General features: G+C 42.2%; 3 protein-coding genes and 1 pseudogene across 3 annotated transcripts; all 4 read right to left on the bottom strand.

The window, feature by feature from the left end:
* Positions 1–13559: 13559 nt before the first annotated feature.
* aire (autoimmune regulator) lies at positions 13560–26360 on the bottom strand. Its single transcript, XM_070436789.1, has 13 exons — positions 26214–26360; positions 25577–25751; positions 24718–24840; positions 24487–24672; positions 24228–24341; positions 21501–21640; positions 21169–21290; positions 20921–20990; positions 16911–17033; positions 14444–14565; positions 14098–14176; positions 13863–13949; positions 13560–13686 (listed from the first exon to the last, which is right to left on the bottom strand). Exons 1-13 carry the CDS (start codon positions 26358–26360, stop codon positions 13606–13608), a joined length of 1569 nt encoding a protein of 522 aa, XP_070292890.1. The 3' UTR covers positions 13560–13605.
* Positions 26361–29213: 2853 nt separating this feature from the next.
* LOC111956345 (ras-related protein Rab-6B-like) lies at positions 29214–37729 on the bottom strand (annotated as a pseudogene).
* A 322-nt stretch (positions 37730–38051) lies between these two features.
* Positions 38052–45402, bottom strand: LOC111956961 (solute carrier organic anion transporter family member 2A1-like). The gene is made up of 10 exons (XM_070436791.1): positions 45310–45402; positions 44913–45050; positions 42690–42842; positions 41651–41852; positions 41088–41186; positions 40680–40822; positions 39150–39346; positions 38925–38989; positions 38682–38805; positions 38052–38517 (listed from the first exon to the last, which is right to left on the bottom strand). The coding sequence occupies exons 1-10, from the start codon at positions 45400–45402 to the stop codon at positions 38397–38399; spliced, it is 1335 nt and encodes a 444-aa protein (XP_070292892.1). The 3' UTR covers positions 38052–38396.
* Positions 45403–47003: 1601 nt separating this feature from the next.
* espnlb (espin like b) lies at positions 47004–59768 on the bottom strand. The gene is made up of 6 exons (XM_070436792.1): positions 59754–59768; positions 57752–57890; positions 51350–51468; positions 48965–49147; positions 48276–48638; positions 47004–48206 (listed from the first exon to the last, which is right to left on the bottom strand). The coding sequence occupies exons 1-6, from the start codon at positions 59766–59768 to the stop codon at positions 47004–47006; spliced, it is 2022 nt and encodes a 673-aa protein (XP_070292893.1).
* Positions 59769–62402: the final 2634 nt, after the last annotated feature.

The following is a 62402-nucleotide window of genomic DNA, read 5'->3' on the forward strand; positions in this document are numbered from 1 at the left end:
GATTTTATAGGTCCCTTAGGGTGCAGGAAGTACACTTTTACCTCATGCCTCAGATCAATAGTCACTAGAAGTTCATGGCATACTAAACTGTGTAAGTAAGTAGCCTTGCACAAGCCTTGGCTTGTGTGAGCCAGAATGGCTCATAGGAGCAGGAGCCTAAAACCTGTTTTTGTAGCATGAGTCAGCTTGATGTACAATTACACCCCCTGGACAAGACGCTAGTCTGTGCCTTGTCCCCAATCTCTCTCTTTAATGCTGTAGTGGCTCCAAGCAGAGACGTATCGGTCCCATTTTTAAAGTCTTTGGTACGATTCGGCTGGGGATCAAATACCTTTTGTCATAACTTTGTTATGTTATTTAGATGTATCGGGTCCCATTTTTACGGTCTTTGGTATGACTCAGCTGGGGATCAAACTCCCAAACTTTCGGCTGACACTCTAACCACAAGGCCACTACGTTAGTTATTGACGAAACTGTGACATGGCCCTTCATTTGTTCCAATTGCAGAAGATATTCAGCAGGAATTAGAAAAACTAGTTGTGTCATGAAAGGTTGAAAGTTAAAGGTTTTGCGTGCCAAGCACAGTTCTGACTGAATCACAGCTTGAGATAATAGTCCACGGCCATTGTGAACTATTCCAACGTATTGGCTGCGATATTTTCCCAGTTACAGCTGTATCTGGTTGACACTCAATGCCTTTTGTCCTCCCACCTTCTGCGTGCCTGGCAGATATCTCAGCTTGGATATCGGCCCACCACCTCAAGTTCAACCTCGACAAGACGGAGCCACTCTTTCTCCTGGGGAAGGCCTGCCCTCTCCAAGATCTCCCCATCACGGTTAACATTGCCACGGTGTCCCCCTCCCAGAGTGTAAAGAACCTTGTGACCCTGGACAACACCGTGTTGTTCTCTGCAAACATCAAAGCAGTGACTCGCTCCTGCAGGTTCATGCTCTAAAACATACGTAGAGTACGACCCTACCTCACACAGTTAGCAGTGCAGGTCCTAATAAAGGCACTTGTCATCTCCCGTCTGCATTACTGCAACTCACTGTTGTCTGGGCTCCCCGCTTGTGTCATCAAACCTCTGCAACTTATCCAGAAAGCTGCTGCCCGCATGGTGCTCAACCTTCACAAGTTCTCCCATTTCCCCCCACTCATCCACACACTCCTCTGGCTTCTAGTCGAAGCTCACATCCACTACAAGACCATGGTACTTGCCTATAGAGCAGCAAGAGGAACTGCCCCTCCCTACCTTCAGGCTATGCTGAGTACTCCGTTCTGCCATCTCTGGTCAGTATGAAAAAAGTATGAAAATGTATGCACTCACTGCTGTAATTCAATCTGGATAAGAGTGTCTGCTAAATGACTAAAATGTCAAATGTAAATGGTCTCTTGGCCCTCCAGCTCCTGCTCAACCTAATTAAAGCTCATCTCTGTCCTGGCACCCCAATGGTGGAACCTGTTTCACCCTGAGGCTAGGACAGCTGAGTCCCTGCCCATCTCCCGAAAACATCTGAAACCCTACCTCTTCACAGAGTATCTTAAATAACTCCACAGACCCCCCCCCCCAGTCACGATCTGGTTACCTATAGGTACAAACATAGCAAATTCGTTTTTTAACCCCTTTTTCTCCCCAATTTTGTGTTATCCAATTGGTAGTTACAGTCTTGTCCCATCGCTGCAACTCCCGTACGGACTTATGAGAGGAAGGTTGAGAGCCTTGCATCCTCCGAAACATGACCCCGCCAAGCCGCACTGCTTTGACACACTGTTCGCTTAACCTGGAAGCCAGCCGCACCAATGTGTCAGAGGAAACACCATACAGCTGGCGACCGAAGTCAGCGTGCGTGTGCCCGACCGCCGCAAGGAGGCGCTAGGACATCCCAGCTGGCCAAACCCTTCCCTAACCCGGACGACGCTGGGCCAATTGTGCGCCGCCTCATGGGTCTCCCAGTAGCGGCTGGCTGCGACACAGCCTGGGATCGAACACGGATCTGTAGTGACACCTCTAGCACTGCGATGCAGTGCCTTAGACCGCTGTGTCACTCGGGAGTCTATTACATATTTATTAACTTATTTCCGGTTATCTTCTAAACTACCCACAATACGCTATTTCTCAATTTCATAGGATCTACTCTGTGCTACCGAGTTCGTATGCTAGCTCGGTAGCTAGCTCAAGCTGGCTAACATTAGCCATACCTCATGCGCTTCACTGACTTTGTGGCAGTGTTATTTAGTGGGAACTCGTTAGCACTGACCGCCTCTGGTGACTTCTTGCCATGGGCTCAAAACAAAGAGAAAATCATACCTACTTGCTCTAATTGTGTAACGATAGTACCTCGCCTGTTCGCCTTTTTGTTTTGTCAACTTTTTGGCATGTTCTCTGTGAAGTAGGTTACGGGAGTTGTATAACTTTTTCCACCTTGGCTTAGTGCTAGCGTGCTAGCTGACTGACATCTGTAATCAATCTATTTTGGATTTTTCTCAATATATCTATTGGATTTTCCCTGACTCCTACCATCAGATGGGCCCCAACCATCAATCAGTAAGTCTCTGCTCTTTTGATCTGCGGTTATGTTTTAATTGTGTTGTCTTAGTTGTGTTCTAACTGGTCTCTGGTAGTTGGGCTCTAGCTTGCCGACCATAACCGTACTGGTTAGGCTGGCTAGGCTAATAGCTAACATTAGTTGGCTGGCTAGCTTGCTTGTTAAGAAAACTGCATATAGTTAACATTCTTTGATATTTGGTTAGATGACACTATGTATTTCCAAAACTTTGGTTTACTTTAATGTAGCTGTAAGCTGGTGGTTGACAGCAACTGAATGACTCATTCAGTGCGAAAGTAATGTTGGCAGGCTGGTAGGGGTAACGTTATCAGGCTTGTAAGGCTATTGTTAGCAGGCTAATTAGCTAGCAACCATGCAAGTTATTTTGTAACAATACATTTGTAAAGTATTTGCTTGTAAGTGAACATTTTATTAAAACCAGTAGTCATGAGTGCAAATTATTTGGTTTAATTTTAAGTTATACATGGGGTTTACATTACATTGAAAAGGCTGGCTTGCCGGGTCCTCCTTATTAAGTCACACCCCCTGGAAAAATATTTTCTGGCATGACTTCAACATTTTTCAGAATTCTGATCGGTTTTATGTAATAATTACAAAAATAGAAAAGTGAGGTGTAACTTTGCATCGGGACTTTTGATGCATATAAAAATGTATACTAATGCAAATCCATGTTACATATGGTTACGTTTATGCTACCTACCCTTTAAGTTGCAGGCAGTGCTACCTCATCCCTAGAGCATTTTAACTCACGTCCGCTACACTCGTCCTATACATTTTTACTTTCTTCTACAATTTGGCCTACATGACTGCTGTGCTTCACTCTGTAATATTATACTGTAATATACTGTGTGTTACTGTTAAACCTTTGACTTTCAGTAGATCCAGGGCAAGGAGTATAGGCAAGAAATGACTTTCAACATTTTAGCATTTTAGAAAAAAGGCTTCCATGGCCCTCACGGCCCCAAATCTGTAGTGGCTTCATATCTAAATATTTTCAGGGTGCCTAAATCTACCTCTGTGCCAAATTTGGTGTGTTAATCTCAAAATATGCCTTCTAAACTGTCAGTGGCCAATTCATAAGATGACTGCCAAGGCCCCCAGGAGCCAAATCTGTGGTGGCTCCAAATCAAAATCTTTTAAAGCTACATGAATCTACCTCTGTGACAAATTTGGTGTAAAATAGTCTTTCTGAATTGTAAAATAGTGTTACCGTATGCGTCCATTTTGGATATTGGCTACCACGTCCCTCAGTGGCTAAATCAGGGTAGGCTTCATATCTAAATCTTTTCAGGGTCTATAAATCTAACTCTTTGCCAAGTGTGGTGCTTTTATCACTAAATGCACGATTGTTTTGATTGTGTGTATGCACGCGTGTGTGTTTGTGCTTGAGTGTGTGTGCTTGTGCGTGCCTGCGTGTATTTGTGCATGTATCCGCGTGTGTGTTCGTTCACGTGCGTAAGTTCTTCCGTGTGTGTGTGTTGGCAGGGAATTTGCCCCCGTGACTCTATGTTCTGTTCCACTTCAGTGAGATGTGAAAGAACAAATAGGAACAAAGTCTAGCTGGCTTGATTGACTTTTAAACACTGTTATGTAATAGAGTAGTAGTAAATAGAGTAGAATACTATACCAAAGCTGGCTTGAGTGTCACATTCCACAGGAAATGGAATGTACAATGCAAAATCCATGGGTTAGGACTGTACTGGATCCATGTAATAAATTATCTCTACGTCAACAAACTATCCATTCACTAGCACTTAAATACCGTAAATGTACATGTACAGTACCTGTAGGGCTCAGTTCAATCAAATAAAACTGCTTGACATTTTCCAGTACTGTAAAAACCTACCGCTACATCTACTATTACTACTACTACTAATAATACTAATACTACTATTACCACCAGACTTCACAGGTAGATACTATCAGTTTTCTGGCTAAGATGTGTTGATCTGGTAGTAGTTTGTAAATGACGGCTTTGCTTTGGCAGCGTCAATTGAATTCCAGCGTCAAGTGTCAACTGCATGTCTGTTGACTTTGAAGTCTTACCCCCAGTGTCAGCCCCAGAGCCCACCCAACCACTGCCCTGCCGTTTACTGATTGAGGACCCCAGCCTAGGCTGGACCCACAGAGGCAAAGACAATAAGCACCACTTCGTCTCTACTAATGTTGGTGTTGTAAGAGAGGGGTCCTGCCTGGAATTCAAGCTCACCTCATCCCCCTCAGATCAGTCATGGCACAACAGGAACACCTGTGTGAAAGCTGCACCCAAATAACGCCTGAGTCGATTCTCTGCAATGTCGAAAAAGCTGTGAAAAAGAGTTAGAATTTTGGATATTATATTATTACAAAGAATTCCAGGGCATGAGCAACAACACAGTGACGGGATCTGGTGGAAGCTCACCTTGAGAAGTAGAATGAGAGATCACCTCTGTATGTGCACGCATATGGCCCCGTTTTATCACAACTCACAAAAACAAAGATGACTTAAGCGTAGGGTTGAACCACAAAGATACTTAGTGGTAGAGGGAGTACAGTAGTTTGGACATTTGTAAACAGCAACATATACAGATGTAGGATCTTAATTTGAGACAGTTTGCTACAGCAGGAAAATAATCCTGCAGCTACAGGAAATGTGAATTATTATGTGGATTCTACCTCATAGAATCTTTTTTTAAGGGTTGATACAGTTTTCCTTAGGGCAAATCAAGTCTGATATTTTAAAGTGGAAATTACTAACTTTAGAAGCCTTTTTAGACCTCAAATACACTACCTGTTTGCATTTCCAAGAACATTCTCACTAACAAACAATCATACATCTATCTGTATGTAGTTTTGTTCCAATGTATGTCTTAAACTTGTCACGTAAGGCTGGCATATACAGTCTACTTTAGCCTGCAGAAAGATGTAACAATGTCTTGTTCTTTGGCAAATGTGGCATGACCCTGTTGCCACCCATGACATGTGCTTAAGAACAATTTCTGCATAATCTATATAAGCTTTATAAAGAGTTCATGAAGGCCTTGTTATGAGAGTTCTAACAGTTTAGTTTATTCGGATCCCCATTAGCTACTGCACATGCAGCAGCTACAGTACTCTTCCGGGGGTCCACAGAACACATACAAATACATGACAAAGTACAGGACAGTAATAGACAAGAACAACATAAGATATTACATGAAATTAAAAATGTAAATTAAATAAGAGTTATAGGAAAGATACCAAGAGGCAAGAAAAATACTATTTACACACAATTCATATATACATATTCATATATTCTTATATACAGTACAGTTAAAGTAGATCTTTAAAAGAGGAGGGGCACGGTGATACAATATGTTGTTTTAAAAAAAAACTCTTGTGGCAGAGCATTCAACGATGACATGGCTCTATACTTAACTAAGCGACTCATTAAATCAGTTTTTGGTTTGGGTACCGTGACGAAACCCACAGGGGCGTGTCTGGTGGGTTATGTATGTCTGAAGTGTATGCAAATAGATTATACACGTGTTTTCAACACACACATTTTTCTTAAAAAGACTGGGAGACAAGTAGTCAATTTCTCCTCAACCCTCAGCCATGAAAGACTATCATGCATGTTGTTGATGTTAGTTCTGTGTGTGCAGGTAAGGGCAAAGCGTGCTACTTTGTTTTGAGCCAGCTGCAGTTTTGCTAGGTCTTTCTTTGCTGTTTCTTTGCTGCACCTGACCATATTACCGGACAGTACTCAAGATGGGACAAGATCAAAGCCTTAACAACTAGTACAGTTGATCTTTGAGTCAAAAACACAGAACATATTTTTATAACACAAATACCTGTCCCAATCTTCACAACAACTTTGTCAATATGACTTGACCATGATAACTGACCATCCAATGTTACTACTAGAAGTTCAGCTTCTTCAACTTCTTCAACAAGATTCTCAGTGAGCTCACTGGCTGTAGGTGCTGATGTGTAGAGTGTGCATTCATCAGCATATATAGTAATTTTAGCTTCTTGTAAGACAAGTGGTAAATAATTTGTAATAATAGAGAAGAGTAACGGCCCAAGGCAACTGCCTTGAGGGATACCGCACTTACATATGTGATGTTAGAGAAGCTTCAATTGAAGAATACTCTCTGAGTTCTATTGGATAAGTAACACTCCAACTATGTGATGGCAGGTGATATAAAGCCAAAACAAGTGAGTTTTTCAATAACAAATTATGATCAATAACTTCAAAGGCTGCACTGAAATTTAACAATACAGCTCCAACTATAACCGTATTATCCATTTATTTTAGCCAATCATCAGTCATCTGAGGCAGTGCAGTACAAGTTGAGTACCCTTCCCTACATACATGCTGAAAGTCAGTAGTTAACTTGTCCTATAAAAATAGCATTGTATTTGTTCAAACATTCTCTACATCAGTTTACTAAGAACCGACAGCAAACTGATTGGGGGGCTGTTAGGGCCAGCAATGAGTGCTTTACTATTTTTAGGTAGTGGAATTACTTTAGTTTCCTCCCACGCATGTGGACACACACACTCCTATAGGCTTTGGTTAAAGACATGGCAAATAGGGGTGGCAATACAGTCTGCTACTATTCTCAATAGTTTGAGAACGGGAACATTATTGATGGAACCATTTTTCCACCTCTTCCAGACAAACTTGACCAAATTCAAAACGGCAGTCCTTATTTAAGATCATTATTAGATCTTAAATACACAAATATGATGGTTCACTGTTCAATGTTGTCATTTCACTGCTCAGTTTGTCCACTGAACCTATGAAATAGTCATTGAAAAGGTTTTGTTATAAATGACCCATCAACTTCAATGAATGATGGAGCTTAATTAGGCGGCAGGGTAGCCTAGTGGTTAGAGCGTTGGACTAGGAAATGAGAAGTTGCAAGATCGAATCCCTGAGCTGACAAGGTAAAAATATGTTGTTCTACCCCTACCCACTGAAAATAAGAATGTGTTCTTAACTGACTTGCCTAAAGGTAAAAAAATGTTTTTTTCTGTCTATAATGTCATTTAAGTTGCTCCAACGTCTTTTCCCATAGTTATTTATGTATCTTGTTTTGGTAATTTAATTTCTTTTTTTTGTGTTAAGTTTAGTCACAAAATGTCTCAATTGCCAGTATGTAAACCAATCAGCTGAGCAGCCTGACTTGTTTGCCACCGTTTTTGCACCATACCATTTTTCAATGTATCATAGATCCAGGGGGTCTAACAGGTGCATGTTTGTAACAATTGGCAAGAATAATTTTACAAATACTGTATCTGGATTATCCTCCTTATACACATCAGACCAACATGTATTTTTTACATCTTCAACAAAAGAGTCCTGAGAAAACATTTTGTATGATCTCTTATGAATAACTTTAGGCCCTGCCTTTGGTACTTTGGCTTTCCTTGTTATTGCCACAGTGTTATGGTCACCACAGCCAATGGGAGCTGATATTGCGTTAGAGCAAAGCTCTGCAGCATTGGTGAAGATATGATCAATACAAGTGGGTGTCACATATCCTACACTATTGGTATACACTACAGTTGGTTGAGTGATAACCTGGTTCATGTTACAGGCATTAGTCACAATAAGAAGCTCCCTCTTGAAGGACAACTAGATGATAACCAGTCAATGTTCAGTTCTTCTCAGATAGAGTTCAGTGTGTCAAATCGGAGGGCCTGTGGTCCGGACCTCTGGCAGTCTCTATGTGGGTGCCACAGGGTTCAATTCTCGGGCCGACTCTTTTCTCTGTATATATCAATGATGTCGCTCTAGCTGCTGGTGATTCTCTGATCCACCTCTACGCATACGATACCATTCTGGCCCTTCTTCGGACTCTGCTAACAAACCTCAAAACGAGCTTCAACGCCATACAACACTCCTTCCGTGGCCTCCAACTGCTTTTAAATGCTAGTAAAACTAAGTGCATGCTCTTCAACCGATTGCTGCCCACACCCTCCCGCCCGACTAGCATCACTACTCTGGACGGTTCTGACCTAGAATATGTGGACAACTACAAGTACCTAGGTGTCTAGTTAGACTGTAAACTCTCCTTCCAGACTCACATTAAGCATCTCCAATCCAAAATTAAATCTAGAATCGGCTTCCTATTTCGCAACAACGCTTCCTTCACTCATGCCGCCAAACATACCCTCGTAAAACTGACTATCCTACCGATCCTTGACTTTGGTGATGTACTTTACAAAATAGCCCCCAACACTCTACTCAGCAAACAGGATGTAGTCTATCACAGTGCCATCCGTTTTATCACCAAAGCCCCATATACTACCCACCACTGCGACCTGTATGCTCTCGTTGGCTGGCCCTCACTACATATACGTCGCCAAACCCACTGACTCCAGGTCATCTATAAGTCTTTGCTAGGTAAAGCCCCACCTTATCTCAGCTCACTGGTCACCATAGCAACACCCACCCGTAGCACGCGCTCCAGCAGGTACATTGCACTGGTCATCCCCAAAGCCAACACTCCTTTGGCCGCCTTTCCTTCTAGTTCTCTGCTGCCAATGACTGGAACAAATTGCAAAAATCTCTGAAGCTGGTGTCTTATATCTCCCTCTCTAAATTTAAGCATCAACTGTCTGAGCAGCTTACCGATCACTGCACCTGTACACAGCCCATCTGTAAATAACACACCCGACTACCTCATCCCCATATTATTACTTACCCTCTTGCTCTTTTGCACCCCAGTATCTCTACTTGCACATCATCATCTGCACATCTATCACTCCAGTATTAATGCTAAATTGTAATTATTTTCGCCTCTGGGGCCTATTTATTGCCTACCTCCCTACTCTTCTACATTTGCACACACTGTACATAGATTTTTAAATGTTTCTTTTTTGTGTGTGTTATTGACTGTACGTTTGTTTATGTGTAACTCTGTGTTGTTGTTTTTGTCGCATTGCTTTATCCTGGCCAGGTTGCAGCTGTAAATGAGAACTTGTTCTCAATTGGCCTACCTGGTTAAATAAAGCTGAAATAAAATGTAAAAAATGAAAAAGGTCACCAAGAAAAGAAATGTATCTGTCAGCATCAGAAACCTTATCTAACATCACATATATATTCTCCAGATACTGACAGTTTGCACTTGGTGGCCTATAGCAGCATAGCTAAAAGAAGAGGCTTCAGATGAGGCAGGTGAACCTGCAACCACATCACTTCTACTTCATTTGTCATGAGATCCTCTCTGAGCTTTACAGGAATATGGCTCTGAATATACACAGTACCAGGCAAAAGTGTGGACACACCTAGTCATTCAAGGGTTTTTCTTTATTTTTACTATTTTCTACATTGTAGAATACTACTGAAGACATCAAAACTAGGAAATAACACATATGGAATCATGTAGTAACCAAAAAAAGTGTTAAACAAATCAAAATATATATTATTGTAACGGCCGTCTGTTGAAGAAGGATCGGACCAAAGCGCAGCGTGGTAAGTGTTCATGCTTTTTATTACAACTGAACACTAATAACAAAAATAACAAAGAGAATGAACGAAAACCGGTGCAGAAACGCAAAACAGAAAATAACTACCCACAAAACACAGGTGGGAAAAAGCTGCCTAAGTATGATTCTCAATCAGAGACAACGATAGACAGCTGCCTCTGATTGAGAACCACACCCGGCCAAACACAAAGAAATACAAAACATAGAAAATGAACATAGAATGCCCACCCAAATCACACCCTGACCAAACCAAAATAGAGACATAAAAAGCTCTCTACGGTCAGGGCGTGACAATTATATTTGAGATTCTTCAAAGTAGCCACCCTTTGCATTGATGACAACTTTGCACACTCTTGGCATTCTCTCAACCAGCTTCATGAAGAATGCTTTTCTAACAGTCTTGTAAGAGTTCCCACATATGCTGAGCACTTGTTGGCTGCTTTTCCTTCACTCTGCGGTCCAACTCATCCCAAGCCATTTCAATTTGGTTGAGGTTGGGTGATTGTGGAGGCCAGATCATCTGATGCAGCACTCCATCACTCTCCTTCATGGGCAAATAGCCCTTACACAGCCTGGAGGTGTGTTGGGTCATTGTCCAGTTGAAAAACAAATGATAGCCCCACCAAAGGGTGGCTACTTTGAAGAATCTAAAACATAAAATATATTTTGATTTGTTTAACAATTTTTTTGGTTACTACATGATTTCATATGTGTTATTTCATAGTTTTGATGTCTTCCCTATTATTCTACAATGTAGTAAATAGTAAAAATAAAGAAAAACCCTGGAATATAACATGTGTCCAAACTTTTGACTGGTACTGTATATAGCAACACCTCCCCCATAGACATTCCTGTACTTTCTATAGTTGTTATATCCTTGTATTCCTAATGCTGTATCATCAAAGGTACTGTTGTGAGTCTCAGAAATGGCAAAAAATGTAATATTATCTAAGATTGGCAAATTACTATTAAAAAACAGTGGAAACACATGACATAGAGGGTTGCAGAACTTAACAGAGCCAGGGTACATCCAGGCCTGATCTTGTGCAAATACCAGATACATTAAACCCATCTGGTTCACAATGTTCACATCTCATGTTTGTTTTGGAAATAAGAAGAATGGCAACCAACGTCCCCCTGCTCTGTGCATTGGCAAGTTCCTCTCTCTCTCTCTCTCTCTCTCTCTCTCTCTCTCTCTCTCTCTCTCTCTCTCTCTCTCTCTCTCTCTCTCTCTCTCTCTCTCTCTCTCTCTCTCTCTCTCTCTTTCTCCTTCAGAGTCACTCTTCTCCTCTCCCTCCAAAAAAATATTGAGTTATTTTTTAAACAGTGCTGGTGATACTGTTTATTGAGAAGTATCACAAATGTTTTGTTTCAATGAAGCATGACAGATTGCACATGATGATGGGCCTTTCATAGATTGAGTGACTCACTAACCAGGTTTTAATCCAACCTTTATTGGCTGGAGCGCACGTGCCATGACTAGAGGGGGCACAACATTTTTACAGACAAAACCAACAGTAGAGGGGAAAATGCGATACATGGGATTGAAAGATATTTTTATGTGCACTACGTCATCACCCACAGCCTTTTATCCACAACAAGTCAGTTTAATGGAAACACCCCATTAAACTGTATGGTATGTATTAATTTATGGGTGTCCATCATCCATTTCGTATGATATGTTAAGAATTACAAATTCTATGATACGTTACATGAATTGCAATTTGTACAATATGTTACAGATTTGCAAAATGTATGATATGTTATGAATTCCAATTTCTTGTGGCTAAAGTTAGCTAGGTGGCTAACATTAACTAAGCTAGGGGTTAGGGGTTAGGGTTAGGGTTAGAGTAGTAAGTAGATGCTAAAATGTTAAAGTTGTCAGTGGTGAGATTCTAACACGCAACCTTTGGTTTGCTAGACGTTTGCTTATATGTCCATCCATCCACCCCGACCAACCACCCTACTTTCATTTTAGCCTTAAGTAACCATACCAAACGTAACATATGAGTTTATTTGAGTTGAGTTTATTTTATTTTTACAGGGACAGTGCACATTAATCAACGTTTCAGTAAAAGTGCCGGTTTTAGCCAGCCAGCTAATTTTCAACCGCAGTCCCTGGGCAGGTTATTAAAAATAATTACAATATAAACAATCATTGAGCAGTGAGCACACGCAGAGCAACATAGGACAAGCAAAACATAGCATACAAACAGAGCAACATAGGACAAGCAAGACGTAGCATACAGACAGAGCAACATAGAACAAAAAGCAGTAAGACAAAATTCATAAAAGCAACAAAGTGTTTCCACACCTCACAAGCTACAGACAACAGACAACATGGAAAGCGGCAATACACAGCTAGGGATTATGTTGACAAATCTGATTGACCTTTAGCCATGTCTTCATGCATTTTGTGAAAGTGTGATATGTGGTGCAGTTATGTGTGTCTGATGGCAGTCTATTCCAGACAGAGAAAGCGGATTTACTAAAGGTGCTTTTCCTTAAGGGAACTATACAGTCACCTCTCATGGCAGACCTTGTGGATCTGCTGCCATATGTTTGGGTTTTCTGTTTAACAAAAATACTGAGTGGAGGGGTGTATTGCACAAGATTTTCCCAACTCAGGAGCTCATGCTTTCTGAGGATGTAACAGTGATGATGGCTATTGGGCTTCCTATCAAGCACTTTGAGAGCCTGTTTGTAGACAGACTGAATAGGTTTTAATGTTGTACAGCAAGCTTGGGCCCAACTAGTCAAGCAGTATGTTAAGTTGGGGAGTATCATAGATTTGAAGTACAGTTTTGCTACCTCTGTAGTCAAACAATTTCGTATAAATCAGAAATTAGCTAGGTTGAATTTGGTTATCTGAATTACCTTTTTCACATGCTTTTTAAAAGAGAGGTTGGAATCAAATCAACTATGATGCCAAGGTACTTAAAATCAGATACCCCTGGAGTTTCTCCCCTGACACATAGACATCTGGCTCAGTAGCATATGTTGCCTTCTTTGTGAAGAACATGCAAACAGGTTTTTTCACATTGAGATGCAAAACACGAGTCACTGAGCCACTTTGTAACCTGGACCATTACAGTAGTGAGTTCTTGTGCAGCTTGTTGTTTGCTCTTTGCATGCACATATATCACTGTATCATCTGCATACATGAATCATTCTCATTTGAGTGTCCCGGATTTACATCTGACATCTAGCCTATGAGAAGTGAGCCCCCGCTAGGAGTCTCAAAATATTGACGGTTTCTTTAATGTGCCGTCGAGAATAAACGCCCATTGCACTGCGTCCATCGTGGAGTTATGCTAAACTCCTGAAAATGTACAAAAACAACATTCCTGAGCTAAGTGACGGTCTTCAGGAAATTCTAGAACTGAGGCATTCTCAGTGTCGGGAGCAATAGAAATGAAATCATCTGTTATGTTGAACTGGTGCTCCTTCTTTCAAGAATGACAGAGATACAGAGAGATACAGAGAGATAGAGAGATAATAAGAAAGAGGATTGTGCTTGTGTGAGATCATAGCATGTGTTTGGAGCTTGTCGTGTGTGTGCGCGAGTTGTGTATGTCATTGGAAGTAGCCCTGAGTGTCCGAGAGAGGCCTGGAGATGTTATGGAAAGCCCACTGCAGGATCCCGTCGATGGAGCCCTGCTGAAAGAGGACAAATACAGAACATCATGAAATAATAGTCCCTGCCACAGACATGTCTATTGTCTATCACCGAGAGATAGTAACTTTCTCTATATGAAATAGCTGAGGGATGTCATGACACGTTATTCACATCTTATATCCCTTATCTTGATTCACATGGAGGTCTGATTCACCTCTCCCATGATGGAGTCTAGTTCATCCTTGTGTAGGATGGGCTCTGAGAGAGACGAGTGCTCCTGAGTGTGTGGAGTCAGACCAACCTGGGTGTACAGTGGTTGAGAGAGAAAATAAGACTGTATAATGACCAAATACACACACACACACACACACACAACACACACACACACACACACACACACACACACACACACACACACACACACACACACACACACACACACACAGTACCTGTAAGCCCTTGGATTCCGCCTCTCTGTCTGTTGAGCTGCCCCAGGGCCTACTGCAGGAGGAGCAGATGGACCTCCCACTGTCAAAGACAAAGACAGAGGAATGCTGACTGATATACTGTTGAACGTTCCATTACTAGCCATTAGTAGCCATTAGCGTCACACAAATGATCACGTGACCGCAAACGTTCAGTTGATGTACAGTAAAGAACGCTGTTGCTTTTAGAAAGTAGATGTGCAGCTTATAATATTGAATGAACTGGTGAATACACTATCAGAAACAGAAGGTGTGACTTGATAGGTTAAAAGAGTAAGGTGGGACGAGATGGATTTAGAGGTGGTCTTACTTTGGGAAGTGGCAGTAGGTGTGGTACTTCTGTAGGCACTGGAGACAGAGGGTCAGGTCTCCTCCACTGAGGAGGCAAACCCCACACGTCTCCCTGACCTCCACCACCTCGCCACCTGCACACTGGTACACACAAATGCATGCACGCACACACACACACACACACACACACACTGTTAGCAAACTGTAGCACTTGTACTGTAGCACTTATAACAGCTTGTTATGAAGCATGTATAATGGATAAGTAAATAGTTTATTCATCATCTATAAATCATTACTCCCATATTATGTAATGTTAGTAAGCTAGTTATTCACTAATGCAATTGTACACGAGAATGCGTACTAAACTGCTTTTTTTTATTTAGCATAGCCGTGTTAAAAAAGTAGTTTTGCACAACCTCGAATGTGTACATTTGCTTTTCTAATATGGGTTTCCTATTAAATAAATACAAATATTTTTATAAATGCAGTCATAGGCTACAATTTCAGCCCTCAATGAAAATATAGGCCTGGTCCCGACACATCTATGGTTGTAAGCCAGGCCGAGTGGCCGTTCATTCTATCAGTTAGGTTTGCATCATTCTATCGATTAGGTTGCCATAGACATGACCCAGCCGTGAAGTCTTTTTGTTCTATATCTATATCAGTCGTTCTAAATGTTTGGTTGCCATGCCTGCTGGCAACGCTCTTATCCCTTGCTAGCTAGCCAACTACGGCTAAAGGTCTACAGGTCAGACAGTGCAGCTAAAATAACAGCAAATTAGCGGCATTTGCATTTGTTTAAGCTGTTTTGGATACATCCATGGCAATGAGCTAATGATGCGTGATTTCGCTTGGCATAGAAAATGTGCTCTCTCTTCAGGACACCGTTCAGAGGAGCTAGCCAACTACACAGCTAATGTAATCATTTCAAACTGAAGCTGGTAGGACAGTGGAGATCAAATTTCAGTATTGAAACAATGTTGCAAATGTCGAGAGACATACATAAAAGTTTGTACAAACCCTCCGTTGTTACAAACCAAATGTTAGGCTAGAAGCAATGGGAAAAAATGTCTAGATGATTTTTACAGTGGAGATCAAGTTAATGATTTGGACTGATGGGACAGTTGATGCACAGGGATTTCTCAGATGGAACAGAAAACCAGATGCCCATTTTTTGCATCATAGGCTTACCTGTGCTAAACATGTTTTTCAGTGTGGCTTAGAACACATCTCAACCAACCACAATGCTTGTTCTGACCAACCGGTTATAGAAACATTTATAAACAACTTTTAAAATATGTGATAAGGATTCATAAGATCATGCATAAGATTTTTAATATGGGTCCTTATAAACCACGCACTAATCATTAGTAAAGTATTTTTGCAGGGCCTCATCTAAAGTGAGAGCTATTTATACTTTAGAAATACTTTAGAAATGTTTTGATTGACCAGTGTAATTTCTTACAAAAAGATGGACATGCCATTGTTAGACATTCCAGCAGTACCTGATGCTCAAAATAGCCTAGAACATATCAATGGTAAAACAATAAGCACACAGTACAGAAGATGTTTAAGGCACTATATAAAAAATGTGATTTCAAGACAGTCACACTGTTGTAGTAGTGTGAAGTCTAAATTCTACGCAGAGACATAACGTTTTTCGTCTGAAAATGCTAATATTAGCATTTATTGGCATGGACTTTTCTACCAAAACCAATGCGTTGATTGCAGTCCCTCCTTGGAGCAGTCCATAGACTGCCATCACATTACGTGGAAAGAGTTACTACTTCTAAAGGCTCAGTAAAAGTGCCCCCAAAACAAAGCAAATGTGAAAATAGTCTGCGCTTTTAAAGACCGAAGCACTGGAAGCATGTAAAGGTTCTAACATGCCACATTTCTACCTGCAAGTCATACATATAACATTCTACCTCAGTCACATATCACTAGTAATGAAGGAATAAAAATCCACTCGAGAAAAAGGGGCCGTTATGGACCGCGGTCGTGTGTCGACTATCTCCCTGGGATTTGTTCGAGGTTGACAACAACAGCAAAACATTTGCATTACAACTCTTCCCCATGTCCTTGCAACAGTTTTGTGAATGAAATGGTTGATAGATTTCTTTCAAACGTCCTGTGTTGTGTCCTTACTCTTTTACCATTGATATGTTCTAGGCTATTTTAAAGAGCATCAGGTACTGCTGGAATGTCTACCAATGGCGATGTCTACCAATGGCATGTCCACCTTTTTGTGAGAAATGACACTGGTCACTCGAAACACAAACATAAAGTAATGATTGAATAAATGATTAATAAACTATGTACTAATCGTTATAAAAGCTTTATTACAAGGTGTTATTATAAATTGCACAAAATAATCTGAAAGAGACTTTGAAATGACTAACGATAACACTAACCGTTTGAAGAAAAATAGAGAAAATAGAATAGAAAATTGGAGGAGACTAAAGACAACAAAAATAAAGAATCACCTGATATGCACAGACCTGACCGCTCTTGGTTGTGGTGACGCTGGAGTGAGAGGTGGAGGATAAGGAAGAGAAGAAGGAGAAGTCTATGGTGGAGTTACTGGAGCTGGTCTCTGTCAACTGGCTCTGAGACAAGGGCTATGGGAGAGAAGACGAGAACTGTCATACCTCAATGTCATACTGAGGTAGAACCATTATACCTCAATATCATAATATGGTATAACTCTTTTACATCAACGTCATACTGAGTTAGAACCGTTATGCCTCAATGTCATATTGGCGTAGAAACAGGGGTTGGAACCTAAATCTTTTTTCCAAGCATTTAATTCTGAATAGAACCCCCAAAAATTCTGTTCCGTTCCACTGTTCCCACCAGCATAATAAAGTTCTGAACCGTTTCGAACCCCAAAAAAGTAGTTGTTTATAGAGTTCCTTTAAGTTCCTTCTTTAACTTCTTTGGGATAGGGGGCAGTATTTTCACGTCCGGATGAAAAGCATGCCCAGAGTAAACGGCCTGCTACAAAGCCATAAAAGCTACAATATGCATATTATTAGTAGATTTGGATAGAAAACACTCTGAAGTGATTCAATCGTGATACTTCGTTTGTCATGTTTTTACGGACTGTAATATATATTTTTAAACTTATCGTCCGTACTTTCCGCTGGACTTGCCCGCGCGTCGTGAGTTTGGAAAGTGTACTGAACGCTAGAACAACAAGGAGGAATTTGGACATAAATTATGGACATTATCGAACAAAACAAAGATTTATTGTGGAACAGGGATTCCTGGGAGTGCATTCTGATGAAGTTCATCAAAGGTAAGTGAATGTTTATAATGTTATTTCTGACTTATGTTGACTGCACAATATGGCGGATATATTTGTGTCTTGATTGGGCTCTGAGCGCCGACTCAGATTATTGCATGGTTTGCTTTTTCCGTAAAGCTTTTTTGAAATCTGACACAGCGGTTGCATTAAGGAGAAGTGCATCTAAAATTCCATGCATAACAGTTGTATCTTTTAGCAATGTTTATTATGAGTATTCCTGTAAATTGATGTGGCTCTCTGCAAAATCAAAGGATGTTTTGGAACTTCTGAACGTAACGCTCCAATGTAAACTCAGATTTTTGGACATAAATATTGTCACGGCCGTTTAAAGGAGTGGACCAAGGCGCAGCGTTTTGAGCGTACATACTTGTTTATTTACCGATGTCGCCAACAAAACAATAAAACAACCAACCGACACGTGACGCCAACGTAGTGCTCACAGGCAACTAAACATGGACAACTACCCACAAAACCAACATGGAAAATGGCAACCTAAATAGGCTCCCCAATCAGAGACAACGATAAACAGCTGTCTCTGATTGGGAACCCATTCAGGCCACCATAAACCTACCCCTAGACAATACAAAATCCCCATAGATAACCAAAAAACCCTAGACAAGACAAAAACCTAGACAATACAAAAACGAAACAAACCACCCTTGTCACACCCTGACCTAAACAAATAATAAAGAAAGCAAATATAACTCAAGTCAACCTAAACCTATATGGGAGGGTCTGGGTGGGCATTTCTCCGCGGTGGCGGTTCTGGTGCGGGACGTGGACCCCGCTCCACCTTAGGCTTGGCCCAGGACAGGAGGGCGACTCTGGCAGCTCCGGACAGGAGGGCGACTCTGGCAGCTCCGGACAGGAGGGCGACTCTGGCAGCTCCGGACAGGAGGGCGACTCTGGCAGCTCCGGACAGGAGGGCGACTCTGGCAGCTCCGGACAGGAGGGCGACTCTGGCAGCTCCGGACAGGAGGCAGGCACAGGACTCACCGGGCTGGGGAGACATCCAGGAGGCCTCTTCCTTGGCCGAGGCACCGGATACACTGGGCTGTGGGGGAGCACTGGTGATCTGGTGCGTAGCCTTGGCACCACTCTTCCAGGCTGAATGCCCACTCTAGCCCGGCACCTCCAGTGCGCAGGCACAGGTTGAACTGGGCTGTGGGGGAGCACTGGAGCTCTGGTGCGTAGCCTTTGCACCGCTCCTCTTGGCTGCATGCCCACCTTAGCCCGGCACGTGCGGGGAGCTGGATGAGGCCGCACTGGGTTCTCCTGGCGAACTGGGGAAACCATGCCTAGAGCCGGCGCAGGACTCACCGGGCTCTGAAGGCGCACTGGAGGTCTGGAGCGTAGAGCTGGCACAAGACGTGCAGGGCTGGGGAGACGCACAGGAGGCCTGGTGCGTGGGGCTGGCACAGTCTTCACGAGACGGCTAGCACACACCTCAGGACGAGTATGGAGAGCTGACTCAGGTGACATCAACTCGAGGACACGCTCCGTAGGGCGAATGTCGTGCCTCATGCACCAACACAGCAGCTCTCTCATAGCTCWCTCCTCCAATCTCCCCATCAACTCCTTCACTGTCTCTGCTTCGCTCCCCTCGCTCACCTCCAATTTCACCCCGACTGGCTCTGGTTCCATCCTCGGCTCTGGTTCCATCCTCGGCTCCGCCGACCGTCCCGTGTGCCACCCCCCAAAAAAATATTGGGGCTGCCTCTCCTGGCCACGCTGCTTGGTCCTTTGGTGGTGGGTAGTTCTGTCACGGCCGTTTAAAGGAGTGGACCAAGGCGCAACGTTTAAAGTGTTCATGATATAATCCAAAAAAACAATCGAACAAAAACAACAAACAGGAGAACGAAAGCGAACAGTTCTGTCAGACAAACAAAACAGCTAAACAGAAAATAACTACCCACAAAACCAACATGGAAAATGGCAACCTAAATAGGCTCCCCAATCAGAGACAACGATAAACAGCTGTCTCTGATTGGGAACCCATTCGGGCCACCATAAACCTACATACAATACAAAATCCCCATAGATAACCAAAAAACCCTAGACAAGACAAAAACCCAAGACAATACAAAAACTAAACAAACCACCCTTGTCACACCCTGACCTAACCAAATAATAAAGAAAGCAAATATAACTAAAGTCAGGGCGTGACAAATATGAACTTTACCGAACAAAACATACATGTATTGTGTAACATGAAGACCTATGAGTGTCATCTGAAGATCATCAAAGGTTAGTGATTCATTTTATCTCTATTTCTGCCTTTTGTGACTCCTCTCTTTGGCTGGAAAAATGGCTGTGTTATTCTGTGAATAGGCACATAATCATTTGGTTTGCTTTCGTCGTAAAGCCTTTTTGAAATCGGACACTGTGGCTGGATTTACAAGTGTATCTTTAAAATGGTGTAAAATACATGTATGTTTGAGGAATTTTAATTATGGGATTACTGTTGTTTTGAATTTGGCGCCCTGCAGTTTCACTGGCTGTTGAAGAGGTGGGACGCTACCGTCTCACGTACCCTAGAGGGGTTTTAACCTGCGAAATAGACATTGTTTCTTACATTTAGCTCGACAAATAACTCCACAAATCAGTGCGGATAGAGCAGCTTGCTATGGACTGGGCAAGCTAGTTGTTTACTAGTCTGGGTACCGGTCTCTGTAACATTCCACTCCTTGTGCAGGTGGGAGTGAGAGAGAGCGGTGGACATTCAGGAGGCTTGACTTGAAGCGCTAGGCATCATGATACGACCTGCATTATAATGTGTTTAGGATATTAGCAGGCCTATCATTACTTCACTGAATTACATAATTATACTTAATTATATAACTTTGAACATCCAAGAGTTGGCTCATGCTTTTAAAATAATGGTTATGTTCCGGAACACTATAAGATCACTTTGTTCCCGATTCTGTTTCCGTTTGTTGAAATGTTCTCTTCTTTTCCGGTTTTCTGTTTTGTTCCCTGAACCGGTTCCAACCCCAGGGTAGAACCGTAATACTGAGTTAAAATTCATATACCTCAATATCATACTGAGGTATACCTCATTATAATACTGAGGTGGAACCATTGTACCTCAATGTCATACCTTTAGGGTGGAAGTAGTAGAAATAGTAGCGGAAGTAAAATGATATGGTATTGAAGAAATTACCAACTTTTGACACTGACCTGAACAGGTAGTACTGGGTAGATTCTCTCTCTTCTCACCTTATTGCTATGACATGACTGACAGCGCCAGGTACCACTAGAGAAAGGAACAGAGATGAGTCCCAAACCTTGGGTCTTATGAAAGATGTTGACTTTTGTTGGACTAATGTAAAAAAAACACACACAAATAAAACAAAGTTATATGCACAGAAGTCAAGTAAGGATTCTGTCCAACAAAGGATTCTTCACATAAGGATTCTTCACATAAAGTATACCTTGGTATTGTGGTGAGGGGAGGGTCTAGGCAGGTCAGGTGGTAGGCCCTGGGACAGCCATCACAACAGATGAGCTCACCTCCATCTTTACACACTGCACACTCATCATCATTACGCTGGGCCTGGATACACACACACACACTGATAGACACTCATCTTTCATATGCAATCTATTTTCAAATCAATGTGAAAATGTAAATGTTGATGAATGTGCATTTTCTTTGTCAACTACATGAGGCAAATACAGAAACACACTCCCTCTCAAAATGATTGGTTATTTACCTGAGAAAATCATATATGAATACAACAGTATTGCTTGAACAGTCACTTACGTCTCTAACCCTGGTGCTGGACTCCTCCTTGTGGTGGTATTTAGTATTTACAGACTTTGTCTTGAGGCCTCCAGTCAGCTCATCCAATGGCCCAGAGGTGTAATACTCACCACCCACTTTAATGCACTTTTTGGCACTTCCTGTAGAAAGACAACAAAATGTAGTCCTACGCTCCCCTGTGGTCTTAATATTTAAATGCCTACAATAAAACCTGATATGGTGAGATGGTGTCTTATGGTGTCTGTGGAGGTTCATTGGCTGACGGCTATCTAGATTAGATTAAAATCAACTTTAGTATCCCACCAGGGGGAAATTCATTTGGTTATGTGCTTAAAAAGACAAAGTACATAATACATAAAAACATAGAATAATATACAATAAAATTCATATGGAAGTGCAATAAGCCACATATTTACAGCGCAACTGCAATGCATATTTACTGTGCACTCCTATAAACTCTCTGTTGGTGCATAAAATGGTGCCGACAGGGCTGCCGTGCTTCTAGCTCTTAGGAAACTTTGCAGTATTTTATTTTTGTATGTATTATATTTTATGTTATTAGCCCAGAAAATTGTTTGTGTTATTACAGAACTATTAGATATCAGAGCAGTGGTAACTCACCAGCACTACCAGCATTACGAACAGGAATATGACTTTCCCGAATCAGATCCTTTGTTCGTACCCCCCAGGGCAATTGAACTGATTTCAGAGGCCGACCCAAAACACCGCCGGCGGAGGAGAGGTGCTCGGAGCGGACTTCTAGTCCGACTTAGGAGGCGTGCACACCACACACTGCTTCCAAGTATATTACTCGCTAATGTTCAGTCTCTGGATAATAAAGTTAATGCTTACTCGGGATATACTGTCTGAGTCCGTCCAGCCAGTTGGGTTCTCAGTTCATCACGCAGACAGGAATAAATATCTCTCCAGGAAGAAGAAAGGCGGTGTTGTTTCATGATTAACGACTTATGGTGTGATTGTGATAACATACAGGAACTGAAGTCCTTTTGTTCACCCAACCTAGAATACCTCATAATCAAATGCCGACCGTATTATTAACCAAGAGCCTTCTCTTCAGTTATAGTCACAGCCGTGTATATCCCCCCTCAAGCCGATGCCACGACGGCCCTCAAAGAACTTCACTGTACTTCATACAAACTGGAAACCACATATCCTGAGGCCGCATTTATTGTAGCTGGGGATTTTAACAAAGCAAATTTGAGAAAAAGGCTGCCAAAGTTCTGTCAACACATTGACAATAACACTCGCGCTGCTAAAACATTCGACCCCTGCTACTCCAACATTTTCTGGATGCCTACAAGGCCCTCCCCCGCCCACCTTTCGGCAAATCTGACCACGACCATAGTACCCTCCAAGCTCATTATTAAGCTTGAGGCCCTGGGTCTGAAACCAACTGGGTCCTCTGCAACTGGACTTCCTGACTTCCTGACGGGCCGCCCCCAGGTGGTGAAGGTAGGAAACAACACATCCACTTCACTGATCCTCAACACTGGGGCCCCACAAGGGTGCGTGCTCAGCCCCCTCCTGTACTCCCTGTACACCCATGACTGTGTGGCCTTCACACTTCCAACTCAATCATCAAGTTGCAGATGACACAACAGTAATAGGCTTGATTATCAACAATGATGATACAGCCTACAGGGAGGCTCTGGGAGTGTGGTGCCAGGAAAATAATCTTTCACTCAACGTTAACAAAACAAAGGGGATGATCGTGGACTTCAGGAAACAGCAGAGGGATCACCCCCCTATCCACATTGATGGGACCGCAGTGGAGAATGTGGAAAGCTTCAAGTTCATCAGTGTACACATCACTGACAAACTAAAATGGTCCACCCACACAGACAGTGTGCTGAAGAAGGCGCAGCAGCGCCTCTTCAACCTCAGAAGACTGAAGAAATTGGTCTTGGCACCTAAAACCCTCACAAACTTTTACAGATGCACAATCGAGAGCATCCTGTCAGACTGTATCACCGCCTGGAACAGCAACTGCACCGCCTGCAACCGCTGGGCTCTCCAGAGAGTGGTGCGGTCTGCCCAAAGTATCACTGGGGGTAAACTACCTGCCCTCCAGGACACTTACAGCACCAGATGTCACAGGAAGGACAAAAAGATCATCAAGGACAACAACCACCCGAGCTACTGCTTGTTCACCCTACTATCATCCAGAAGGCGAGGTCAGTACAGGCGCATCAAAGCTGGGACCAAGAGAATGAAAAACAGCTTCTACCTCAAGGCCATCAGACTGTTAAATTGCCATCACTAGCACATTAGAGGCTGCTGCCTATATACATTGACTTGAAATCACTGGCCACTTTAATAAATGGAACACTCATCACTTTAATAATGTTTACATATTTTGCATTACTCATCTCATATGTATATACTGTATTCTATTATATTCTACTGTATCTTAGTCTTTCCCGCTCTGACATTGCTCATCCATATATTTATATATTCTTAATTCCATTCCTTTACTTAGATTTGTGTGATTTGGGTATTGTTGGAAATTGTTAGATATTACTTGTTAGATATTACTGTACTGTTGGAGCTAGACACACAAGCATTTTGCTACACCCCCAATAACATCTGCTAAACACGTGTATGTGACAAATAAAATTTGATTTGATTTGAACTTGCAATACAAGGTTTACAGTCATCAGGTTAGGGTTGTGATCAGGATAGTGTTGTGATTCCAGTGTTACTCACCAGATCCAAACACCTGTTTGATGAGGATCTCCTCTCTGGCCCCACAGCTGACCGGCAGCTCACTGGACGACAGAGTGACTGCCCTCTGGACCGAGGTGGACACCGCCTGGACACCTGCTAAAAGGTAATAGCACAGTAATAATGGTCAGTTTACAGTGATGATGTTGATACATTTATGCTGATATCAAATATTTTGTGCCTTCCTCAAATCGTAACAGAATCACAAACAGAGAATGGAATATAAAACCGATTTGATGACCCTTTCCAGCAGGTATCTGAGAGACCACTGCAGCACCTTCACTTTTCTTCACTGACTTCACTTTGCCACCTGGAACAATAACACCGAAAACATGTATAATGAGCTTGGTTAAGAAACACTTGAGTTTTGAGTATATTGTAGTACAACTAGTTGTCATATGGCTACAGAGTGCATTATAATGGGTATCTGGTACAATATCTTATATCACACCTAAACTGTTGTTACTTTTGCCGTGGTGCTGAGAGTGGTGAGGGTGATGAGGGTGTCTCTCCCCCAGGCTCCTCTTCCTGCTGTGGGACTCTCGAGACCCTCGTGGGGATCTCTTCCCCTGCTTGGAGCCCACCATCTCCCTACCTGACAAAATGGAACACCACCCACAGAATAAATGATAATTATAATAAACTTAAATTCTTGTTAATCTAACCGCACTGTCCAATTCACAATAACTTTTACAGTGAAAGAATACCATGCTATTGAGGAGAGTGCACAATTATGAACTTGAAAATGTATTAATAAACCAATTAGGCACATTTGTGCAGTCTTGATACAACATTTTGAACAGATATGCAATGGTTCATTTGATCAGTCTAAAACGTTGCACATACACTGCTGCCATCTAGTGGTCAAAATCAAAATTGCGCCTGGGCTGGAATAAGTCATTACGGCCTTTCTCTTGCATTTTAAAAATGATGGTACAAAAAACAAACAAAAAACAGGGTTTTTTCTTTGTATTATCTTCTACCAGATCTAATGTGTTATATTCTCCTACATTAATTTCACATTTCCACAAACTTCAAAGTGTTTCCTTTCAAATGGTATCAAGAATATGCATATCCTTGCTTCAAGTCCTGAGCTACAGGCAGATTTAGGTATGTCATTTTAGGCGAAAATTGTCGGATCCTTAAGAGGTTTTAAAGCAACGCTCCTATGTCACTTCAACTCAACTCCCTCACTTCAGGGACACAGCCTTTCAATCAACTGTTTTTCTCTGCCCAAAGTACCCCCTCATATGCAATTGATCACTAACCCAAGTACCCTCAGGGGTTCTAGTGCCACTGGATGAGAAATTGCTTAAGATGGGGTTACCAACCTGGTTGAATGCTGGTCAGGAGGGCCTGCAGTCTGGGGTAGCTGTGCTGGTTGTAGTCCTTGGCCAGGTTGGTCCAGAAGGCCTGGATGGTGGTCCTACTCTGCTCCAGGAGCCTGGAAAGCAGGGAGTACATGGCCTTGTGGATCCCCTCTCTGCCCTCCCTCTCCAGGGTCTCCTATGGGTGGTCATCGCAAATTTTTATGATAATAATACTTTTTAGCAAACACTTTTATCCAAGGCGACTTACAGTCATGCGGGCATATATTCTTACTTGGGGCTAGTGCTGGGAATTGAACCCACTATCCTGATGTTGCAAACGCCATGCTCTACCAACTGTCATTCAATGTTCCATGTACTGTAGAAAATGGTACAGAGTGAAATATACACCGATTTGTGTTGTTGTTTATAGATAAGAATAAGATTTAGATGATCTGCAAGGTCTTCTCAGCACCCAGAACCAACTCAGTTAAGGCTGTTACGAGAGACAATCTACAAGGCGATGTATTGAAGAGAAAATATTATAATTGTACGTGACCTCCGTCCAAGCTGACATCATGAAATGCTCAAACTTTCTCCACAAGAGCTCTTACATCAATATGAAATATACCATTATTATTATATACTTCCCATAGCTCACCTTCAGAATTTGGTCGCTGATGATGCTGCGGTCCACCAACCCATAGAGCAGTGGGAAGGGATCATCAATCACCATGGAGATGTCCGTGCGGAATTCCTTGAGCTGGGAACGGGGGTCGGGATCCTCAAAAGCCTCCACTCTGGACATGGCTCACAGTTAATATGTGTGGTGTTCATTCATACAGCATATTCAAGTGGTCTAATGTTGTCTGGCTTTTATGTGTGGTGTGTCGCTGTTAAGTCGCACCGGCGAAGTGTAACAGGAGAATCTGAAATGATTGAAGTGACCTTTGGTTTGTGACCTCAGTGTCGGAGGTGTGGCTAGTCCAGGTGAGGGTCACTTGACGGGTATGTCCTCCATGGTTGCTCAAAAGTGTTTCTGGTTTCCTTTTTTTCCAGATGAACACACACACACAAACACATTTGAAAGATTATGAAGAAAGTCCTCAGTTAAACCACTGAGGTTTGCTCTGCCACTCACCTCTCCAGGGTCCACATGTACATTAGTACTCTAACCGCCTTGCCTGTGTCCACCTGTCTCTSGGGKGGGGGGGGGGGGGGGTAACTAAAGACCACCACTAACTCCTGCAGGGGAATACCTGATTCTAGTCTCACTAGAAAAGCCCAAACCCATGGGGACTGAGAGCCCAGATGAGTGGCAGTCTACACGTCACTGTGATAGGAATCTACTAGAAGGTGCTTTCCACTTCAACTTCCCCCAAAATGTATCATTGTTTGTCTGCTATGATCTCGGCCACAAGTATTAATCGTGAATGTGTGGTCATATTGATACTGTCTCCAGATGGGTAACATTTGACATGTAATTACATAATTAATGGTTTATTTAATCATTTTCTAAATGTGTTATAAACCATTCATAAACAGTGACTATTCCCCGCGATGTATTTTATGTTACGGCATTTCTATGCAATGTAAAAACTCTAAAATGCTGTTTGGAGAACAGCGATAACAAGCACCTTGGATGCTGTAGCTTCATTCACCTCAGTTGATCTACAGACACATAGCCTATTAGCTATACAATTAGCCGCTACACGTTAACTCACATTAACTCAAAACTATCATTTAATACTATCATTTAATACCTGAGTGCCAGGTCAGTAATGATTACTACAACTTTAGATAGCTGGCTATCTGACATAGGTTAATTGAGTGACTGTCAATGAGTGACATATAGAGGAAAACAACCCATTTTTGAAATTGTGTCTTGTGTTTTCTACTTTTATGTTGTTGTTTTTATGCAAAAAGAGTCTTATGTAGCTACGGCCATGACATCAGATACTTTTATGATGAGAGCCACCAGAAGTATCTCCGCAAAGGCATACATTTCGATGTGTATTCTTTGGGAAAACAAAGTTATTGAGACTGAGGACGGAGAAAACTGGACCTCTAAAGGGAGATAATCCCCCGTGGGCTGACGAAAGGGACAGAGTCCTCATTGTGACCGTCACCAACTTGACGTCAAACGACGCTGGAACATACTGGTGTGGAGCGAAACAATTTGGACGGCATAACTACATTGAAGTCAACCCTTGAAGTCTCTAAAGGTACTGCAAACCTTTGTTTCTCATCCTCAAATACTTATCACTCCCTCAACAGATTACATTATACATTCCTAATCAGGCCTCTGCTTTTGGCCCGAAACCTAACTTGAGATCCCTTCCCATTACAAATTTTTCATTGACTCAATGCATGATTTACGTGATTGTCGACATCCTGTATCTCAAGTTAGGATTCCACCCTAAATGACGACGCGAAGGTCTTTTCTTGTCTTTTCCCACTAGCACTGACTTAGCTGATAAAAAAACATTGTTGAGGGAAAATGTACTTGATATGAGTATGAGGTGTTGTTGTCTCACCTAGCTATCTTAAAATGAATGCACTAATTGTAAGTCGCTCTGGATAAGAGCGTCTGCTAAATGACTAAAATATCAAATGTAATTTCAGATATAACCTATTCACACTATTGTGCGAACAGTGCTGTGTTGACTCAGTGATTTTCTTTTCACATTGTCCTTTCAAGCACGGTTCCAGCAACTGTGTAGGAGGTGTAGCCAGGCCAGTCCACTGCTGCTCGGGTTGACTCAGTAGTTTAACAATTAGGGTCGGGGCCAATTCTGAATTGAGTTGTGAATTGTTCTTTAATTCCAATTAATTCTTGAATTTCAATTGAATTTCAATGTGCCACACCTTACAGGTCTGCATTTCAAGTAGTTACAGTAGTCTGGAGATATTCTAAGATCTTTTTGTAGGTTTATAATAATTCATCATTCAATTTTGACAGACGAGACCATTTCGCAATGGGTAAGTGTGGATGGTTAGGAAAGTGAAGCCCTTTAATCTTTCATTTATTAATAATTAAACATTATTACATTATTCATACCAGTGAACAAGGACCACTTCTACCGAGGGACGTTCATAACATACATATTACATTATTATATACAGTGCAGTGCAGTACAGTAGAGCTTAATGTGTTTTACCGGGGGGAAAGGAGGAAGGAAGAGGGAGAAGAGGAGAGGGGGGGGGGGGAGGGGAGAGGGGAGGAGAGAGGGAGAGAGGAGGGCGGAGGAGAGAGGGAGAGGGCAGGGAGAGAGAGAGAGGAGGGGGAGAGGGAGGAGAGGAGAGAGGAGAGGAGAGAGGGGGAGGAGAGGGGGAGGAGAGAGGGAGGAGAGAGAGGGGAGGAGAGGGAGAGGAGAGGAGAGGAGGAGAGGGAGGGAGAGAGGGGAGGAGAGGAGAGAGAGAGAGGGAGGAGAGGAGAGGGGGAGGGCTTGTGAAATTCCATTGGTTTTTTTCTTCTTCTTTCACCACAGCACAGGTGTTCTATAAAAGTTGCCCATTGAGAGTGACATATTTTCACAGCTATAGTACTGTAAGTAAGGGTGAATCTATGGTAAATCAACGCCTGTGGGGAATATCAAATGGAACACATTGTTGATATGAGTATGCTATTAATATGCTATAAAACATTCTAAGTTAGTCGAGCCACTCCAGGGTTGTAGGTTTGAGATCGGCGTGCATGCGTGCTGCAGATATTCAGACAGGGCAGCCATCTTGGAAATGGACTTCCCCACTTTTCCCAATTTACGTGTCATTTTTGGTGCTTTCCCTTTTATATAAAAAAATACAAAACATAATGGCGAAAAGAATTCGAGTTTCATTCCATTTCCTCCCTTTTTTCATTTTCTAAAACTTTTTTTTCTCTTTTTTTCCTTCTCTGGCACTTACGTATTGACAAAGTATACACTATTTTACAACTGAAGACTGAAATAACACTTGATTCGTCCAATCAGATATACGGTACGCAGCCCATATCCAATCAGAAAAGTCAACTGGAAGCTAACCAGTAGGAAGCAACACAACAAGCCTATGGTGTGAAGGAAGCTGTCCGACAGCTCTGCATTAACACAAGCACCCACCCTCAGGGACAGTGGGTTCTGCTGGTTTGTCCAGCTTAATGTCAATCACTGGAAAGTATCCAATTAAGGAAAAACTTAGGGAATACATAAAACATTATCTGCATATTCCATTCTTAACCACAAAACTATGGTCCAAAAGAGTCAACAGAGAAGACTATAATGCAACATAATAGACACTCCTCTCAGATCTCTCTCTCTCTCTCTCTCTCTCTCTCTCTCTCGCACACTGTCCTTCATCATGTTTCCCTAGGCACAGGGTGCTACCCTGCTATACCGCCACTAGGGGGCATCCTCTCCCCCTGTCCTATAGAATTCATACCAATCAACTACGTAATATTACTGGTTCACTGCACTGAAGATGTCTGCTTATTTCTACTTATTTCTTTGTGACAGTGCCAGCAACCACAATGAGTTAAATCATTTTTCTCTGCACTGAGTTTCTCTTTGCTGTTCTGGGCCTTGGTTGACAGATTGTTAAGTCACTCAGGGACTCTCTGTTCTAAAGGATACTGCCTTCAGGGTTCGCATCGTCCAAGCTCTCCATCCCAGGTAAGGCTGCTGCAACACGTCGAAACAGCTAGAGATAGAGAGAGGGAGCGAGAAAGGGGGAGAGAGAAAAAGGAAAATACATTGAAAATATATAATTTAATTAACATAAAACTACATCTTAAAAGGAATTTCCACTGCATAAATCTTACACACTATAAAGAAATGGTTCTATATAGTGCCAAATAAATAGTTATTTGGCTTGCAACCACAGCAGAACCCTTTTTGGTGCTATAGGTAACCTTTTTTTGAAAGTTCTATAAAGAACTATGCTCATCAGGTTCTAAGTGGAAACTTTATGGTGCTATAAAGAACCCTTTCCTAAGGTTCTATAAAGAACCATTAAAAAAAAAATCTATATTGTATCTATATTGGTTACAACCCTTTTTGGGGCAATATAGAACCATTATGGGGTTCAACCTCGTAAGTCCTCGGTAGAACCACACAATTTTTTAAATTTGGTTTTAGTAGTGTAAAAATTCCATAGGTTTTACTATTGTGTAAATCAACAAGTTGAATCAGGTATGCTAGCTCTGGGACAACAGTTGGGTCCCTGAGGAGCTTATTGAGAACTACTGACTTAATCAACTGTTCTCAAATTACACAAGGCCATACATGAGTCTTTCATTAACACCATTAATCACAAAACATACAGCTATAACATGTTAAACCATTACACAACAGATTAGACAAACTGGAATGACACTCTCACTCACGGTTGCACAAAAAGAGCAGGGCACAAACCACGCCCAAAAATATTTGAATGATGCCGCCGCCATAATTTAAATTATCACAAAAATTGTAAAGAACCTTTTTTTGAAATGCAAAGAACTACTGAAGGGCTCAAAGGGTTCTTCGGTCAGTATGGTTCCACATAAACTCAGCAAAATAAGAAATGTCCTCTCACTGTGATCTGCGTTTATTTTCAGCAAACTTAACATGTGTAAATATTTGTATGAACATAACAAGATTCAACAACTGAGACATAAACTGAACAAGTTCCACAGAGACATGTGACTTACAAAAATGTAATAATGTGTCCCTGAACAAAGGGCGGTTCAAAATCAAAAGTAACAGTCAGTATCTGGTGTGGCCACCAGCTGCATTAAGTACTGCAGTGCATCTCCTCCTCATGGACAGCACCAGATTTGCCAGTTCTTGCTGTGAGATGTTACTCCACTCTTCCACCAAGGCACCTGCAAGTTCCCGGACATTTCTGGGGGGAATGGCCCTAGCCCTCACCCTCCGATCCAACAGGTCCCAGACGTGCCCAATGGGATTGAGATCCAGGCTCTTCGCTGGCCACGGCAGAACACTGACATTCCTGTCTTGCAGGAAATCACGCACAGAACGAGCAGTATGGCTGGTGGCATTGTCATGCTGGAGGGTCATGTCAGGATGAGCCTGCAGGAAGGGTACCACATGAGGAAGGAGGATGTCTCCCCTGTAACGCACAGCGTTGAGATTGCCTGCAATGACGACAAGCTCAGTCCGATGATGCTGTGACACACCACCCCAGACCATGACGGACCCTCCACCTCCAAATCGATCCCGCTCCAGAGTACAGGCCTCGGTGTAACGCTCATTCCTTTGACGATAAACGCGAATCCGACCATCACCCCTGGTGAGACAAAACTGCGTCTCGTCAGTGAAGAGCACTTTTTGCTAGTCCTGTCTGGTCCAGCGACGGTGGGTTTGTGCCCATAGGCAACGTTGTTGCCGGTGATGTCTGGTGAGGACCTGCCTTACATCAGGCCTACAAGCCCTCAGTCCAGCCTCTCTCAGTCTGAGCACTGATGGAGGGATTGTGCATTCCTGGTGTAACTCGGGCAGTTGTTGTTGCCATCCTGTACCTGTCCCACAGGTGTGATGTTCGAATGTACCGATCCTGTGTAGGTGTTGCTACACGTGGTCTGCCACTGCGAGGATGATCGGCTGTCCGTCCTGTCTCTCTGCAATGCTGTCTTAGGCGTCTCACAGTACGGACATTGCAATTTATTGCCCTGGCCACATCTGCAGTCCTCATGCCTCCTTGCAGCATGCCTAAGACACGTTCACGCAGATGAGCAGGGACCCTGGGCATCTTTCTTTTGGTATTTTTCAGAGTCAGTAGAAAGGCTTCTTTAGTGTCCTACATTTTCATAACTGTGACCTTATTTGCCTACCGTCTGTAAGCTGTTAGTGTCTTAATGACCGTTCCACAGGTGCATGTTCATTAATTGTTAATGGTTCATTGAACAAGCATGGGAAACCCTTTACAATGAAGATCTGTGAAGTTATTTGGATTTTTTACGAATTATCTTTGAAAGACAGGGTCCTGAAAAAGTTTCTTTTTTTTCTGAGTTTAGAACCATCATCTTTCCGCCAAAAAACCTTGAGGAACCCTACTTTTTTAGTGTGTATTCTTGAGTGAGTCAAACTTGAAGCATATAAAGTGCCTAATTAAGAAATTGAAAATGTTTATAGGAAGAATCACCTGTTTGACATTGGTGCCTGTTTTGGCACTAGTTTCGATGAACATCACGTTCAGTTCTTTGGCTCTCTGCTCTCCCTCTTCGATAGTGATTTGCCTGTGGGAGAATCAGACCAAAGCATACATTCAGATGTTAAAGGGGAATACTTTCTAGAAAGTTTGAACAGTTTTTTTTAGAACCAATGGCGTTAAACAATTGATGCATTAAATCAAATCAGGTAACTTATGTTCATCATTTCAATCCATATGTAGTCAATTTTAAAGGATTGAAAAAGTAAAAATAAGGCAGACAAAAGACCCCTTTGATAGGATTATCCAAGTTCAAAGCATTCAAAAACAGATACAGATGTACTATCTGAATTTGATCACTCTTTTGTCGCAGAGAATTTTGCAAACTTGTAGTGTATTTGAGGTTTAAAAGGCTTCTAAAGTTTTTCATTTCCACCTACAAACTTTAGAAGCCACAAAAATGTCCTAACAAAAAAATGTATCAACTCCTATAAAAATGTCCATTCATTATAATCCACATAAAAATTCACATGTCCTGTTGCTGCAGGATTATTTTCCTGCTGTGAGAAACTGGTCAAATTAAGATAGAACACCTGTATACAGCATGTATTCAGTATGTAGGCCTAATATATAAATAACATGTGTACCAGACATAAACGATCACCCACCTCTTCTCCTCCAGGTCTGTCTTGTTGCCCACTAACATGATGATGACATCACTGCCCCTCTCTGTTCGAACGTCGTCAAATCCAACTTACAGGTCTGCTGGAACGAGTTCACGTCTGGGAAGAAATATATCATGTACCTTTTTACTGGATGTTACTGTGTATTACAATGTACGCCATTGTAGGGCACAGTTGTGTGGTGTGTGTGTGTGTGTGTGTGTTGTGTGTGTGTGTGTGTGTGTGTGTGTGTGTGTGTGTGTGTGTTGTGTGTGTGTGTGTGTGTGTGTGTGTGTGTGTGTTGTGTGTGTGTGTGTGTGTGTGTTGTGTGTGTGTGTCTGTGCGCATGCGTGTGTATGTGCATCCATCCGGTTCTGCTCGTCGTGTGAGTTCTGCCACTCACTTGTAATGTCATACACAACCACAGCGACAGTAGAGTCCCGTATGTAGCTGGGGATGAGGCTCCTGAAGCGCTCCTGACCTGCTGTATCCCACAGCTGCAGTCTCACCTAGACCACACAAGCCCACTGAGCTACAGTACTGGCTAAGCAACACTTAAACTACAACAAGCTTTTACAAACATGTTCATAACTTCCTTTCACCATAATCATTTATGAATGACTCATTTACAGTATGCAGAATAGTATAGTATGTATAGTTAGTATGTGTAGTTATGCTAGGACAAATAGGATGCTTTGTACTAGTTAGGGTGCTAGGCCCCTAAAATGTAATAATGTAGTCCATGTTGATCTGTGTTCATTTCAGGTAACTGACAGAGTTTCTTACTGTTCGGGTCCTCCAGGTACATGGTCTTTTATAAGAAGTCAATCCAATGGTCGCCTGTCAAATAAAACAAGAGTAAAGTGATATTCGTATATAATTGTGCAATAAAAGTCCAGTTTGTCACAATAATAGCACACAGGGTACAGTGTGTCACAATAATAGCACACAGGTTACAGTGTATCACGATAATAGCACACAGGGTACAGTGTGTCACAATAATAGCACACAGGGTACAGTGTGTCACAATAATAGCACACAGGTACATAGTGGTCACAATATAGCACACAGGGTACAGTGTGTCACAATACAAGCACACAGGGTACAGTGTGTTCACAATAATAGCACACAGGGTACAGTGTGTCACAATAATAGCACACAGGGTTACAGTGTGTCACAATAAAAGCACACAGGTTACAGTGTGTCACATAATAGCACACAGGTTACAGTGTGTCACAATAATAGCACACAGGTCACTGTGTGTCACAATAATAGCACACAGGTACTGTGTGTCACAATAATAGCACACAGGTTACAGTGTGTCACAATAACAGCCACAGGTTACAGTGTGTCACAATAACAGCACAACAGGTTACAGTGTGTCACAATAATAGCACACAGGTTACTGTGTGTCACAATAACAGCACACAGGTTACAGTGTGTCAACAATAATAGCACACAGGGTAAAGTGTGTTCCCAATAACAGCACACAAGGTTACAGTGTGTCACAATAACAGCACACAGGTTACAGTGTGTCACAATAATAGCACACAGGGTAAAGTGTGTCACCCTCTATCTTTTGTTATTCACAAAGGAAAGGATGTACTGTGATAGATAGGAAACCTAAAAAATATATTTTGTGTGAAGGCCAAGCGCACAAATCTAATCATGTCTATTGTAATTAGATTTGTATTGCCCTTTGTGCTGTAATTCTTGTCCTATCATTTGTTTGTACCAGAACATGACATAAAGCAGCCAGGTCTTACCTGATATGTGTTGTCGAAGCTGTCGTACATAAACCGGGTGATCAGGGATGTCTTCCCCACTGGAAGAGGAACAGAACACAGGGGTGAATATCAAAGTTATTTTCTAAAAAGCTTTATGCACCAATTTTTCACATTTGTGTTTTTTCATCAGAAATGAATGCTTATGGGTACTTTTTTGTGTGTGTACAATTTTACTGGTTTCTGAATTTCTATTCCTAGATTTTAGATGTGTATTAAAATGGGTTTTGTTGCAAAGGGCTATATATAATTTTTTGTTGTTGCTGGAATTGAATATTCGTATATTCAGAGAGAGATAGGTCTCGTCCCAAATGGCACCCTATTCCCTATATAGTGCCCTATTTTAGACCAGAACCCTATTCCCTAATAGTGCCCTACTTTGACAAGAGCCCTATTCCCTATATAGTGCCCTACTTTAGACCAGAGCCCTATTCCCTATATAGTGCCCTATTTTAGACCAGAGCCCTATTCCCTATATAGTGCCCTACTTTCGACCAGAGCCCTATTCCCTATATAGTGCACTACTTTAGACCAGAGTCCTATTCCCTATTATAGTGCCCTATTTTAGACCAGAGCCCAGATCTCATATTACTGTATTGATTAATTTAGTAAAATATATATATATTTTCAACATTGATGTCACAAATGTATCATTTGTACAGTTCTTTATTAAAAAATGTAATTATTTGTCACATTTGACTGTGTAACACCTTGCAGTGCTACTTGTGTCTCTGAGAGACACAAGTAGTTATACAACAAATTGGGACCGTTTGTCTCTCTGAAAAAAACCCCCATCTAGTGTCATTTAATAACCCCATGCCATGAAACCCCAATCTCTTTCAGAAGTTCTTTAAACAAAAAAAAACTTATTTGCCAACATTTCTGAAAATGGTTATACTATATAGTATTTTGGGATGAAACTCTTCATATACATACATACATAAATGTATGTATGCATGCACAAGCACCCTCGCGCGTACACACACGAAACCCACAATCACAGGTACACTGAATGACAGCCTAGTTAGCACCCATTACTCAATGTTCATCACTCACAGCCCAAAACAATATGAGGTTAAGCTAATTGTTAAAACCTGAAGATCTAAAGATTATCAATGGTCTGTGAGTGTTTTAGGGGACACTCATCACAATTAGTAGCCTACAGAAAACAATTGGCAGTGGCCAATACAGGCTTGAAATCAGCACCACGGACAGCTACATAACAGCATACATTATGGAAAGCCACTAGGCTGCTACATACAAATGCAATAACACACATGCACACACAGAAACAAACACACACACATACACGCGCAGGACCATGGACAGCTACATCTCAGCATCCTTTTCTATGGAAAGCCATGACAGCTACCATTACATACACACAAACATACAAGAACATACACTCTCTCTCTCTCTCTCTCTCTCTCTCTCTCTCTCTCTCTCTTTCTCTCTCTCTCTCNTCTCTCTCTCTCTCTCTCTCTCTCTCTCTCTCATACACACACACACGCACGCACACACACACACAAATCCATTATATTATAAATAAACCATTACAATGCCCAAATGTATAGTATTTTACACTTCAATACCATGATCGAGCAGAGGTGGATAGCCACTCCGACTGTCTGATGTCTGACCACGTATTCTAAGAGGTTTATAGAGCTATCGATCTCTAGAGTCTACGCCATATCAACCACGTAAACAGTCATTGTTCTCTAAATTATTTAATTCTTGAATAAATCATCATGTTATGACACTAACAGACCATTCGTGACCATTAGGATATTATGATTTGGAACGGTGAGTCAACGGATTGGAGACAGTGACTGCGAGGTTTATAAAATCGACAGACATCGCCCAACCTGGGTGTGTCCCGAAATGACACATGGGAACTATTTATCTATTTAACCATTTTAAACCGGGGGGGAGGGGGGTAATCATAGCTAATCATATAATAAGTTTAAATGTTGAAGTCTATAGTCAACGATGGAACTGTGATAAATTGTTATTGTAATCTTGAAACGGAGCGAATATTTCTGCCGGCCACTGCACCACATCAAAACATACAAATTCATATATCACGTCGCTTACTGTATCTGTAATACCAATGATGATGAAATACAATGAAACATGATTAAATAGAGAAATTACAAAATAACATCGGTAAAATGCGGAGGATAGCCTACATTGTATTTCATGACGTTTTAGATCGAAGTGGATGACTAATCAGATTTTCTACAGAAACAAAATCGTGACAGGAACCAGTGAATTGGTTGATTGAGTTAACATATGACACAAACTCTCAACACATATACAAAATAGTGAAAACTTTAAAATAGACCAAAGAATACAGTTATGGCCTTCAAGATGCGTTATCATGTTTGGCAACTGATAACCAAGCCTCCGAGGCGTTCCAAAAGACTCAACTCACCGCTCTGTTCTCCTAAAAAGACCAGTTTGAATTTCCTCAGAGGGTTCCCCAAGTCTCCTCCGGCGGACATGGTTACAGCGATAACTCTATCGGATTATAATAGAGCTTTTCTGATCCAGAGGCGTTGGTTCTATCACTATCGGTGTGTCGGGATCCTCCTCTGCTCATAGAATGATGGGAGTGCAGCTCAGCATCGTCCTGTCAATTTAGGATGCGTGTGCGCCTGCGTGACCTCACCTTATTCATCCTCTCACCTTCTTGAATATTATTGCATTTTCTCCCGTTAATTACACAATGTAGAGCTACTCAACAGTAAATTAAGTAACATAATAAAATATTGAAGATTTCAGGTTAGTTTTATATTCAAAAAGACTGTGTTATAAACCACAATATTTTTTTTTTATAGTAATATGACATTCAGATTCATTCACAAATAGTGTCATTGATACACATAAAGACAATGTAAATACTGTACAATAAAACAGTAGTGTATACAGGTTTTCATGATAAGCAAACCAAAAACATTCCTTTATCAAAGTCGCATGTGAGGTTATCAAAAGTCCCTTAAAATAATGGAAGAAACTATGTCAATATTGATTATATTCCAAAATAAAACACGTTCATTGATGATACTACATAATAATAACATTTAGCAGACACTTTTATCCAACGCGACTAAGACAGCTGTCGTTAACAGTGACACATATTCAGTTTAATTGGCCGATGCGGGAATTGAACCTGCAACCTTAGTGTTGCCAGTATTGTGCTCTAACTTGAGCCGTAGGAACCAATGGTCTTGACCCTTTCCCCAGTGGCCCCTCAGGGTCAGTGCTGGCCTCTCACACCGGCACCTCAGGCTCCTTCTCAATACTCAGACAAGGTGTGTGCTGTACTCTCCAGCCTGCCAGAGCTAGCAGCACCAACCCCAGGCACTTATAACCCACCTGCAGCCCAAAGTACCTGGGAGAGAGGACACAGCAAGAACAACATGTACCATATTCAGTATATTCATCATGATAAGTGTCTTTATTTATTCCCAATCTCAATAAAAAAACACTCACAAGGACAACAAGACGTTGTTCTTTGTGACCCCTAATTTGCAAGCACATCAAGTGCGGCCGCACCTGTTCCGAAGGATGTTGTTGTCGTAGTAACCACAGGCGCCCTGTTTATTCCCACAGGCGTGCTTCCACCAGACACAGGAGTAGTCGATGGTCAGCCCAAACACAGCAGGGGCTGGCAGCCAGGCTGAAACATATATGAAATATATTCAGACATTGGATTTTTTGGGGGGACTGGAACATAATGGAAAATGAAGGATAGGGCATTGTTGTCCAGCAATCACATGCGCTTAGAGGCTAACTTACCTAGCATTCTTATCAGCAGGAACTGGACTCCAATTGCAAAAGATTTCTCCTCTTGAAAGACTGTCCTGAAAAACAAATTGAATAAATCATGCATACATATCATCATCATCATCATCATCTTCACCCCACCACCACGATCATCAACACCATAATCATCATCACCACCAGCCCCATCATCAACACCACCATCATCATCATTACCACCACAACCGTCATCACCAGTACCTGAGCACCATCATATAGATGGGGTTGTGGGAGAGGCTGGCAATGAAGCCAGCGAAGGCGATGAGGAGAATGGCAGGCAGGACGAGGTGAGGGCAGCTCTTGGTACAAGAACCTGGGAGGGCCCTACCTATCCCCATACCAGCCGCGCCAGCGGGCACAGCAGACAGAGTGGTCACACAGCTACACATGGTGTAAGTCTAGAGAGGAGAGTAAGGGTACATTATTTTAACAGTATTTTCTTACAGTCTTAAAGGATGTCCCACACTGCATACAGAATTAGGTCAACTGTAAGTGTTGTTATTGTGAAGTGGAAACGTCTAGGAGTAACAACGGCTCAGCCGCGAAGTGGTAGGCCACACAAGCTCACTGAACGGGACCGCCGAGTGCTGAAGCGCGTAGCGCGTATAAATCTTCTGTCCTCGGTTGCAACACTCACTACCGAGTTTCAAACTGCCTCTGGAACCAACATCAGCACAAGAACTGTTCGCCGGGAGCTTCATGAAATGGGTTTCCATGGACGAGCAGCCGCACACAAGCCTAAGATCACCATGCGCAATGCCAAGCATTGGCTTGAGTGGTGTAAAGCTCGCTGCCATTGAACTCTGGAACAGTGGAAATGCGTTCTCTGGCCATTCTCTTCATCATCTGGCAGTCCAACGGACAAATCTGGGTTCGGCAGATGCCAGGAAAACGCTACCTGCCCCAATGCATAGTGCCAACTGTAAAGTTTGGTGGAGGAGGAATAATGGTCTGGGGCTGTTTTTCATGGTTTGGGCTAGGCCCCTTAGTTCCAGTGAAGGGGAACCTTAACACTACACATACAATGACATTCTAGGTGATTCTGTGCTTCCAACTTTGTGGCAAAGGTTTGGGGAAGGGCCTTTCCTGTTTCAGCATGACAATGGCCCCATGCACAAAGTGAGGTCCAAACAGAAAATGTTTGTCGAGATCGGTGTGGAAGAACTTGACTGGCCTGACCTCAACCCCATCGAACACCTTTGGGATGAATTGGACTGCGAGCCAGGCCCAATCGGCCAACATCAGTGCCCGACCCCACTAATTCTCTTGTGGCTGAATGGAAGCAAGTCCCCGCAGAAATGTTCCAACATCTAGTGTAAAGCCTTCCCAGAAGAGTGGAGGCTGTTATAGCAGCAAAGGGGGGGAACAACTCCATATTAAAGTCCATGATTTTGGAATGAGATGTTTCGACGAGCTGTTGTTGTTGGTCATGTAGTGTATATTAACATACACAAGAACATACACACAAACATCGACTTTATCCCTTTAAAGGAACTTACTCTTTAAGAAGTCAATTAAAGAGGTCTCTGAAGAGGTCTCATCTTTCAAAGGGTCACTTTCAGTCTTAGGTGCCTGAAAAAAAGCCAGATAATCAGTCAATACCCTGAAACATTTTGAGAATGAGGATAATCAGTCAATAGCCTGAAACATTTTGAGAATGAGGTATTAGTTATCTCTTGAATCGACTTAGAATAGAATGAACCCAAACCCAGGAAGTGGTTGACCACCTACTTTGGCCTGGGCCGGGACCTTGACCCTGGGGAAGAAGAAGTAGGGGATGGAGGCCAGAGCCAGACATCCAGAGGAGACCAGCAGGCCCATCCACCATGCCCCAACCCAGCGAGGGTCAGACGGAGTTAGGTCCAACGGACTGTCTGGGATGGGAAAGAGGGGGATCAGAGGGATGGGGGAGACAGGGAAGAAGGAGGGGATGGGAGAGAGGGGTGCGAGGGGATGGGGAGAAGGATTGGGATGATGATGGATGGATGGAAGGAGAGGATGGGGGAGAAGAAGAGGGATGGGGTCCAAGAGCAGGGAGAGAAAGGTAGAGATCATTAAATTCATTGCTTCATATTTTGTATACTGTATATGCTCTTCTCATTCTCACAAACGGGATCTAACAGTTGAGCAGTGACTTACCTAAACCTGTCTTGTCCACATCGACATAGATTCGGAGCATCATGGAACCCAGGAGGTACCCAAAGGCTGGCCCAAACACAGAGATGGAGAAAAGGATGGCTAGAACACAGAAAAACTAAATCATGACTTAAATTCCAATCAGGTGAAACTTGAAATATTCTCCTCACCAGGACCAGATTCAATGAAGCCCCATAAATGATTTAATTGATCATATCCTCAGATCAAATCAAAATCATTTAAATCTAACAAATGTTTCAATTAACAGTTTGTCTGGTTCTCCTGCCAGAAACATATTTGTATTTTTTATTTAACCTTAATTTAACTAGACAAGTGAGTTAAGAACAAATTATTATTTACAATGACGGCCTACCCCGGCCAAACCCTCCCCTAACCCGGACGACACTGGGCCAATTGTACGCCGCCCTATGGGTCTCCCGATCGCGGCCGGTTGTGATACAGCCTGGGATCGAACCTGGGTCTGTAGTGACGCCTCTAGCACTGATCCCTGATCATAACAGATTCAAGTAAAGCAGCACTCAGGCAGCACTGTAGCAGTATCTTACCAATGTAAAGAGCTGAATTCCCAGGCTCAGCAAAGTCATCTATGTAGGAGATGCCAAAGGGCTGGATGGGCACCGAGCCAATGCCAAACAGCACCTGGGCAGCTGCCATGGTCAGCCACTGGGTCCGCACCTCAGAGGGGTCCCCACCGCCCCCCTGTCTGCACACTTCAGGGGCAGAGGAATTCTCCCTTGGAACACACGTGTCCCATGACCCACCGGCTAAAAGCACATTCATATATATATTTCTGTGTGGTGATCAGTTCAGTCACGTTGAGAAACATGCATTGAGCCTTATTATTACTTGTGCCAACCTATGAAGTACAAAAACTAAAAAAAAAATACACTCAGTGTACAAAACATAAAGGACACCTTAATATTGAGTTGCACCCCCCCTCGGTTACCCAGAAGTACAATTATCTCACTAAAGTTTTTCCTTTCCTGTTTTACTTCTGGGGGGAATGCAGTTAACAATTGTGAATTCGTGAGGAAGGAAACTTCCTCGTGAACAGAAACTCTCACCCAAACACCTCTCTTTAAACACCGTGTTTATCATGGCCAAGAATCACATTCATGAATTTTTGCAATACAGACAATTTTTACTTTGTAGCTGTGGAATCTAGTGGAAACCGTCCACACACAGGCTTGAAAATCACTGGACCATTTCACACACCGCCTTCGCCCAATCCTGATTCGTCCACATTTTTTTTTTTTACCAAACCAGGAACTAAATACTGCTGCTCGTATTCACATAATTCTATGTGAGCCTTGACAGATTCTCACTGTTTCATCTGTCCATGAGAGATTAATTGAAATATAATTAAATTGATAAAAGTGTTGATAAAATCTAACTTAACATTTTATACATCAAGATTTTCTCTAAAGTGTACTATCTCGAGCCAGCCAGACACAATTAGACCTGTATTCATAATCAAATTGGTTTCATGGACTTCCTGCACTGTAATGCATTGAATTTTGGCAAAACTGCACTGTAATATATTGAGAGTAATATATAGGGTTTTGTCTTCTTACCAGCTGACATAAAGTGGTACTGGTAGGGCCTGGACAGGAAGTGAGGTAGGGCCAAGGTGGCAGTAGCACAGGACATGAGCAGCCCCCCAAAGCCAATGAAACGAGGCCGGTTGACCCGGCTCCCAAAGTAACTGACAAACACCACCAGCACCATGTTCCCCATCTGTAGGACACAGTCACAGCCCAGCGGACATTCAGTTGAAGTCGGAAGTTTACATACACCTTAGCCAAATACATTTAAACTCAGTTTTTCACAATTCCTGACATTTAATCCTAGTAACAATTCCCTGTCTTAGGTCAGTTAGGATCACCACTTTATTTGAAGAATGTGAAATGTCAGAATAATAGTAGAGAGAATGATTAATTTCAGCTTTTATTTCTTTCATCACATTCCCAGTGGGTCAGAAGTTTACATACACTCAATTAGTATTTGGTAGCATTGCCTTTAAATTGTTTAACTTGGGTCAAACCTTCCACAAGCCTTCCACAAGCTTCCCACAATAAGTTGGGTGAATTTTGGCCCATTCCTCCTGATAGAGTTGGTGTAACTGAGTCAGGTTTGTAGGCCTCCTTGCTCGCACATGTTTTTTCAGTTCTGCCCACACATTTTCTATAGGATTGAGGTCAGGGCTTTGTGATGGCCACTCCAATACCTTGACTTCGTTGTCCTTAAGCCATTTTGCCACAACTTTGGAAGTATGCTTGGGGTCATTGTCCATTTGGAAGACCCATTTGCGACCAAGCTTTAACTTCCTGACWGATGTCTTGAGATGTTGCTTCAATATATCCACATAATTTTCCTGCCTCATGATGCCATCTATTTTGTGAAGTGCACCAGTCCCTCCTGCAGCAAAGCACCCCCACAACATGATGCTGCCACCCCCGTGCTTCACGGTTGGGATGGTGTTCTTCGGCTTGCAAGCGTCCCCTTTTTCCTCCAAACATAACGATTGTCATTATGGCCAAACAGTTCCATTTTTGTTACATCAGACCAGAGGACATTTCTCCAAAAAGTACGATCTTTGTCCCCATGTGCAGTTGCAAACCGTAGTCTGGCTTTTTTTAATGGTGGTTTGGAGCAGTGGCTTCTTCCTTGCTGAGCGGCCTTTCAGGTTATGTCGATATAGGACTCGTTTACTGTTGATATAGATACTTTTGTACCTGTTTCCTACAGCATCTTCATAAGGTCCTTTGCTGTTGTTCTGGGATTGATTCGCACTTTTCGCAACAAAGTACGTTAATCTCTAGGAGACAGAATACGTCTCCTTCCTGAGTGGAATGGCGGCTGCGTGGTCCCATGGTGTTTATACTTGCGTACTATTGTTTGTACAGATGATAGTGGTACCTTCAGGCGTTTGAAAATTGCTCCCAAGGATGAACCAGACTTGTGGAGGTCTACAACTTTTTTTCGGAAGTCTTGGCTGATTTCTTTTGATTATCCCATGATGTCAAGCAAAGAGGCACTGAGTTTGAAGGTAGGCCTTGAAATACATCCACAGGTACACCTCCAATTGACTCAAATGATGCCAATTAGTCTATCAGAAGCGTCTAAAGCCATGACATAATTTTCTGGAATTTTCCAAGCTGTTTAAAGGCACTGTCAACTTAGTGTATGAAAACTTCTGACCCACTGGAATTGTGATACAGTGAATTATAAGTGAAATAATCTGTCTGTAAACAATTGTCGGAAAAATGACTTGTGTCATGCACAAAGTAGATGTCCTAACCGACTTGCCAAAACTACAGTTTGTTAACAAGAAATTTGTGGAGTGGTTGAAAAACGAGTTTTAATGACTCCAACCTAAGGGTATGTAATCTTCCAACTTCAACTGTAACTGGTTGGACTGTCATTTCAGCCAGATTAAGGTTGTAAACTGGTTGTAATTATGTCATTTCAATCAGCCATGCCTGCTGGGAGAGTGGTAGAACAGGAGAGTGACCCTTCTAAAGTGAGAATGGAGCACTACATAATATGTTACAATAAATTCCTTTTTTATTTAATAGAATTTTAAAGAATGTGACTTCAAAGTGGCTCTTATATCTGTGTATTGACACTATATTTCCCATTTACTTTTGACGTATCTATACTGTCATACATATGTATTAAAAAATACATTCTTTAGTGATTTCAAGTATTGTTGTACTCATCCAGGCTATATAGAAGTGCTGGAGTGCATTGACAGTTGTACATGCAGGTGGTTATCCCAGTGGAGACCAGCAGGGGCTGCTGTACCTCGTGCAGAGAGGAGACGGTGCCCATAGACATGCTGTTGAAACCGAAGCGACGTTCAATGGTGGTGATGCAGCTCTTGAAGTAGGCACTGTGCAGCAACTGGGTGAGCTGGAGCAGACTGTGACACAGCACAAATATCTATGTGTGTGTGTTGGGGGGGGGGGGGGGGGAGTAGTCGCATGGTAAAGAGGGAAATAGGGGAGGAGAGAGACAGAGGGAGGATCAGAGACCGAGAGAGGAATAGGGGATGAAAAGAGAGATGTTGGAAGGAAGAGAGAGAGAGATAGAGAGGGAGAGAGAGAGAGAGAGAGCAGACATAACTCAAACTGTCAGCCCACAGCAAAGAAGATATTCTCTGCTACTGCTACTACCTGAATCCCATCAGTCATGGAGTTACCTGCAGATGTTCTCTTGGTACTTGGAGGTCTTCACTGCTTATAGACGTTCTCTGTGTACCAATAGTAAGTCTGTAGGCACTGAAAACCCACATGGCATTCTTTGTCCTTGTGTGTTCTGTTTTTTCTCTGGTAACCTTTGTTCTACCTCATGTCTTGCTGTGACTAAAGAATGAGGGGAAACTGTTTTTGATCTCGACTTTGAGCCTAAGTATAGAACGTTTGCAGTCCGTGCAACAAGTGGGATCTTGAAGCAATATTTGTGTTGATCTTCAAAGTCGTTTCCCTCACCCCAAAACACTAGCACTTTTCCTAATTTTTTCCCCTTTATTCTTGTTGGACAATTGAATCAGTCACTTCAAAACTGCTTGCTTGCTTAATGGACATTTTAGTTTTGAATCAAATTGGTCAGCAGAGTTAAGCTGCAGATATAAATTAAAGGGATGTTCAACTCCAACATCAAAGTTTGTCAGATGTTTACAGACCTCAGATAAGTCCACGTCCCAGGCCATCTGTTTTGTAGATCAAACTATACGCCACATTTCAAAGTGAATGGAAAATATAAGCACCATGCAATTTACAGACGTGCTTATCTTTTACATGTATTTGGTATTGAGGGATAGGCCTGTAGCCGGATCTGCACAGCTGATGTCACGAACTCATCTAGAGATTCTAACATTTTTGAGACGTAGAAACATCTGAGAATGTACCAGGATGCATTCATACATACCTTTATGTTACAAGATGGTTTTGACTTCTCTTTTTTCTCCTCCTCCATTCTGACAGCTGGCAATGTTCACTCACCCCAACAGCGGGAAACAATCCAAACTTCCAAGCTTCTTGTCTACTGCGTGTGAGAGTGTGTGTGTGGATGTCACGGTGGAATCGTGGTGTGCATGTGCGTTGGGTGGTCACAACAAATTCTTCGAGTTAACCCTTAGATGCCTCCGAGAACAAAAAGTCACTTCCCAAACAACACCTGGACAGGAAAGTGATAAAACGTCCAATGTGTCAGAGAGTACAGAAACAGAGAGTTGTCGCAAGCACATGGTAACATCTGAGTCAGTAATTGGCCGAATGGGTTTCCCCCCCCCCCACGGATTGGCATGACTGCCTTTGGCTTTAAAAAATGTGAGCAAAGCAACTCCGATCAAATCCCGGGAAGGTACATGTTTAGCTAACTGTATGGCCCAACCTGGAGTGTTGTACATTCTGGTCTAAGATCTGATGGACATTCTGGTCTACACCCAACAGAAGAATGGCTTAACATCAGAGAACATCCAGAGAACTTGATCCTTCAAAGGTCATTCAACATAAGGTACTTTAGTGTTGTAGTGGTTCAATAAGAAACAGTTTGAGCTGCAGTAAATCATGTTGTACGCTGGGCGTGGGAAGACCTTAGGTTATGTTGTAGGGATGTATGCTCTTGGTCTTACCATTTGCAGTATCGATATCATAATATACTCATTATGGAAGCAGATTCATGCCAAAAACGATTTGGATTTGGATTTAATTACAGTAGACTCGGCTTCTTTCAATTGATTCATAATTGCATAACATGTACGCACACTCATAAACTAAATTCAGAGCATTCAATCTTCCACTTTACCCTCTGAAAGCACCCGATTAGCAAAGAAAAATCTAGAAATGCAACAGCGTTATACAAAAATATCAAAAGACAAAGTGAAAACAAGGACTAGTGTTTGAAATCAAACAGCTCAGCTTCTTTCTCCTTCCAGAAAGCAAAGCTACGGTCGATGTATTTACAGATCTCATCATTGCTGAAACAGGAGAAGTCCGTGCCGCTGCTACACTTGAGAAGCTCTTCTTCTTCCGGAGTGGCAGTTTGCACTATGACCTCGGGCACTAGCCTTGTGTCTGGATACTGGCACTCTCTGGCAACCCCAGGATGGTACCTTCCAGGTACTGCAGCATTCCCAAAGAACCTGGCTTTGATGTCCTCAAATCCATCACTCCACTGCCGCTTCCCTTCTTGGATCTCCTGGAGGATGGCCTTGTGGAAGTCCCTGACGGTCTCCCATGGGAAACAACCTACGTGATCGAAGACCTCGAAGCACAGCAGGTGCCTCATTTTCCGCTCCTCAGCCAGCAAATCCTGCTCCAGGATGTGGAAGTAGCCCAGCATGAAAAGGTCAAGGGTCAGGCTGTCGTAGGCAACCGGCGCCCCGTCCACCTGGAGAGGCAGGAAGTGCTCGGGGGAATAGGTGGTGGGGCACCACTGGCTTGGGGATACCGGCGAAGACTGTATTTTGGCGCTCCGCCAGGTGTTGAGCATCTTGTCTACTGCAGTTTTTTGGCGGTAGAAGAGAAAGAGAGAGCCGGTCCGGTGTGGCGTCCCCGTTTGTGTCGTCCAATTTTGTATCCCTGATTGTATTGTTGTTGTCTGATGTGGTGTCCCTGACTGTGTCGAGTTCCTTATTGTGTCGACCACGGCCTCTGCTCTTTCGACTGCCTCCTTTCTCACCCTGGCTCTCACAGAGATGGCGTATGCTGACTTCTTCCAGTGGCTCAAGAACAGGACGACAATGCGTTCTTTTCTCAGGCTGGTCGTCTCCATGACCCGGATTGGGGTAGGGATGTCATGGCGGGCTAGTTCAAGTTCACAGCCTAGAGCGGTGTTAGGGGTTTGAACAGCTAACTCAGAAGCTTCCAACCTCCCTCTCGGAGTCTGGCTCCTTGTGACCGGTCGATGCGAGTCATTCACAAACCCCCCAAACGGGTAAATCCCCCCAATTTGACCTTCAAAGTTGGACCTCAAACTCCTCACCGACACCCCGGACTGCTGGATCTCCCTCTCCACCCTCTCCCTCCTCCCTTTGCCGTAGCTCTGGCTCTCCAAGCGGTGGCTGAAGGATGACACCATCTCAACACGCTGAAGCTTACACATGCCCCTCTCAATCCCCGCCCCCACCGTTTCCCCCTCCCCTTCGCCCACCACCTCCATCACCACTTCCTCATCTCGGCGCGTCAGACTGGCCAGGAGTTGGTACATGCTCTTGACAATGCCAGAGACACGACTACACCACACAGGAAGAGGTAGATGTCCGTCTGCGTCCATCTGCTGAAGGAACTCATTGTTGACGGCGATGTTGGCGATGGGGTCGGGTAGGATGGCGCGGAGCTCCTCGGTGAGACGTGCCAGCTCCAGCTCGTAGGCCTGGCAGCGCTTCTGCATGGACACGTTCTCAATCTGCCTCTCAAGGTAGAGCAGGTCGTCCTCAGTCAGCAGCTCGCCGAACGGGCCCAGGATGGCGTTGTGGGCCTGTGAGTACTTCCAACCATCTGCTTCAGTGTAGCTATTAGCCATGTCCTGGTGGTGAGCAAAGGAAGGAAAGGTCTCAACTTAAAAACAATGAAAAGTTTGAAGCTAAAATGGTTAGCATCATCAGCTACATGCTAATTTTAGCTATCTACATGCTCAACAAAACTAGTGTTACACATGAAAAATACTTTTTTGCGACGTTGTTAGAGATTCTTCCACACTATAAATGGCACAATCCTCAGACACCCAATGGTAATTTACTCCAGTCCATATCCTGAAAACTATGGAAGCAAATGTGTATTTTTTGGCATGAATCTGCTTCCATCGCAGATAACGACTGTACAGAATGCTACATGCATGTGTTGAAAACATACCTTCATCCTTTGCTCCTCCTCGTCCTGTAACCTGGCCTTGAGTTGGCGCACCATAACCTGCCTCTTCCACTCTGCAATGGGCCGGCCACTCTCGTCGTGGGTGGGCACCAGAGAGTCTATGTCCGCCAGGATCACCTCCTCTATGGGAATGAGCTCCAGTAGCTCCCCCTCACTGTCAGCCCTCTGAGGAGATATTATACCACCAACAGATAGTTTATTTCCAAAAAGCTATATCCACCAATGTTTCAACAGAAATAAATGCGTATGGGTACCTTTATGTGTATGTAAAAAATTACTGTTCTCAGATTTAATAGATTTTTTGTATTCAAATGGGTTTTGTTGCAAAATGCTATATATCCATTGTTTAGCTGGAATGGATGTTCAAATTCCGTTATGTTTCAAATATAAATTCAACCCATCATGAATCGTGCCTCATTCTATAGTGTTTGGTTAGAGTTAGGCCTCGTCCCAAATGGCACCCTATTCCCTTGTGGCGTCATACCAAGACGTGCATTACTTTTGACCAGAGCCCAGATCTCATACTACTGCAAAGATTTTTGTCACATATTGATGTCACAAATTTATCATTTGTACAGTTCTTTATCTTATTTACGGAATTTAAGTATTCAGACCCTTTGCTATGATACTCGAAATTGAGCTCAGGTGTATCCTGTTTCCATTGATCATCCTTGAGATGTTTCTACAACTTGATTGGAGTCCACCTCTGGTAAATTCAATTGATTGGACATGATTTGGAAAGTCACACACCTGTCTATATAAGGTCTCACAGTTGACAGTGCATGTCAGAGCAAAAACCAAGCTATGAAGTCGAAGGAATTGTCTGTAGAGCTCCGAGACAGGATTGTGTCGGGGCACAGATCTGGGGAAGGGTACCAAAAAATGTCTGCAGCATTGAAGGTCCCCAAGAACACAGTGGCCTCCATCATTCTTAAATGGAAGATGTTTGGACCCACCAAGAGCTGGCAGCCTGGCCAAACCTTGCAATTGGCGGAGAAAGGCCTTAGTCAGGGAGGTGACCAAGCACCTGATGGTCACTCTGACAGAGCTCCAGAGTTCCTCTGTGGAGATGGGAGAACCTTCCAGAAGGACAACCATCTCTGCAGCACTCCACCAATCAAGCCTTTAATAAGGTAGAGTGGCCAGACGGAAGCCTCTCCTCAGTAAAAAAGGCACATGACAGCCCACTTCGAGTTTGCCAAAAGAGTACCTAAACGACTCTCAGACCATGAGAAACAAGATTCTCTGGTCTGATGAAACCAAGATTGAACTCTTTGGCCTGAATGCCAAGCATCATGTCTGGAGGAAACCTTGCACCATCCCTACGGGAAAGCATGGTGGTGGCAGCATGATCCTGTGGGGATGTTTTTCAGTGGCAGGGACTGGGAGACTAGTCAGGCTCGAGGGAAAGATGAACGGAGCAAAGTGCAGAGTGATCCTTGATGAAAACATGCTGCAGAGTACTCAGGACCTCAGACTGGTGCGAAGGTTCACCTTCCAACAGGACAATGACCCTAAGCACACGGCCAAGACAACGCAGGAGTGGCTTCGGGACAAGTCTCTGAATGTCCTTGAGTGGCCCAGCCAGAGACCAGACTTGAACCCGATCGAACATCTCTGGAGAGACCTGAAAATAGCTGTGCTGCGACGCTCCCCATCCAACCTGACAGAGCTTGAGAGGATCTGCAGATAAGAATGGAAGAAACTCCCAAAATACAGGTGTGCAAAGCTTGTAGTGTCATACCCAAGAAGACTCAAGGCTGTAATCACAGCCAAAGGTGCATTCAACCCAAAGGTGCATTCAACAAAGTACTGAGTAAAGGGTCTGAATACTTATGTAAATGTCATATTTCAGTTTATTTAATTTTTTTTAAACTGTTTTTTCTTTGTCATTATGGGCTATTGGGTGTAGATTGATGAAGGAAAAAAAATCTATTTCATCCATTTTAGAAGGAGGCTGTAACGTAACAAAATGTGGAAAAGGGCAAGGGGTCTGAATACATTCCGAATGCATTGTATATCTTGTTTTGCAATAAATGTGATTGTCTCTCTGAAAAAGAACTGGTTCCAAACAAACACATGTCTGTCATTTAACAACCCCATGCCATGATTAGATATGAAAAATACACACCAATCTCTTTCATAAGTATAAAAAAAATACTGAATTACCAACATTTCTGAAAATGGATATATAGCGTTTTGGAATCTTTATAGAGCATTATATTACACGGAGCATACAAATGATATTTTACTTTATTTATATAGGCCTACATTGACTTGTGTTGCTCAACACTCCCGGGTGAAAATGCAAAGAAACAATAGAGCACAGATAACATCTATCAGAACAAGCTCCATGAAAGGACTGACGTTTTGTCCAGTGAAGACAGCAGTGATCCCAGCCTGTCTCAGAGACTTGATAGACTTCATCTGGGAGAACAGGGTTTGGTCCCTCTCTGGAGGCTTCAGCAAATTAAAGGAGCCAACAACTACAAAGGCAAACACAACACAGTCTGTTATATCATGCTTCAACAAAAATGTATCTTTGTGGAAATTTTGATTTGAGTTGTTTTGGATACTTTAAACACTGTAGTTTATTGTAATGTAAGAATAGTGTATGATTACTTGGGGTTAATAGTTCAAGTCCAAGGTTTTTTGACATGTTAGCTAGCATACCCAAAGTGAAAATGCTAGCTCAAACTTCCCCTGGTGAGAGTGTCGCAGCTGACTTGGCCCATTCAAGATAACGTGCTGCAGATCAATAAAATCTGGTTGGTTTAGACACAAAATAATTAGCTAGCTAGTTAGTAATATACTACTATAAAGTTGTAATTTACAATCAAGGATGTATTTCTGAATACAAATGGGGCGGATTTTCATTTTGCCAAAATGTAGCCTGCCGTTTGCTGGAGCTAACGGTAATTCATTAATAAAAGAGGTTCACACTTTTATTAGCTGGCCAAAATGACATGAAAAGTGATCAAAATGTATTAAAGAGCAGCTGAGCTGACTGATTTACTCTGTGTCAAACCTACTCGTTAGGAAATGTGACTGAGAATGAGATTTGGGGCTTGGAGACTTGCTTTGATGTGGGTGTCTCTTGTGTGTGTGTTCGCACGTGGGAAGTATTTGTACATTCACTCTGCCAAAACAGTACACAGTTGCAGTCACTCACCCTTCTAAATAACTTGAAACAGTTGAACCAGTTCTTGTGTCTGGAAGTAACCTAAGCAAACTAGCCAACTTCTTTTGCCAATCAGCTTCAGCCGGTGTGCGACCATGGCAAAATTGGTTTGATTTTGGGTAGCCCATCTGTGGGTCTAGTGAGGGACTGTCAATAAATTACACAATGTAAATGGGACAATATTTTCATCTTGTACACCTTTTAGTTTTCTTGTTAAATGCTTTTAATATTTGTATATCAATTTCTACAATTTATAGGTTGTTTGAGGTTTTTTAAGTAATTTAAATTTGGAGCTATTGAAATTTTTTGATATTGCACCATGTACAATTTACTGTGTAATTGTGTAATTTACTGATGGTCCCTAACTAGCACCATGAGGATATTCAAAGTCAAACCAAATTCACCATGGTTGGCGTGGGCATAACTATTGGGTTGCGTGCAGCTTCGCTCTGAATTGATGAGTACTTGGGTGCTGACAGCTATGGGCATGTGGGCAGAATTGAAACCCAACACAAGGAAAACTGATACGCACAATATATTCCTTACATCTGCAAATCTCAGTTTTGGACGATACTGACTTTATGACAAAAATGATCGTACTTTGTAGCCAATTCTGATACTAGAATGAATGTTTCTGACTCATACCAGAGAAGGTGGTTGTTCAACTCAGTTGCTCTTTAACAGTATTGCAGGAATTTCAGCATTTCTGAATTATTTTGATTTTAGATAGCAAAGCAATCGATATCCTATCCTAAACTTTTTGGAAGCGAGACGCATCTTTTTAAAATGTATTAAATTTTTTTTGAGGGGGTAGATCAGCTTTAATATTGCAGATAGATTGTAGCTTCCGTCATTGTAATTGTCTGCATCCTTTCCAATCCCCCATATATTTTTTTGTAAATACATATACAATATATATATATATATGTGTGTGTGTATATATATATATATATATATACACACACTTACATACATGTATGTATGTATGTAAGTGTGTGTAAATATATATACAATGTATATTGTATAACTTACATTCATACATACATACACACATACACACATACATACACATACATACATCCATACACATATATATAAATATACATACATACATACATACTCTACATACATATAAATACACACTCACACACATGTATATATATATATATATATAAATATATATATATATATATTTAGGGTTAGTGAAAAATAATGAAGGAAAATATATATTTTTAAGAAATGTATGTATATATATATATATATATATATATACACTGCTCAAAAAAATAAAGGGAACACTTAAACAACACAATGTAACTCCAAGTCAATCACACTTCTGTGAAATCAAACTGTCCACTTAGGAAGCAACACTGATCCGCAATAAATTTCACATGCTGTTGGCAAATGGAATAGACAACAGGTGGAAATTATAGGCAATTAGCAAGACACCCCCAATAAAGGAGTGGTTCTGCAGGTGGTGACCACAGACCAATTCTCAGTTCCTATGCTTCCTGGCGACATCAATGCGAGCTGTGGCAAGAAGGTTTGCTGTGTCTGTCAGCGTAGTGTCCAGAGCATGGAGGCGCTACCAGGAGACAGGCCAGTACATCAGGAGACGTGGAGGAGGCCGTAGGAGGGCAACAACCCAGCAGCAGGACCGCTACCTCCGCCTTGTGCAAGGAGGAGCACTGCCAGAGCCCTACAAAATGACCTCCAGCAGGCCACAAATGTGCATGTGTCTGCTCAAACAGTCAGAAACAGACTCCATGAGGGTGGTATGAGGGCCCGACGTCCACAGGTGGGGGTTGTGCTTACAGCCCAACACTGTGCAGGACGTTTGGCATTTGCCAGAGAACACCAAGATTGGCAAATTCGCCACTAGCGCCCTGTGCTCTTCACAGATGAAAGCAGGTTCACACCACATGTGACAGACGTGACAGAGTCTGGAGACGCCGTGGAGAACGTTCTGCTGCCTGAACATCCTCAAGCATGACCGGTTTGGCGTGGGTCATCATGGTGTGGGGTGCATTTCTTTGGGTGCCATTAGGTACCGAGATGAGATCTCAGACCCCTTGTGAGACCATATGCTGGTGCGGTTGGCCCTGGGTTCCTCCTAATGCCAAGACAATGCTAGACCTATGTGGCTGGAGTGTGTCAGGCAGTTCCTGCCAAGAGGAAGGCAATTGATGCTATGGACTGGCCCGGCCGTTCCCCAGACTGAATCCAATTGAGCACATCTGGGACATCATGTCTCGCTCCATCCCAACGCCACGTTGCACCACAGACTGTCCAGGAGTTGCCGGCATGCTTTAGTCCAGGTCTGGGAGAGCAGATCCCTCAAAGGAGACCATCCCCACCTCATCAGGAGCATGCGCAGGCGTTGTAGGGAGTTCATACAGGCAGCTGGAGGCCACACAACACTGACTGAGGACTCATTTGATAAAGACTTGTGAGTTTAAAGAACATTACATCAAAGTTGGATCAGCCTGTAGTGTGGTTTTCCACTTTAATTTTGAGTGTGACTCCAAATCCAGACCTCCGTGGGTATATAAATTTGATTTCCATTGATCATTTTTGTGTGATTTTGTTGTCAGCACATTCAACTATGTAAAGAAAAAAGTATTTAATAAGAATATTTCATTCATTCAGATCTAGRATGTGTTATTTTAGTGTTCCCTTTATTTTTTTGAGCAGTGTATATACATACACACACTACCATTCAAAAGTGTGGGGTCACTTGTTTTTGAAAGAAAAGCATTTTTTTTTGTCAAGTTTATCACTTTAAAAGGCTAATTGATTATTAGATAAACCTTTTGCAATTATGTTAGCACAGCTGAAAACTGTTGTCCTGATTAAAGAAGCAATAAAACTGGCCTTCTTTAGACTAGTTGAGTATCTGGAGGATAAGCATTTGTGGGTTCGATTACAGGCTCAAAATGTCCAGAAACAAAGACCTTTCTTCTGAAACTTCTGAGTCTATTTTTGTTCTGAGAAATTAAGGCTATTCCATGCGAGAAATTGCCAAGAAACTGAAGATCTCATACAACGCTGTGTACTACTCCCTTCACAGAACAAACTGGCCCTAACCAGAATAGAAAAAAGGAGTGGGAGGCCTCGGTGCACAATTGAGCAAGAGGACAAGTACATTAGAGTGTCTATCCCGGAGTCGCCTCTTCACTGTTGACGTTGAGACTGGTGTTTTGCGGGTACTATTTAATGAAGCTGCCAGTTGAGGACTTACCCGCAAAACACCTGTCTCAACGTCAACAGTGAAGAGGTAACTCCGGGATGCTGGCCTTGTAGGCAGAGTGGCAAAGAAAAATCTCAGACTGGCCAATAAAAAGAAAAGATTAAGATGGGCAAAAGAACACAGACACTAGACAGAGGAAGATTGGAAAAAAGTGTTATGGACAGACGAATCTAAGTGTGAGGTGTTTGGATCACAAAGAAGAACATTCGTGAGACGCAGAAAAAAATGAAAAGATGCTGGAGGAGTGATTGACGCCATCTGTCAAGCACGGGGGAGGCAATGTGATGGTCTGGGGGTGCTTTGGTGGTGCTAAAGTGGGAGAGCTACATATGGACATTACCAAAATAATTGATCTAATGACTCTGTCTCTTCGCAGCAAAATCTACAGAGCTGGGAAGGTTGTGTCTCCCATATATTTAACATTCTATTGGTTCCAAGAATTTTGAATAATCATTTAAATAGAAAAATTCTAAGTTTTGAATCCGGTGTCATTTTGCGTATCAGTTCATAAACCATGTGCCATGGAATCGGTACATCGAAAATCTCTTCCCAACTATTTTGCAATCTATATGGCACAGCTGTCAATTGTTTGGTCCTTAAATGAAACTGGTATACTTTTTTATTGATAAAAAATGTATTTAACCAATTTTGGTCTTTAATGCAGGGCCGACAGACATGTTCCTTACTTTTCCCTGCTTCCACTGCTTCTTCTATTTTTTGCGGTAACGCTGCAATTAGTTGGTTGTAATTTTGAGTAGAGCAGACATTTCCATATATTTTTGTTAGCTGCATGTGTGACATAACTCCACCAGTCCTATTTATGATATAATTTACAAAGATTATACCTTCTTTTTTTATGTTATCAAAAAATTATGCTTTTTTAACTACAATATTTGTTGTATTATTTGTTCTCTCTTTTCTGGTGGATTAAACTGAAATTGCAGCCAAATTTCTATGGCTTGTTTTCAAAATAGCGATATTTTGGAGATGATTTCATTTTCAAATAACCGAAAGTAAGCAGTTGTAATCTGAATAAAGGGAAAAAGGCCATTCTTGAACTTGGGGTGAAACATTGTTACTTATTTGCTAGAGAACCAATTCGGATTTAAGAATAACTTTTGTATGACTGACGTCTTTAGTGAGATGTCTAATGCTTTAATATTTAATCATTTCTGCCCTCCGAATTCATATTAATTATATAAATAGGCTCTTTTAATTTTGTCTGGCTTGATATTCCAAATAAAATGGAATATTTTTTGCTCAGACCATTTTATTGGTAAACTACACGGTAATGTAAAAGTTAAATTAGTTAATATAGTACACTTATCATAATTTGGTTGTAATCCAGAGAGGTTAGAAAAATGATCTAGATCCTATATGATGCTGTGGAGGGATCCAAATTGTGGATTTAAAAGAAGACATGAATCATCAGCATACAATGACGCCTTTGTTTTTAAGGATTTCTAGCCCCTTGATATTATTGTTGGATCTGATTCTGCAAAATTGAAAGATTCCAGGCATTTATATTTAACTCCAGTCGTACTTTATCAAAAGCCGTTTCAAAGTCAGCTATGAATACCAGGCCTGGTTTCCCAGATTTTTCATAGTGTTCTATTGTTTCCAGTACTTGTCTTATATTATCTCCAATGTATCGTCCATGGAAAAAACCTGTCTGATTAGGATGAAAAATATCTGACAATATCTTTATAATTCTATGTGCTATACATTTTGCTCAAATTTTTTGCATCATCATCACAATGTAGAGGCCTACATTTTTTTTAAATTGACTGGATCTTTATATATACCACTTGGGTCCTGTTTCAGTAATAATTCAATCAGACCTTCTTGTTGAGTGCCTGATAATCTACCATTTATATAGGAGTGGTAAAACATGCAAATAACGGTCCTCTGAGTATATCAAAAAAAGATTTGGTATACCTCCACTGGTATGCCATCCAGCCCTGGAGTTTCCTGGATTTAAAGGCTTTAATTGCATCAAGAAGTTCCTCCTCTATAATTTGGCCTTCACATGAGTCTTTCTGTACAGCTGTTAATTTGACATTATTAATATAATTGTTTTTTATTCAATTATCTTCAATTAGTGGAGATAGAGGAGACTGGAACAAAAACATACGCTTAAAGTATTTTACTTCCTCTTTCAAAATATAGTTTGGTGAATCATGGGGGACTCCATCATTTGTAAAAAGTTTCAGTAAATAATTTTTGGTATAATTTCCATGTTGAAGATAAAAAAATAGTTTGGTGCATTTTTTCCCATATTCCATCCAGTTCGAACAATTATCTGGAGGTGTCTTGCAAAGTCCTCAATGCTCCTTACCAGAAGAGGCCACCTGTACATGTTGCATGGAGCCAGTGGCGTTTCTCATTGAGGGGGAGTATATCGGGGTCAAAGGTGAGGATGATGCCAGGGGCGGGGTGGGGTAGCGAGGCTGGGGAGGCACCTCCTTCACCGGCTGCTGGGGACACATACGGGACAGGGATGAGGAATATGTCAATGAATAAACAGTAATAGATAAATATATTGGAACAAAGATATATTACAAATATATTACACATATATTTAGTATTGTAATATATATAGAGAAATATATATATTTACAATATATTTCTAATATTATATACACTGTATGTATATGTGCACTGAGTGTACGAAACATAAAGAACACCTTCCTAATATTGAGTTGCACCCCCCCATTTTAAATGGCTTTTACAGATTGGATGTTTTACAAGAAAATGTATTTTTATTCATGGTTGTTTCTATTGTTTTTAACAACATGTACTTTTTAACTCATTTAAATGTAATATTCAAATGCTGTGTTTTATGCTTTCATGCCGTTTTTATGTGTATAAAATGACGTGCAAAAATATATATGAGCTGTTTTAAAGGAAATGCAACAATAAAACGTAATATATATACAGTATATATATCAGTAAGGGATCATAGCTTTCACCTGGATTCACCTGGTCAGTCTGTCATGGAAGAGCCGGTGTTCCTAATGTTTTGTACACTCAGTGTATATTCATATAATATGTATTACAACACAATCACTCGCAGAAGGTGACTGGGAAAGCTGCCGCTACCGTCAATATTACTTGCCAACGTGCAATCATTGGACAATAAATTAGACGAGGTACTATCAAGAATATCCTACCAACGGGACATCAAAAACTGTAATATCTTATGTTTCACGGAATCGTGGCTGAATGATGACATGGATATTCAGCTAGCGGGATATACGCTGCACCGGCAAGATAGAACAGAACACTCCGGTAAGACGAGGGGGGGGCGGTCTGTGCATATTTGTAAACAACAGCTGGTGCATGAAATCTAAGGAAGTCTCTAGATTTTGCTCGCCTGAAGTAGAGTATCTTGTGATAAAATGCAGACCACACTATTTGCCTAGAGAGTTTTCAGCTATACTTTTCGTGGCTGTTTATTTACCACCACAGACGGATGCTGGCACTAAGACTGCACTCAGTCAGCTGTATAAGGAAATAAGAAAACAGGAAACAGCTCACCCAGAGGCGGCGCTCCTACTGGCCGGAGATTTTAATGCAGGGAAACTTAATTTCTATCAACATGTTAAATGTGCAACCAGAGGGAAAAAATTCTAGATCACCTGTACTCCACACACAGAGACTCGTACAAAGCTACTACCGCATGGCAAGCGGTACCGGAGTGCCAAGTATAGGACAAAAAGGCTTCTCAACAGTTTTTACCCCCAAGCCATAAGACTAATGAACAGGTAATCAAATGGCTACCCGGACTATTTGCATTGTGTGCCCCCCCAACCCCTCTTTTACGCTGCTGCTACTCTCTGTTCATCATATATGCATAGTCACTTTAACTATACATTCATGTACATACTATCTCAATTGGCCCGACCAACCAGTGCCCCCGCACATTGGCTAACCGGGCTATCTGCATTGTGTCCCGCCACCCACCACCCGCCAACCCCTCTTTTACACTACTGCTACTCTCTGTTTATCATATATGCATAGTACACTTTAACTATATCTACATGTACATACTACCTCAATCAGCCCGACTAAGCGGTGCATGTATATAGCCTCACTACTGTTATAGCCTTACTACTGTATATAGTCTCGCTACTGTTATTTTTCACTGTCTTTTTACTGTTGTTATTATTTATTTACTTACCTATTGTTCACCTAATACCTTTTTGAACTGTTGGTTAGAGCCTGTAAGTAAGCTTTTCACTGTAAGGTCTACACCTGTTGTATCCGGCGCACGTGACAAATTAATTTGATATGATTTGACAACAGTGACTGGTTTCCCAGACTTCAGGGTCGGTCACCTTGCTGCTCTCCATTTCAGCCCGTGAATAGGTTCCTCCTTTTGTCCAGGTAGGCAGGATAGTTCAAGGTCGAGTTCAAGGAGTATCTTCAGACCCAGAGCCTCTGATACACCGTTGGTCTCCCACTCCTCTCGTTCTCTCTGGATGGGAACACTCTCTGAAAGACAGTGTCAGAGAGGAAGGACACCACATGACATAGCAGTTGCCGTTATTGTTGGATGATAACCACTGGTGAATTGGGTTAGCCATACTGCTCACATGACATTTCACCTACATTAAGCATTTTAACAAGAACAACAGCGGCATCAGCAACTCACAGACCCGAGTTGGCCAAGAGTACCCCACCTAGAGAGAAACGTGACCTCAGAACATGACCCACGAGTCGATAAGAGGCCCCAAACCAATCTTCTAAGAGTCCAAGACCCCCAGGAAGGAGGATACATACAGTATGCAAACACCCACACAAACACACACACACGCGCTACTGTACACAAAGTCCAGAGGTATAAGCTAGAGGTGAAACGTGAGCCCAGACTGTTGAATGTAGCATACCCCCCCATGGGATGTAGGAGAGACAGACAGTGAGTGTGTAAGAGGTCAGACACCTGATAGTACGGTTCAGGTAACCTTAGTGATTCACAGGATTTTTAAGGACTTAATGCTATTCATTAGCCTAAATGCTACAAGCTCCACTTAGGGTAGGCTGCGCCACCCAATAACACTACACTGGCACTTAATCCAAGTGCTGTGGTTACTTAGCTACAGTAATACACACTCTAATTAGTAAATATTAAGATATTAAGAGCCCAATTGAAAGAATGATTCATTGAATGCATGAACACATATTTTTTATTTATTTTTTTATTTCACCTTTATTTAACCAGGTAGGCTAGTTGAGAACAAGTTCTCATTTGCAACTGCGACCTGGCCAAGATAAAGCAAAGCAGTATGGAAAGCAAACATATGCTTTCCATATCTAATTTTAAGAGAGCTTTCCATATGTTTAGCTGTTTTATAAGCATCCGTAAGTCCCCCCACACAATCACAGCAATGATACCCTATCTTTCAGTAATAGGACAATATGAAACAAAATAAATCACTACCTGTTTACAGTAGCAGGAGTTTATCAGTCACCTCACCTGGAGACTGACACACTGAACAGAAATATGAGACAAATGTAATGTGTAAGTGTCCCTACTATGATTATTTCCCCGTTTTATAAAAGAAAACCATCCTTTTGTTCAAGGAATCCGACAACATGGCTTGGCATTCATTATTTCAGAAAGTCAGTTGTGTAAATACTAAAACTACTGATAATATGTCTAGACACAGATCGATCTCTGCTGGTGAAACTCTACCCTGCAGTACTCCAATTATCACATGTTTTGCCCTTTCAAAACATGGTTCCCACATCATTTTTTTTATACCAGAGATTCCTTTAAGCAAAAATGTGTACTTACAATAACTGCTGGATTCCCGGCATAGATTAAGTGCTGTTATGTTTGAGAAACGGTCTTCAACTTCTTTGACGCCCTCTTTAGCCGGCCAGCCAATGAACAAGGAAGAGTGGCCCATGTTCCAAACCCTCAGATAGGGGCCTTCTTAATGTTAATTATTCAAGGGTGGGATTGGATGTCCAGGGATATGGAAGTACAGTAGACCCAATGTCATGTGGATGTATGTATGTGAGGGAACCAAAGGCTGGGGGCAGGTGAAAGAAATGACATGTGACAAAGGAAGGCGAGCAATGCCTGTCAGTCAGATTGAAGGCAGCGAGGCATTGAATACCGCTTGGCTGATTGGCTAGCCATTGTGTTGTAGCGTCGGAGACATTCATTGGCATCAGGCTATTGATTGATAAATAGATTTGGCTTTGCAGTGATGGGGCCAAAATAAAATTATTGAGGCTGTAGGGAGAACTTTTGGGGTAAAAAAGGCAAAGCACTAAAGCCAGAAACGCACACACACGTGCTGCCACCCCCCCAAACACACACACACATGCTGCCGCATACAATCCCACATACAACAGGCCATCCTCCCCAAATATGTGACAGATTACAAAAGCCTTTTAATCCCTGAATTGTCCTGTAATCCCATCTGCACCATCCCCACCATGGCACACTATTGGGTCCCATTGTGTGGAGTAATAAGCAAAACATTTATGTCTCTGTTATTAAGGGATTAGACTTAATGACCTGTCTGTCTGGCCTGAGAACATCCTGAGTGCATTATCAATTATGGAGGGAGGCCATCACTGGCGTCGAGGGCCACACACACACACACTGAACAGGTAGGGCCAAACACACACACAAGACACACACATTGACTGTTCATCCAAAAAAACGAATCATCAAGTATTTGATTAGTTGAATCAGCTGTGTTAGTGCTGGACTGGACCAAAAACATGCACACCATGTAGGTTCCCCAGGAAGAGGAATGAACAGCACTGCATTAGAGATGCTTAGAGTTCTAGGTGTCCAGTTGAGTTGTCCAGACCAGCACATCTGTGATCTTTAGCTAATAAATGATGCCAAACAAAATCCAAACAAAGGACACAAGCAAGTGTTGCATAAATGTCACATTTATTTCACTTTATTTCGACAACTGGTTACGTGTCCACAAACATTAGAAGACACTAGAACTCCAACA

Source organism: Salvelinus sp. IW2-2015, linkage group LG32, assembly GCF_002910315.2.
Source record: "Salvelinus sp. IW2-2015 linkage group LG32, ASM291031v2, whole genome shotgun sequence".
Taxonomy (NCBI): Eukaryota; Metazoa; Chordata; class Actinopteri; order Salmoniformes; family Salmonidae; genus Salvelinus; species Salvelinus sp. IW2-2015.

What these genes read in the sequence shown, in the direction of transcription:
- aire (XM_070436789.1), bottom strand. Translation starts at nt 26,360, where the DNA reads ATGTCCAGAGTGGAGGCTTTTGAGGATCCCGACCCCCGTTCCCAGCTC. An exon ending in CAAACAGGTGTTTGGATCTG is followed by an intron (nt 21,641 to 24,227) that starts GTGAGTAACACT and finishes GTCTTTCTACAG; the next exon opens with GAAGTGCCAAAAAGTGCATT. An exon ending in CCCCTCACCACAATACCAAG is followed by an intron (nt 20,991 to 21,168) that starts GTATACTTTATG and finishes TCCTTTCTCTAG; the next exon opens with TGGTACCTGGCGCTGTCAGT.
- LOC111956961 (XM_070436791.1), bottom strand. Translation starts at nt 45,402, where the DNA reads ATGTGGGTTTTCAGTGCCTACAGACTTACTATTGGTACACAGAGAACG. An exon ending in TACCAAGAGAACATCTGCAG is followed by an intron (nt 45,051 to 45,309) that starts GTAACTCCATGA and finishes ACACACACATAG; the next exon opens with ATATTTGTGCTGTGTCACAG. An exon ending in AACAACATCCTTCGGAACAG is followed by an intron (nt 38,518 to 38,681) that starts GTGCGGCCGCAC and finishes CCTCTCTCCCAG; the next exon opens with GTACTTTGGGCTGCAGGTGG.
- espnlb (XM_070436792.1), bottom strand. An exon ending in AGGAGGAGCAAAGGATGAAG is followed by an intron (nt 48,639 to 48,964) that starts GTATGTTTTCAA and finishes GCTCACCACCAG; the next exon opens with GACATGGCTAATAGCTACAC. An exon ending in CGCGCCGAGATGAGGAAGTG is followed by an intron (nt 48,207 to 48,275) that starts GTGATGGAGGTG and finishes GGCATGTGTAAG; the next exon opens with CTTCAGCGTGTTGAGATGGT.